The sequence below is a fragment of the Schistocerca gregaria genome, chromosome 2, assembly GCF_023897955.1.
Source record: "Schistocerca gregaria isolate iqSchGreg1 chromosome 2, iqSchGreg1.2, whole genome shotgun sequence".
Lineage (NCBI taxonomy): Eukaryota > Metazoa > Arthropoda > Insecta > Orthoptera > Acrididae > Schistocerca > Schistocerca gregaria.
Genome location: NC_064921.1, coordinates 224572505 through 224644593, shown reverse-complemented (window position 1 = coordinate 224644593; position 72089 = coordinate 224572505). Strand labels below are relative to the sequence as shown.

General features: G+C 43.0%; 1 protein-coding gene across 1 annotated transcript; it reads left to right on the top strand.

Moving 5' to 3' along the window:
- Positions 1 to 21683: 21683 nt before the first annotated feature.
- Positions 21684 to 55488, top strand: LOC126336737 (uncharacterized). The gene is made up of 4 exons (XM_050000733.1): positions 21684 to 21750; positions 31915 to 32198; positions 43152 to 43292; positions 49680 to 55488. Exons 3-4 carry the CDS (start codon positions 43195 to 43197, stop codon positions 50116 to 50118), a joined length of 537 nt encoding a protein of 178 aa, XP_049856690.1. The 5' UTR covers positions 21684 to 21750; positions 31915 to 32198; positions 43152 to 43194; the 3' UTR covers positions 50119 to 55488.
- The last annotated feature ends 16601 nt before the right edge of the window (positions 55489 to 72089 follow it).

The window sequence follows — 72089 nt, the reverse complement described above, 5'->3', positions numbered from 1 at the left end:
AGAAATTTCTTCCTCAGATTAAGGCCTATGTTTGATACTAGCAGAATTCTCTTGCCCAGGAATGCCTTTTTTGCCAGCGCCACTCTGCTTTTGATGTGCTCCTTGCTCCGTTCGTCAAGGGTTATTTTGCTGCCTAGGAAGCACTTCATGATCATCAATTCTGATGTTAAGTTTCTCGCTGTTCTCATTCTGATAATTCACATAACTTTAATCTTTCTTCAATTTACTCTCAATAGATGTTCAGTAATTACTAGACTGTTCATTCCACTCAACAGATCCTGTAATTGTTCTTCACCTTCTGTGAAGCTAACACTGTCATCAGCGAATCTTGTCGTTGATATCCTTTTACTTTGAATTTTTGTTTCACTCTTGAAACTTTCAGTTATTTCCATCATTGATTCTTCGAGGTACAAATTGAACAGTAGTGACGAAAGACTACATCCCTGTCTTACACCCTCTTTAATCCGAACATTTCGTACATTGCCCTTCACTCTGATATTCCCTCTTCGTTCTATCATTGGTATATTATCAATCTTTCCTTCCTCTAGCTTACCCCAATTTTTCTTATAATTTCGAACATCTTAGATCATGTTATACTGTCTAACGCTTTTTCTAGGTATACAGATACTATGAACGTATCTTGGTTATTCTTTAGTCTTCCTTCCATCATCTACCGCAACGTCAGAATTACCTGTTTGCTGCCTTTACCTATTCTGAATCGAAACTAATCGTCATCTAATACATCCTCAATTTTCTTTCACAATTTTCGATATTATAGAAATTGTGATGGAATGTTATCTCTCCCTCCTGCCTTAAGTCTTCCAAATCTCCGTTAAATTCTGATTCTAATCCTGGATGCCTTCTCTTTTCTAAATCGACTCCTGTTTCTTCTTCTGTCACGTCATCAGACAAGTTTTCCCCCTAAAAGGGACCTTCAATGTACTCTTTCTACCCATCCGCTTTCTCCTCTACATTTAACATTGGAATTCCCACTAGGCTCTTAACGTTACCACCTTTGTTTTTAATTTCAGATACAGTTGTCTTGACTTTGCCATATGCTAACTCAGTCGTTCCGACAGTAATACCTTCACATTTTTAAACAGCCATTTCGTCTTAGCTTCCCTGCACTTACTATTTGTTTCAGTCCCAAGCGACTGTAATCCTGAATTTCTCTGAAAATTGTTGTACTTTCGTCTTTCTTTGATTAACTGAAGTACTGAAGAATGTTTCCCACGGTTTCTCCGCAATTATCTTCTTTGTACCTATGTTTTTCTTTCCAACTTCTGCGAGTGCCCTCTTCAACTGAACTGTCTACTGAGCCATCCCCGATCGCAGTATCTATCACCACATCTGTATTTCCACACATCACTTCTTTGCGCAGCGATCCTTCCTGACTAGTCTCTTAAACTCCAGTCTACTCCTGAATACGCCTTACAATCCACTGTATAATTTCAGAATCTCTGTCTAACGATGGTGTAATCTGATTGAAAGCTTTCCTTATCTCGCGGCCTTTTTCAAGTATATTTCCTCCTCTTGTGATCCTTGAGCAGAGTATACGCTATAACTAGCTGCAATTTATTATAGGATACAATTAGTCTTTCTCCTCTCTCATTCCTAGTAGAAGGCGCATATTCTGCTGTAGCCCTTTGTTCTACTCCTTCCCCTACAACCGCAATCTAGTCACTATCTCCACATACGCGTTCACCATGATTACTCTACCACGCAAACATTGGGGTTACACTCGTCTGGTTTGTGCCGTTCCCAGGCCAGAAGCCCGGGAGGAAAAGGGGGGGGGGGGGGGGGGGGGCCGCAGCGTCCACTGGGAGCCAAACCGGATATAATAACGATCGGTTCGGTGTGGGGCGGTGGTGGGGTGAGTGAACTGCTGTGGCCTGTTTTGGGGTTTTGTAACACTGCGGGCTACAGTGGGGACGAAGCCTCTCCGTCGTTTTTAGGTCCACAGTTCCATACAATACAATACAATACAATCTTCATACACCGTCTCTATCTCTTTCTCTTCAGTTTGCGACGTCGCTGTGCATACCTGACTATCGTTCTCGCTGCCCTCCTTTCCTGTTGATAGCAGTCTCTGCTGCTGTGTTTATTGCCCTATATTCATCTGACCAGAAATCCTTGTCTTCTTTCCATTTCGTTTCACTGACCCCACAAAATGTAAATGGAGCCTATTCATTTCCCTTTTCAGTTTTCTAGTGTCCCTACCACTTTTAAACTTCTAACACTCCGTGACCTTACTTTTAGAACGTATCCTTTCGTTAGTTATTCAATCTTTTTCTTATGGGCCTCTTGGCAGTCCCCTCCTGAAGACCCGAAAGGGGGACTATTCCGGAATCTTTTGCCAAGGGGGCTCATCATTACACTTTTTCAATTGCACACCACATGTCCTCTCGGTACACATTACGTGTTTTAATGCAGTGGTTTCCATTGCCTTCTCTATCCTCATACCGTTATCATTGCTAAGTCTTCCGCCTTTAGGGGCAGTTTCCCACCGCACGGGCAAGAGAGTGCCATGAACCTCTGTCCGCTGAGGATAGTGCAAATAAAACTTATGTACGTGTGGTGGATTTTGGAACGGCGCAACTACTGTGTAGTGCCTGTAAATAGTTTCGGTAAATTTTATTATAGGCTTTTGTTCGTATATACGTAATTTGATGGAGGCACCAGGTCAGTGAGCGGAGGGACGGCAGTGCAAGATTGTTTAGCGAATTAGTAATATGGGTCGTGCGGTCGTGGATGGTGAGATGGCGGTCAGGGAGAGTGAAGTGACGAGATGTACAAGGTGGCAATAATTCAACTTTCGCTACTTAGAGAATTATTTAGCGTATACGTACCCAACTTCACCCGAATGATGATAAGACTGTGCGCTGCAGGATTTGCGTTGTTGGTGGGGTCAGTGTCATGATATGCATTAGGCACTGGCACTCGTACGGCGGAGCTGTTAGCAAAAGCTACCCTCTCATGTGGAAACTAAATGTGTTCCTTTCAATGGTTTATTCGTTACTTCTCTTCCGCATTTCCTTAAAAATATTCCCACAAAATCTGATTGCTCTACTACACTCTTTTGCCATGTGGCCCCTCTCAAGTGACAACAGGTTAATTACAATGTTTAACTGTAATCACTCTATACATCCTATGATTAGCAACGAAACAATTTCTTTCTCTTTGTTGTTATTTCGCCCCATATGGACGGGGAGATGGGTTAGTGGCGGTACAATATTCAAGTGTTGACCCTAGAGCTTTGAAAATACAAACAATGACGAAATAAATATTATAAAAGGTGGAAAGTTTATAGATGATTTTAGAAACTATAAAAACGATTATTTTTGTTGTGTTAAAATAAAATGTCAGGAGTGTTTATTTTTTATTATTTGAAGTAAAATTGAAGGATTAAAAGTGAGAAATACAAAAATATATTCTTTTAAAATACACTGCAGAAATGGTAATGTTCTTCTAAAAACAGCACAGTACTTCCACTTAAAAGCTGCAGGACCTGTACTGCGAGAAAAAGATCTTGTGTAAATGTGTGCTACAGGTTTGAAGGGTGTGAGTAAAGGTGTCTCGAGGTCCGTTTCGTAGGGACTATGGAGATGAAGGAAGGCGGACAATGGGATGAGAGAATGCGATGTGCACTCTGGTGGATGGACATAGCATGGACATAGCCGTAGTATCAAGGATGGGATGGAGAGATATGGAAAGAGAAGATAGGGAGAGGAGTCTTCATGTGAAGTGGGATACATGAGGAAAGAGATATATGATGGGTAAATATTGGGGAAGATTCGTTGTTTTGGTGTTGTGGGAGGCTTTTTGGGTGAGATTTTGATGTTAGTGCCAGTCGATGGTTAGTCTAAGATATTTTAGTGTATTAGTTGGCTCGAAAGGATGGTTGTAAATGGTGAGTTAGGAAAGATGGAGGCAGAAGCTGATGGTGGTTCATCGTATATTTGTTTCCTGGGTTTTTGGAAGGGCTGTTCTTGAGGAGCGATCATGCTGAACCAATAGATAAACTGATTGAGTTAGATTTGGAGGGCTCATTGGGTTTAGTAGTGCACAATAGAGAGCGAGGAAAGCAGTGTTATCAGCACACTGAAGGAAGTGGACTGGTTGATGTGGTTTGGGCACATTGTCAGCGTACAGGTGACCAAAAAGATCAGGGCAGATAGAGCTTTGGAGCACGCCTGCAGTTCGCTGGAAGGAATGCGAATTGGTTGGCGTAGGGTTGTTTGGGAGAGGGGGCCAAACAGCGAGGTCATCATCTCATCGGATTGGAGAAGGACGGGGAAGGAAATTGGTCATGCCCTTTCAAAGAACCATCCCAGCATTTGCCGGGAGCGATTTAGGGAAATCACGCAAAACCTAAATCAGGATGTCCAGACGCGAGATTGAACCGTCGTCCTCCCAAATGCGAGTCCACTGTGCTAACCACTGAGCCATCTCGCTCGGTGAGGAATAGGTATTGTTACCAGTGACGAAGAATGGGCAAAGGCAATAAGACGCTGTGATAGGTATATTTAATTCTTTTTGTTATGTTGTTCAAGAAGTGGAAGCTAGAAGAGAGGTTGGGACAATGATACTTGTGCATTCACGGACTGTGGGAAATATGGAGTAATCAAAAGTTTGGTCATTAGGAATGAAGAACATGTCGAAGAGACTGGGTGAAAAGTAGCATTTCTCATGTTGTGAGGTAGGCGATGTTGGTTGTGAGGGAGTAGGCAGTAAGGAGGGGATTACTGCCAGTGAGTCGATGGAATACTTCCCCTTACTTGGCAGCGTAAATTGGGGTGTAGCATCGAGTCTGCTGTCTTTTTAGCATTTAATAAGTTCTTTGTGTGTCTCTGTGTATGGCCATGGTGTGTAATCGTACCCTGGTCATGAGTCCTTAGGAAGGAACGGTAAGATTGATGGAATCGAGGTTTGTGGGAGCAGAGTGGATCAATGAGCATATATGGTCTTGCTAAGACATTAAGAGGATATAGCATCTGACAAGGTCTGCTGCAGGAAGGACGTGGCTTGAGGGTTGCCGTCAGGTTGCTGGAAGGTTAGTAGGTGATTTCCAGTTTGGGTGTGTATGGATTCCCGATAGTCATACCTGTTGGTGCGGAAGAAATATTTATGACCTTTGGATGGAGACTGTGAATGAGTGCATGGGGATGAGGTGCAAGGGGTTGGTGAGGATAACACGTAGGTTGTCACTTCCAGTTCGATAGAGTAAAAACACTCTAAAATAAAATGAATGTCGCATCTTAATGTGATGGAAACCGGTAGATATGGTGTACATGTACAGATGAATACATGATTACAATTTCAGAAAACTTGGGTCATATATTCAAGAGCTCCCAAAATTGTACAAGTCAGTAATGCAATGTAGAATCTCATTGACTGGAGTCGAATTGTTTTTAGTGATGATATCGCTTCGAACAGAGCCCCGATGTCCAGTGCAGACGTATCTGCAGACGCCCTAAGCAGTGGTGGGATACCACCCTGACTGTCTCCTGCCATAGTGATCTCCTCTGATGCATTGTGGGCGTGGGACAGCAGGTAGCCAAATATCTAATAAGGAAAAATCACCAAACAGCAGCCCACTTTGAGAAGATATTTTATTTCACTTTCGCTACCAGTTTCGAAAATTCAGTAAGCCATCTTCAAACCCCTGCATATTAAAAGAAGTGTATATCGAGGTGTACCACAACTGCCTTTACAGAAAGTGAAGCATACTAATAACCTACGAAATGCAAGTAGCAGCGTTCAGACAAGTACTTTTTGTTGCGATTCATGGCATGCTGTCCTGCGCTTACATATCAGCAATATAATGGCCGCCCGCCCACTGCGAGAGTTTCTACTACATCTTTACGTCATTGCCAGACACTACCTTGGCCGAAAAAGTCGTCGGATCTCTCGACAATTGAGAATGCTTGGAGTATTATGGGAAGATCCCCCCCAAGCAGCTCGGCATTTGGACGCTATAACGCGCCACTTGAACAGAATTTGGCATGTTACCTTGTAAGTAGGCTGTTTCGGTTTTATAATGGTAACGCCACGTAGCGCTCTGTATGAAAATCACTGGCTGTGCTGTGTGCAGTCTGTGGGTGGTTAGCATTGTTGTAATATTCGCTATTATAGTGTTGGGCTGCTGGCTGTTAACAGCGCGTAGCGTTGCGCAGTTGGAGGTGAGGCTCCAGCTGTGGTGGATGTGGGGAGAGAGATGGCGGAGTTTTGAGAGCGGCTGATCTGGACGTGTGTCCATTTCGGACATTTTAAGACTGGATGTCATGAACATGTATATATATTATGACTTTTGAACACTATTAAGGTAAATACATTGTTTGTTCTTTATCAAAATCTTTCATTTGCTAACTATACCTATCAGTAGCTAGTGAGTTCAGTAGTTCGAATGTTTTATTCAGCTGGTAGTATTGGCGACGCTGTATTGCAGTAGTTTGGGTAACGAAGATTTTTGTGGGGTAAGCGATTTATGAAAGGTATAGATTATTGTTAGTCAGGCCCATTCTTTTGTAGGGATTTTTGAAAGTCAGATTGCGTTGCGCTAAAAATATTGTGTGTCAGTTTAGTACGTTCAGTTCTGCTCGGCTGTTTGAAAATCAAATAATGTAAGAGGTTTATCAGCACAATCATCCATAATTTTTTCTAAGGGGACGCTTCAACCTTCACGAGCACATCCAGCAAGTCTGTCAGTCGATGCCAAGCCGAATAACAGCTTGCATAAAAGCCGGAGGTGGATCAACGGTTTATTGACTTGCTCAGTTTGTGAAGCTGTTGTTTTTGATTTAATAAGCCTTGTCTGTCTGCACTTGTACATCACGACTACCGATTTCCGTCGCAAGCCTGACGTCACGGTCACGCGTGTTGGCAGGTGAGCGACGTGTGCCGCTGCCGGCACCTGACGCACTTCGCGCAGCTGGTGACGGACGCCGACCTGCAGTGGGGTGGCCACGCCGGGGCGCTGGAGGCGCTCTCGCTCGCCGGCGTCTGCGCCTCCCTGCTGGGCGCCGCGGGGCTCGGCGCCGCCGCCGCGCTCGCCCCAGAGTGGCGCAGCAAACCGGGGTAACGGCTCTGTCTATAATCACCATCTCTCTTCGCCTTTGATTGTAATTATTAATTATTTTTCACTGCTAGACAATTACAAGGGCTGTGCCATTTTTTCTGGTACAGTTGGGTGGCAATATGCAGTGCATTCGTTCCAGCTACTGCTTTTACTGTATTTTTATATCAGATTACTCAAGACAATTGTTCGTTACTCTCACGTTTGCCTGCTCTGTGCTCGGGCTGGACAGCTTCACGGCTTTTGTTCGTGAACGTCAACTACCGCTTGAAAATAGAGTAATAGCCTTAACTTTAGGCAAAAAGTTATGCACGGTGAAAGATACAGTCATTTTAGAAATTTTGTGAGACTGTGGTACGTAACCGAACAATGAACTTGTAACGCTCAGAGGTCATTCTTATAAACTTAACTTAGTATTAAGAAGACAGTCGTAATCGCGTCTTTTATTTACTTAGTGCCGACCGGTTTCAGCCCATCGCAGGGCCATCTTCAGGCCGGACATACTGTGAAATTACAATACATATCCTGGACAAAACTAATGACAAGGGTGGATTACGTAAACATAATTTTTACCCGCTGGGAGACTGCTAGTGGCGTCATGTTTATTGAATTTCGATTCCCCCCGAAGAGGGCCGGTTGGCAGCAGATTAGTATGCCGCTCTTCAGCCTACAGACTTTGCTTTAAAAAAGTAGAAGATAATATATAATAAAAAAACAGGCAACAAAATCGGAGACAAAGTGCAACATAGCGAAAAAATCGCGGAACTTAAAACATAGGACAAAGGGATGATGATGCTAATAAAATACATATGATTTCGCAAAAGACATAAAATTCACACCCAGTGACAACATGGTTTCTGTTCGCAACACGGGAAAAGACGAAACAACACTGAGCAGTCAGTGGAACACTGTACTAAAATATGACATACCACAGCCGAGAGCAGGTGGGGGAAACTAGACAGATGATGGGGAAAAAAATAAAAATAAAAAAGGGTGAAGGTGAGGAAAAGCGAAGGGCGGGGGAGGGGGGGAAAGGAGCCAGTAGAGGATGAGGAGGGAGGTAGGGACAGGTTAGGCGGGAAGAAACACAGGATGGAAGGAGGGAAAGGACGGAGGAAAGGAGGGGGGGTGAGGATCAGAGTTGATAGGAGGGATAAATGGAAGGAGAGAGAGGAGCAGCCAGGGGGTAAGGGCGATCGAGGCGGTGGGAGGTGTAGAGTATAATGAATTTACCAAGCTACAGGTATAACCACGTGAGCGTAAGCAACACCTCCAGCGGTGAACAATGGTAAGCATCTAGGCTTAAAGATTTGAAGTATAAATACAATTTGTGCTAAGTTTACAACTTAAAGAAACCATGTTCACTTTGAAAAACACTGTTAGGTAACTAAACACAAAAAAGTATGTGCAAAAACTTTTCAACGGCAAACTTATAAAAGAACGTTAGTAAGTTACCTTATCTTCATTCGTAATATGCTATGGGGGAAGGAAACAACTGTTTCAAGGCGCCTCAGACCCCTCGGCTACCCAGCGCTGCTGGCAAACTACAGAGAATTATACATGTAAGTGTGCAGTATACATGAAATCCATTTTTGTGTGTAAAAAGCTAATGTTCTCTTAATGTTCTCACCGCATTCGCCATCTATAGGAAAGGCTATTATCTGCATTGAACATAAGCTTAAACATACTTTTGATGGTCCACCCTCATGACAATTCGGTCAGTGTGTCTGACTGTGACGCAAAGGATATGGGTTCGATTCCCAGTACACACAGGCATTTTCTGTTGATGAGAGGAATGGAGCAGAGAATCTGGTTTCGATTTCCAGTAGCGACAGAGGTTTATCGTTGATGGGAGGACTGGAGCGCTGCACACTCACCCTCGTGAGGCCGACTGAGGAGCTTCTTGAATGAGAAGTGCCGGCTACAAGCTCTGGAAACCTGGCGACGGCCGACAGAGCATTGTGCTAACCCCATGCTCCACCACCCCTCGTGGGTGACACAGTGATCAGTTGGCATCAATTTTCCTCTGAGCCTGATTACAGAGCTTCTTTCTTTTAATATTGCCATGTACAACCATGTGCGCTATGGAGTTAAAAGTAAACCTGTAATATCAGTTCAGCTAAGTAATACACAGAAAAACGCAGTTTGCACACTGTTCAATATGTCAAAAGCTTCGAAGGCATCTACCCGAAACGTCTGCTCTACTAAGTACCTATAATACCATTATCATTTCCTCCTTCTGTTGTACTTAAGTTTCAACATGGACCTATAGCCATAGAGAAGTGAAAATACAATGCTTATCATTTATAGCTCTCCAATTTGCTGTAATTTAAGCATGCAAGCATGGGAATAATAACGCTTTGGTTGCAGCTACTACACAAAGCCACAGCCAACATTGTGCTGCATGATATTGAGAATGTATAGTGATAAAACGCTCTTGGGGTTCCAGCTATGTCAAGTGGTTTAAAATCCACGAGCTTTCTGCGAGTCCTCCTCGGCCATTGCCAGATGGTGACTGTCGAATAATTTCTGCTGCCGTTTTTGTACAACCACACTCCTTTTGAGACGTCACTGGTGCTTCCTCCATCCCTATATGTAATGTTTTTGTTGTGTGCTTTTCGCGCCCACTTCAACCTTTCAACGGCCGGGTTCCAAGCTGTGCTTAGCTGCAGGCCGCCTTCTTTACTACAGGTGCTGTCAGAAATTTTTATCTCGATCGCTTCTTTTATGATGCTGTCCAAGAAGCTACTAGTCTCACTGAATGTAACACAGTGTCCATTTTCTAGAGCATATTCTGCTGCTACTTATTTCTCAAGATGACGTAAGCGAAAACATATCTCGTGTTCTACACGGCGCTTTCAGTAGTATGCACAATCCATCCGACATATATTTTATATACTTCTGGCATTCTGAGACCTACACTATCGTTCACAGGCTTCATTAGACATCAAATTTTTGCTGGAGCTCTCAGACACTTCCGATTATTTGCGGCTTTAGCAGTCAGCTAATCTTTCCTGTTATTGGACCAGAGAGCAGAAAAAACGCAAGCTCGTTCGTGTCCTTCTCAGGGCAATGTGAAGTACTTGAAATCTATGCGCCACAATTACTGTACACTTGTCAGCTAGGCGACAACACTGTACTCCATGACTCCATATACACTAGACCGGCGTGAGATCGGAAGGACGAGAACTCTGCGACTCCAACAAGTAGCTAGAACAAGAGCTTCCCTTATTTGTCTCCTGTGACGTTGTCTAATAGCAAGCTGCGCGTCAGTGGCGCCTAGCAACTTCGTGGGGCGTGGCTTTGAGAATCTTCCAGATTGGCGCCGCCGGTGACGCAACGTTAGGTGCAACGTCTCTGTGGTTGTCGACTGCAAAGTGAAGTTGACGATAGTCGACAACACTACACTTTCGATTAGGTAATAATGCAAGAGTAGAATAACTTTCGATGAAAACCTCTGTTCGAGATCTAACTTTCCTGATTTTTGTGCTATTCAAGTGTTCATTGTGACAGATTTGACTCTGTTTGCAGGAAGGGTTTTTAGCTAGCAAGAAGGGTCTTTAGCGTGTGAAAGTGAAGCTCCCTGGTACGTTTAAATGTAAGTAGCAAATATGTCCTGAATTGAAAATGCCCTCTCATATACAATGTTTAGACCCAAGAATTTAATTAGTAACGTGATCTGACTGCAGAATTATCGAGTATTATATAGACAGCTTAGTCTTGTTGTGCACAACGTTTTATAATGAACACTGCAGATAAAATTATTTTCAAGAACTTGATTGATCGTAACAAGTTTCAGACTCTGAGTAAAAAATGTGTAAGCAAAGGAGCTTAAATTCATAGTTCTTTGGGGCGTTCTGAGGACGTGAACATACTGTCATTATAGCTAAGAAATACAAGGCATCAAATAATCACTCTTTATCCAATAAACTACTGACACTCTGCCAGCTTCGTCAAACACCGTCACCTATCCTTTATACTGAAAAGTCACGCACATAAAAGTAAAGTATACCGTTCAGCACGATTTGTTGCAGTCTTGATACCGCTAATAGTAAGAATCCTAGAAAATCACTACCATTGGTGATGGCAAATAATACACACCCGCATCGAGTGGTATTGGGCTAATGGCTAAGATCAAACTCGTCTGAATAGAAAAGTAGTGTCAAAGACATTAATTAATTAAAAAAGTAATTGAATGTGACGCCCTGTAATTACCTGCAGAAAGTACTCTTAAGCCGCGATAATATGTAGGATGTTAGTGATCGAAGCATGTCGAACACAAATTTCCAATACATTACAAAGTGAGGTAAAATAGAATCCGAATGCAATGAAAAATATTGAGTAAAGCACATTTTTAAAGAGTTTGATGAACTTAAGAATTAACAGCACACAGTTTTGTATCGCTTTTTTACAAAGGCAAAAAAAAAATGATTCAAATGGCTCTAAGCACTATGGGACTTAACATCTGAGGTCATCAGTCGCTTAGACGTAGAGCTACTTAAACCTAACTAACCTAAGGACATCACACACATCCAGGCCCGAGGCAGGATTCGAACCTGCGACTGTAGCAGCAGCGTGGTCCCAGACTGAAGCACCTAGGACCGCTCGGCCACAGCGACCGGCTACAAAGGCACAAATATCATATTTTCACAAGGTAAACATGTTTTAAAGACATACAAGATTGAATAAAACTTTCTACCTTAAATTTCGCGATGATGACCAACAAAATAATCACCCGTTAACAGCATGATCTCTGTAAAACTCATATTAAAATATGCTCATCCTGCATACTGTCAAAGTGGCACCTTACCACACTGTCATATCCCAAACACCGAACCGTGCCACCCCACTGTCATAAAGAGATCTGACGCCAAGCTTGGCAAAACTGTTGTGTCTTCATACACCCTACCTAGGGTTCACCGTGATGCTAGATGGGACCTACCCGAGGGCGTTACACCGGAATTGAGAGAGCTCTTCTTAAACACCTTACGGACAGTGCCAAAGACAAACATTGTTTATAGCAATAGATAAATAGTTACAGAAGCGTATCTTTCCAGAAAAGTTGAGGTAAATAATATACGAAGTAACTGAACAGAGGAAGTTGCAAATTTAGCGGGCACGACAATAACGCATGTTGATAGCCAGTATCTAAAAGTTATGGTTCTTGGTCACTTCAAGGAGAACCCCTATACAGCTGCGCATGGCCTTGTCTAAGGGTACTTGGTAGGCAGCGTCGACTCAGCCATCACACAGTCACGTACACAAAATCAGTTTGGCCTTAAGTAGAGTGCGAAGAAGATGGGCAAGCAAACACCGTCGAGTTCAGAATTTGCGTGACTCCCGATGATCGCCCAAGTACGCGCCCAAGTACGAATACAAGTCCGAGGCATGCTGTTCCCTGGACTAAAGAGGGAATTGCATCAGTCAGGTTCTTAGCTGGTGCGGTAAGCAGTCCTACAATCTGCATTATGTTCCTCTTTCAAGACGATGATGGACGAGTACACAGCACTCAGCACGTTACTAAGAATCCCCAGTACGAACGGAGCAGTCCAGTGGCGTAGCCTGTCCTATCTGCTGACATAAACCTGATGTAGAGTGCTTGACATTAGTTGTCGCTTGCAGTGCGTACCTGCAGCTAATCTGCTTACACGCTAAATGACGCCAAAACGACTGCTCTCACAGAATGGGGTATGGTAGCATAGTAATGACGAGATCCAAATGTTCGACTTGAGAAAGTCCATTCTTCTAGTGGACGTAAGACAGTGGCTGAAAATATAAGTAATGGAAATGGAATACTACAGCCGTATATACAAAGTCTTTATTATTCAGACCACTAGTTTCGACACTATATTTGCGTCATCTTCAGATCCTACTATTAACCAAATACAGTGAAGTGCCAAAGAAACTGTTATAGGCATGCGTATTCAAATACAGATATACATGTAAACAGGCAGAATACGGCGCTGCGGTCGGCAGCGCCTGTATTAGTGTCTGGCGCAGTTGGTAGATCGGTTACTGCTGCTAAAATGACAGGTTGTCAAGATTTAAGTCAGTTTCAAAGTGGTGTTATAGTCGGCGCGCTAGCGATAGGACATCTCCGAGGTAGCGATGAAGTGGAGTATTTCCAGTATAACCATTTCACAGGAATAGCATGAGTATCAGGAATCCTGAAAAATATCTAATCTCCAACGTCGCTGCGGCCGGAAAAGGATCCTACGAGAACGGGACCATCGAAGACTGAAAATAATCGTTCAACGTGACAGAAGTGGAATCATTCCGCAAATTGATGCAGATTTCAATGCAGGGCCAACAACAAATGTCAGCGCGCGAACCATTCAATGAAAGATGATCGATATGTGCTTTCGGAGCCGAAGGCCCACTCGTGTACCCTTGATGACTGCACGACACATGCTTTAGGACTCGCCTGGATCCGTCAACACCGACAATGGACTGTTGATGACTGTAAACATGTTGCCTGGTCGGACGAGTCTCGCTTTAAATCGTATCGGGTGGATGGACGTGTACGGGTATGGAGATAACTTCATGAATCCACTGGCCCTGAATGTCAACAGGGAACTGTTCAAGCTAGTGGAGGCTCTGTAATGGGCGTGTGCAATTGGAGTGTTAAGGGGCCCCTGATACGTTTAGATACGACTCTTACTTGTGACACGTACGTAAGCATCTTGTCTGATCACATGCATCCATTCATGTCCATTGTGCATTCCGACGGACTTGATCAATTCCAGCAAGACAATGCGATACCGCATACGTTCAGAATTGCTGCGGAGTGGCTACAGGCCCCTTCGTATGAGTTTAAACACTTCCGCTGGCCACCAAACTCCCCAGACATAAACATTACTGAGCATATATGGGACGCCTTGCAACGTACTGTTTATAATAGATATCGACCCCCTCGTGCTCATACGGATTTATTGACAGCCCTGCAGGGTTCATGGTGTCATTTCCCTCCAGCACTACTTCAGAGATTAGTCGAGTCCATGACACGCCGTGTTGCAGCACTTCTGCGTGCTTGCGGGGGCTCATCACCGGATTAGGCATGTGTACCAGTTTCTTTGGCTCTTCAGTGTAACTACCTTCAAACACTGGCTCATGTATCATAGGACCCGTACATTAACTAGGTGCTGCCGACCGCTATTCATGAGGAGAGTATATTCCGAACAGAGACCTATGATACAGCAGCCAATGACTGGAAGTACTATTTGGTTAATAGCAGGACCTGAAGATAACGGAAATGTAATACTGAAACAAGTCGTCTGAATAATAAATACTGTGAAAATACGGCTTTGGTATTCCATTTCCATTACGACCAGAATCTAGTCAACATGCGAAAGACAATCCGAGCATGATGCAATGCATGTGGCCATGTGTGAAAGTGCAGCTAAGCCTTTTTACATACCCCTGTAGATGTCAGAATGATCCACATACGTTGGACTACCCAATAGTCAGATCGCTCACATGCTTTTAATAAAAGGTGTCACACAACGGATAACTAGTAGGACAGGCGTAACCATAACAAACATGAGACATGGTTGTCGCATCTCATAAAAGACGACAAACAGGGTGATCTCTGACTGGGAAATGAAATTCCTGTTTGTTATAAAGTTCCCTGTTAACATATGTATTAATAAGAAATTATTAGAGGATATATTCGACCTCAGGGAATGGAAAAGCGTACAAAAATTGACAATTATTAACTTAAGACAGTACTAAACCAACATTTGAATGTCCCAGCAAAGCCTGGGTTGCTTAGGTAAGTGGGAAAAACCAGTAATCTACGAATGAATTATTAGAAGACAAATCTGCACTGGAGACACAGTGACTGCCTGAATCCACCAGAAGAAGGAAACACTGACACATACAGTGATAGGATCATTCTTGGTCAGTTTAATTCAGTAACTTTGCTCTGTGACAATTTATTGTTAATTTCATGAATCCTATAGAGCAAATAAACTCCTGGTTACGCAGGCTTAACATAAATTTCTAGATCCTTTAACTAGTCCTACATCTTTTCCTGGTAGGAGAGGTGTACCTACGTGCGTAAGCATCTTGTCTGATCACCTGCATCCATTCATGTCCATTGTGCATTCCGACGGACTTGGACAATTTCAGCAGGGCAGTGCGACACCCGATTCGTTCAGAATTGCGAAAGAGCGGTTGGATTGGAAAAGTATGTATTGGAAGGCTCACGCTATTCGTCCACGAGACTCAGAGGGCCATAGACACGGGTTGCCAGGTAGATGCCGTGTTTCTTGACTTCCGCAAAGCGTTCGATACAGTTCCCCACAGTCGTTTAATGAACAAAGTAAGAGCATATGGACTATGGTTCAAATGGCTCTGAGCACTATGGGACTCAACTGCTGTGGTCATCAGTCCCCTAGAACTTAGAAATACTTAAACCTAAGGACATCACACACATCCATGCCCGAAGCAGGATTCGAACCTGCGACCGTAGCAGTCACGCGGTTCCGGACTGCGCGTCTAGAACCGCGAGACCACCGCGGCCGGCATATGGACTATCAGACCAATTTTGTGATTGGATTGAAGAGTTCCTAGATAATAGAACGCAGCATGTCATTCTCAATGGAGAGAGGTCTTCCGAAGTGGGAGTAATTTTGGGTGTGCCGCAGCGGAGTGTCGTAGAACCGTTGCTATTTACAAGATACATAAATGACCTTGTGGATGACATCGGAAGTTCACGGAGGCTTTTTGCGGATGATGCTGTGGTATATCGAGAGGTTGTAACAATGAAAAATTGTACTGAAATGCAGGAGGATCTGCAGCGAATTGACGCATGGTGCAGGGAATGGCAACTGAATCTCAATTTAGACATGTGTAATGTGCTGCGAATACATAGAAAGAAAGATCCCATATCATTTAGCTACAGTCTAGCAGGTCAGCAACTGGAAGCAGTTAATTCCATAAATTATCGGGGAATGCGCATTAGGAGTGAATGAAAATGGAATGATCATATAAAGCTGATCGTCGGTAAAGCAGATGCCCGACTGAGATTCATTGGAAGAATCTAAAGGAAATGCAATCCGAAAACAAAGGAAGTAGGTTACAGTACACTTGTTCGCCCACTGCTTGAATACTGCTCACCTGTGTGGGATCCGTACCATACAGGGTTGATAGAAGAGAGAGAGGAGATCCAACGGAGAGCAGCGCGCTTCGTTACAGGATAATTTAGTAATCGCGAAAGCGTTACGAAGATGATAGATAAACTCCAGTGGAAGAGTCTGCAGGAGAGACGCTCTGTAGCTCGATACTGGCTTTTGTTGAAGTTTCGAGAACATACCTTCACCGAGGGGTCAGGCAGTATGTTGCACCCTCCTACGTATATCTCGCGAAGAGACCATGAGGATAAAATCAGAGAGATTAAAGCCCACACAGAGGCATACCGACACCCCTTCTTCCACGAACCATACGAGACTGCAATAGAAGGGAGAACCGATAGAGGTACTCAAGGTACCCTCCGCCAGACACAGTCAACTGGCTTGCGGAGTATGGATGTAGATGTAGATGTAGGGCGACCAATTAAAAATATACAGGCTGTTGTATATCCGTTTCAGCCATCTATTTCCCAATCGTTATTTTATTGACCAACCAGTTTCGGCTATAAGTTACACCATCTTCAGGCCCCTGTGTACAGACTACAATTTGCAACAGTGTGAAATGAATAACCAAAAGGTGCAGGGTGCAAGTTAGCAGAACGTTCTTCCAGAGAAAGACAACGACGTCCAAGCATACGATTTTTCAACTTGGGGAACATGTCTAAGTTTTGTGGATTCGTGTCTGGAATGTAGAAAGAATGCGACAATGTTTCCCATCCGCATTCGAGCAGTTTCGTGGCTACAACGTTGCCGAAATGCAAGCTAACATTGTTGTAGAGAATGAGTGGCCCAGCCTCGAACAACTGAGGTCGGGCTTTGTCCATTGTTCTGCGCAGGTTTTGCATGAAGTTACGATAATATACTGCAGTAACATTTGTTCCACATGAGACTCTATCTGTCATGATGATACTTTGGAGATTATAAATAAAATTTATCATTTGCTTGGGCTTCGACTGAGCGCGTCGAAATTTTTTTGGACGCGGAAAAGCTGAAGCTCTCCACTCATTGGACTGTCAATTCAACTCCGATTCAAAGTCTCTAATCCACGTTTCATCATTAGCAGCAATGCGACACAAGAATCCTTGATCTTCACGTTCGAATCGTTATTAGAGCAGGGTTACAATGTTGAGGTCAGAGTCAAACAGTGTAGGATCCATCGTGCAGAAATTTTTCTCTTCTTCAAATTGTCAGAATACGGAATGCTGATGTTGGGGGCACTCCCGTGGCTTCGGAGAGCTGCTCACAAGTCGCACTGCGACCTTCTTCAACAGCATTAGGCACAAGTTTCACACATCCTTCATCTGTTGACGTTTTTTCCCTTCTTGGATTATCGTCTATGCTCGTACGACCACCACGAAAACGATTAGCTCAACGTGAAGCTGTGCTATGCTTCACTGTCAACTCACCACAAACTTCGCTTAACGCAATGTGAATTGCTATCGGGTTTTATGCCAAGTAAAGTTTAGATCTCAATGTATGACCACTGGTCTCCAACAGTCACAGTACCCGAGACCCCTGGAGGATTCATTTTCACCTCTCACCAATTTTATGTTAGAGTATGCAGTGATAAAACAACTACGTCTGACGTAATTTTTATTGTTTTTGCATGAAACAATCCACAGTAATATGGTTACGAAAGTTAAAAAGTCGGTCAAGAAGGCTAGGAGAGTATTCTTACTAGAAAGAGCATGTAAGCAGTTGTTAGCATCCCACTTAATAAATGAATCGACTTCATTTACTTCCGGTACGATGGACGTGGAAGAATTATGGGCAAATTTTAAACACATTGTGAATCACGCAGTGGACAAGTATGTGCCGAAAAAGTGGGTTACGGACGAAAAACACCCACCGTGGTTTAAGAGCGCAATTCGGAGAATGCTGAGGAAGCAACGCAGTTGCACTCGTGGTACAAGAAAGATCGGGAGAATGAGAACAGGCAAAAGTTAGTAGAGATTCGTGCGCTGTAAAAAGAGTGATGCGCGAAGCATTCAACCACTACCACCGTCATACCGTAGCAAAGGATCTTCCTAAAAACCCAAGGAAATTCTGGTCTTACGTAAAATCTGTAAGCGGGTCGAAGGCTTCCATCCAGTCACTCACTGATCAATCTGGCCTGGCAACGGAAGACAGCAAAACGAAAGCTGAAATTTTGAATTTAGCATTTGAGAAATCTTTCACGCAGGAGGATCGTACAAACATACCGCCGTTTGAGTCTCGTACAGATTCCCGTATGGAGGACATAGTGATAGACATCCCTGGGGTTGTGAAGCAGCTGAATGGGTTGGAAATAAATAAATCGCTAGGTCCTGATGGGATTCCAATTCGTTTTTACAGCGAGTACTCTATTGTATTGGCTCCTTACTTAGCTTGCATTTATCGGGAATCTCTTGACCAACGTAAAGTCCCGAGCGACTGAAAAAAAAGAGCAGGTGACGTCTGTAGAGAAGAAGAGAAGAAGGACGGATCCTCAAAATTACAGACCAATATCCTTGATATCGGTTTGTTGCAGGATTTTCGAACATATTCTCAGTTCGAATATAGTGAATCTCCTTGAGACGGAGAAGTTGCTGTCCATGCATCAGCACAGCTTTAGAAAGCATCGCTCCTGCGAAACGCAATTCGCCCTTTTTTCACATGATATCTTGCGAACCATGGATGAAGGGTATCCGACAGATGCCATATTCCTTGACTTCCGGAACGCGTTTGACTCGCTGCCCCACTGCAGACTCCAAACTAAGGTACGAGCATATGGGATTGGTTCCCAAATATGTGAGTGGCTCGAAGACCTTTTAAGTAACAGAAACCAGTACGTTGTCCTCGATGGTGAGTGTTCATCGGAGGTGACGGTATCATCTGGCTTGCCCCAAGGAAGTGTGGTAAATCCGCTGTTTTTTTGTATCTACATAAATCATCTTTTGGGCAGGGTGCATAGCAATGTGCGGTTGTTTGCTGATGATGCTGTGGTGTACGGGAAGGTGTCGTCGTTGAGTGACTGTAGGAGGATACAAGATGACTTGGACAGGATTTGTGATTGGTGTAAAGAATGGCAGCTAACTCTAAATATAGATAAATGTAAATTAATGGAGATGAATAGGAAAAGGAATCCCGTTATGTTTGAATACTCGATTAGTAGTGTAGCGCTTGACACAGTCACATCGATTAAATATTTGGGCGTAACATTGCAGAGCGATATGAAGTGGGACAAGCTTGTAATGGCAGTCGTGGGGAAGGCGGATAGTCGTCTTCGGTTCATTGGTAGAATTTTGGGAAGATGTGGTTCATATGTAAAGGAGACCGCTTATAAAACACTAATACGTCGTAATCTTGAGTACTGCTCGAGCGTTTGGGATCCCTATCAGGTCGGATTGAGAGAGGACATAGAAGCAATTCAGAGACGGGGTGCTAGATTTGTTACTGGTAGGTTTGATCATCACGCGAGTGTTACGGAAATGCTCCAGGAACTTGGGTGGGAGTCTCTAGAGGAAAGAAGGCGTTCTTTTCGTAAATCGCTACTGAGGAAATTTAGAGAACCAGCTTTTGAGGCTGACTGCAGTACAATTTTACTGCCGCCAACTTACATTTCGCGGAAGGACCACAAAGATAATACACTCCTGGAAATGGAAAAAAGAACACATTGACACCGGTGTGTCAGACCCACCATACTTGCTCCGGACACTGCGATAGGGCTGTACAAGCAATGATCACACGCACGGCACAGCGGACACAACAGGAACCGCGGTGTTGGCCGTCGAATGGCGCTCGCTGCGCAGCATTTGTGCACCGCCGCCGTCAGTGTCAGCCAGTTTGCCGTGGCATACGGAGCTCCATCGCAGTCTTTAACACTGGTAGCATGCCGCGACAGCGTGGACGTTAACCGTATGTACAGTTGACGGACTTTGAGCGAGGGCGTATAGTGGGCATGCGGGAGGCCGGGTGGACGTACCGCCGAATTGCTCAACACGTGGGGCGTGAAGTTTCCACAGTACATCGATGTTGTCGCCAGTGGTCGGCGGAAGGTGCACGTGCCCGTCGACCTGGCACCGGACGGCAGCGGCGCACGGATGCACGCCAAGACCGTAGGATCCTACGCAGTGCCGTAGGGGACCGCACCGCCACTTCCCAGCAAATTAGGGACACTGTTGCTCCTGGGGTATCGGCGAGGACCATTCGCAACCGTCTCCATGAAGCTGGGCTACGGTCCCGCACACCGTTAGGCCGTCTTCCGCTCACGCCCCAACATCGTGCAGCCCGCCTCCAGTGGTGTCGCGACAGGCGTGAATGGAGGGACGAATGGAGACGTGTCGTCTTCAGCGATGAGAGTCGCTTTTGCCTTGGTGCCAATGATGGTCGTATGCGTGTTTGGCGCCGTGCAGGTGAGCGCCACAATCAGGACTGCATACGACCGAGGCACACAGGGCCAACACCCGGCATCATGGTGTGGGGAGCGATCTCCTACACTGGCCGTACACCTCTGGTGATCGTCGAGGGGTCACTGAATAGTGCACGGTACATCCAAACCGTCATCGAACCCATCGTTCTACCATTCCTAGACCGGCAAGGGAACTTGCTGTTCCAACAGGACAATGCACGTCTGCATGTATCCCGTGCCACCCAACGTACCCTGGCCAGCAAGATCTCCGGATCTGTCCCCCATTGACCATGTTTGGGACTGGATGAAGCGTCGTCTCATGCGGTCTGCACGTCCAGCACGAACGCTGGTCCAACTGAGGCGCCAGGTGGAAATGGCATGGCAAGCCGTTCCACAGGACTACATCCAGCATCTCTACGATCGTCTCCATGGGAGAATAGCAGCCTGCATTGCTGCGAAAGGTGGATATACACTGTACTAGTGCCGACATTGTGCATGCTCTGTTGCCTGTGTCTATGTGCCTGTGGTTCTGTCAGTGTGATCATGTGATGTATCTGACCCCTTCCTGGGACAATGAATTCACGGTGTTCTTATTTCAATTTCCAGGAGTGTATAAGAGAGAATAGGGCTCGTACAGAGGCATACAGGCAGTCATTTTTCCCTCGTTCTGTTTGGGAGTGGAACAGGGAGAGAAGATGCTAGTTGTGGTACGAGGTACCCTCCGCCACGCACCGTATGGTGTATTGCGGAGTATGTATGTAGGTGTACATTTATGAAGTGTTCCTCGTAATAAATGTTGTGGTGCGTAATTGTGTGCTTCAGACACATATCCCTCTTTCAGTTTTGTCGGCGGAGTTGTGGTTCTGACTGTAGAACGAGATGCACGCCTCTTCTGACCGTTGAGGCGACACTCGTGGTGTTGGGGCTTCACGGCTGCCGGGTGGCGTGTTGCCAGGTCCCGTGTGCTGCTGCAGCTGGGCGGCGCGGTGGCGGCGCGCGACCTGCTGTTCGCGCTGGTGACGTTGGGCGGCCAGGGCTGGTGGCAGCCGCGCGCCTCCGCCGGCTGCGTCGCGCTGGGGGCGGCGCTGCACTACGCGCTGCTCGCCGCCGCCGCCTGGACCACGGCGGCCGCCGTGCTGCAGCTGCTGCGCCTCAGCACTGTCGCCGGCGCGCAGGTAGGTAGGCCGGCCAGACACGGGCCGACGACAGGGTTAGCCGGGGGTTTGCGGCCCCGGGTAGCTCAGGCCAGCCAGTGGAAGGCCTCCATCGAGCAGGTGATCCCCGCAAACCTCTGCTTTCGAGCTGACGCATTCGCATCTTTCCCGACTCCTCCATCAACTACAGTGTTTATCTATGTCCCTCCCTTTGACTGGAGGTTATGGGGACCACAGCTATACACTACTGTAAAAAACAAAATGAAACGCATACAGCCGTTCTTACGATCTTACACAACCGGCCATTAAAGTTGCTACACCGAGAAGAAATGCAGATGATAAACGGGCATTCATTGGTCAAATATATTATACTAGCACTGACATGTGATTATATTTTCACGTAGCTTGGGTGCATAGATTCTGAGAAATCAGTACCCAGAACAACCACCTCTGGCCGTAATAACGGCCTTGATACGCCTGGGCATTGAGTCAAACAGAGCTTGAATGGCGTGTACAGGTACAGCTGCCCATGCAACTTCAACACGATACCACAGTTCATCAACAGTAGTGACTGGCGTATTGTGGCGAGCCAGTTGCTCGGCTACCATTGACCAGATGTTTTCAATTGCTGAGAGATCTGGAGAATGTGCTGGCCAGGGCAGCAGTCGAACATTTTCTGTATCCAGAAATACCCGTACAGGACCTGCAACATGCGGTCGTTCATTATCCTGCTGAAATGTAGGGTTTCGTAGGGATCGAATGAAGGGTAGATCCACGGGTTGTAACACATCTGATATGTAACGTCCACTATTCAAATTGCCGTCAATGCGAACAAGAGGTGACCGAGACGTGTAACCAATGGCACCCCATACCATCTCGCCGGGTGATACGCCAGTATGGCGATGACGAATACACGTTTCCATTGTGCGTTCACCACCGATTCCATATTCTGCTAACAGTCATTGAATCTCGACCAACGCGAGCAGCAATGTCGCGATACGATAAACCGCAATCGCGATAGGCCACAATCCGACCTTTATCAGAGTCGTAAACGTGATGGTACGCATTTCTCTTCCTTACACGAGGCATCACAACAACGTTTCACCAGGCAACGCAGGTCAACTGCTGTTACTGTATGAGAAATCGGTTGGAAACTTTCGTCATGTCAGCACGTTGTAGGTCTCGCCACGGTTGCCAACCTCGTGTGAATGCTCTGAAAAGCTAATCATTTGCATATCGCAGCATCTTCTTTTCTTCCTGTTGGTTAAATTTCGCGTCTGTAGCACATCTTCGTGGTGTAGCAATTTTAATGGCTAGTAGTGTATTTATCGTGTAGCTACCAGTTTCAGCGCTTCAATGCTCCATCTTCAGTCCTTATTTGAGCTTAAGGAGTTATCACGATCCATATATATGCTGCATCAGCGGCCAACATAACTGTTTTCCGTAGAAAATCTGTAACTGTGATGTCAGCGCTCGAACCGTCAACTGCCTGGGAGGGCAGTACATCGGCGTAACTGTAATTTGTACTCAATTGATTCACGTGGAAAACTTTTCAACCTCATTACGGCCACATGACGGGTATTAAGACTTTGAACATGGAATGTTAGTTGGAGCTAGATACATGGGAAATTCTATTTCGGAAGTCGTTAGGGAATACGATATTCCTAGACCCACAGTGTCAAGACTATGCTGAGATTTCCAAATTTCAAGCATTGCCTCACGCCATAGGCAACGCAGTGGTCGATTGATTTCATTTACCTACCCAGGGCAGCGATGTACGCGTAGAGTTGTCAGTGTCAACAGACAGGTAGTACTTCGTGAAATAACCAAAAGAATCTATGTGAGATTTACGACTAAGGTATCCGTTAGGAGTGTGCGGTAAAATTTTGCATTAATGGGCTATGGCAGCAGAAGACCGACACGAGTACCTTAGCTAACAGTACGACATCGCCAGCAGCTCCTGCCCTGGGCCCGCAACCATATCAGTTGGGTCCTAAACGACTGGAAAACCGTGGCCTGGTTGGATGAGTCCCGATTTCAGTTTGTATGAGCTGATGGTAGGGTTCTTCTCTGGTGTAGACCTCACGAAGCCACGGACCCAGTTCTCAACAATGCACTGAGCAAGCTGCTGGTGGCTCCATAATGGTGTGGGCTGTATTTACATGAATTGTACAACTGAACCGATCATTGAAAATGTTTATGTTTGGCTACTTGGAGCCCATTTGCAGCCATTCATGGACTTCTTGCTCACAAAAAACGGTGTCATTCCACCAGGTCGCAATTTTTCGCGATTGAATTGAGGAACATTATCGACAACTGGAGAAAATGATTTGACCACCTAGATCACCCTACATGAGTCCCATAGAACATTTATGGAACGTATTCGAGGGGTCGGATCTTTCGCAAAATCCTGCACTCGTAACACTTTCGCAATTATGGATGATTATAGAGGCAGGATGGGTCAATATTTCTGCAGGGGACTTCCAATGACTTCTTGAGTCCATACCACGTGCAAATGCTACACTACGCCAGGAAAAAGGGTGTCGGACACGATATTCGGAGCTATCTCATGACGTTTGTCACCTAAGTTATAAAAGCGACCATCGCTTCCCCAATACGTATTTTAGTATTGTCATTTGCAAACGCGAGTTGAAGAAGCCAAGACGTCTAAGAACGGGGAAGCATTTCTCGCTATTTTTTTAGCTATGACATTAAAAAAATACGAAAGTGAATGTCTGAGAAAAAAACGACATGCTATAGCAAATTTGTTAAATTAAATACGATGTCTCTTGTAGCTCATGAAAAATTGTTAACGATTTCTCAGGACAGAATAGAGAAACAAAACATGGTAATTAGAGAAGAAATAGCAGCAGAGAGTAGGTGATGAGTAACTGAAATTTCTGGCTACAAGAACGTCATTTGAGTAATGTTTACTGTTGTAGTGTCAGCAAAAGCCAGCAGTATAGCTGTAGTGAAAATACGTCACACAGTAATGTTTTTAGTTAATTAAATAAATGTAACTAACTTTTTTTAGTTTTATGATTATTATTCCATGTGGAATGAAGATCAGTAATATGTAAATGTAATATGTAATTGTTAACAAACAGAAATAGAAATCTTAAGTACATAAAGATTTAAATTTTGATAAGCATGTACCTAAGTATTCCTACATCTATATGACCCGATTCCTTATTACTTCGTCAAAATTTCCTGAGACTGGAGTGCGTTTTGCAGACTACCAGTTATTGTATAAATCAGTTATCCACAGTTAGAATATGGAATACTGCCGTGATTCAGTTCGACAAGCTAAAACTCTTACTATTCAAGATGAAAACAGTGTTCCACAGAATCATTGCTAAACGACATTCTGGAGTCTCAGATATATTTATTATTGTATAAGTCAAGTTTAGTGTTGTCTCCCTCAAAATAGTGCCCTTCTGATTGCGCGCACTTTCTCCGCGCTTCTGCCATTGATGGTAACATTTCTGGAACTCATCTTCTGTAATACCCTCCAAGACCCTCGTCACAGTATTTTGGATTACTTGTGTTGTTTGAAAATGGTGTCCCTTGACCGTCGTTTTGACTCTTGAAAATAGAAAAAAGTCGCACAGAGCGATATCTGGAAATAAGGTGACTGTGGTAGTACTGAAATTTGTTTTAAGGTTAAAAATTGCTGTACTGCCAGAGCAGTATGGGATGACACATTATCTTGAAGCAGAATCCAATAATCTGCAGTGTTTGTCCAGGAGGCACCCACTCTTTATAAACAATTCCCTTCGAATGAAAGAAGCACACAAGCATGGATTTCACTTTTGACTTTGACAATCGTTCTGCCTTCACTAAACATTTTATACCAACAAAAACTTTAGCTCTTGAGATAACCTCCTCTCCAAAAGCTTCCTGAAGCTTACCGTAAGTTGTCGTCGTCGCGTTTTCACCCAATTCAACGCAAAAAGAAATAGCATACCGCTGAGAAATATTATGCTGGTCCATTTCCGTGGCGAGAGCACAAACACGTATTAACTTATTACAGCACAACTCACGACTGAGCAGTTGCATCGATGTGCCGCTTGGACTAGAAGCAGCTTACAGACCAAGGACAAAGATATTGTGTCTATGCAAGCCTGCAGGGTTGCCACATTTTGCAAAGAAAATCAGCCTCATTACTTTATTCTCACACTTTCAATGTATGGTTAATGAAGCCGCACAGGGGGCTGTGTCATGAGCACAGGTGGTATTGATCATCTTCGGTATCTTCCACCAAGCTATGCTCTCTTTCTCTCGCACACTGCAGTACATCTGAACCGAATAAACATCAGTCAGATTAGGTGCACATTAGCCTGCCACTCACCACAGCCAATGTGTTATGCACTGCTCTCTGTCCTACGCCAGAAGTTACCTCTGAAACGCCATACAGCCTGGTTGAAGAAAGGTTTTGTTAGAATGAACATCGAGGCATATGTCGAATGTGACACCGATGTATGGGCGTGAATCGCGAGGTCCAGTGAAAGTCATAAAAGTGGATATAACACAGATGTTAACAGGGGAGAGACGCAATTATACTGAAAGCTATTTACACATAATGTACCTTAAGTTATTATTACAAGTAACTGGAAGAATTATCACTGTTGGCCTTAGATGTGTGAAAGAGCTTTGATTTCATCATAGCGAGAGAGAGAGAGAGAGAGTGTGTGTAAGACCTGGAAATCGTAGTGATATGTTTCATAATAAATCCCAAAATATCGTCAAACGACAGAAACTGATTGTAGTCAGTGCTGGAAGTCATTAATAGTAGATACTCATAATAATGACATCAACCACAGTTACAGTGGTTGTAGTTATACTCAATGTTAGAAGTGGAAAGTACCAAATAATGTGAGATTTGTAACTAATAAGTCTAATCATTAAAAATTAATTAATTTATGATGACAGTTTACTAGTACAGAGTTCACGAGTGATCTACTGATTGCTGCAGAAGAGGAACTCGAACTCCGCCAACAAAATTTCGGAGGTTGTATGAAGATATTTCTGAGAAACTGTGACAGCTGATCACGGCAAGCAGTTCCGAGGACAACTAGGTAACTAACAAAATACTCGTCTGATTGATAGTCGGATAATTACCGTCAGTCTGGGGCCCGTGTACGATAGGATACATAGAGGAAATACAGAAGATCGAAAAGGGCAGCATGTTTCGTCACTATTTCATTTAGTAACAAGGAGATACCAAAACATACAAAGTAAAAAATTAATGCAATAACCCTCAGACAATATTATAACGGGGTTTAATGCAGGGTAAGGAGTGGGCGACTGGTTCTCTTCTGGAGTTGGCGATGGAGTGGGTGAGATAGGCAGCCAGTCAGTTGATAGAAAACGTTATTGATGACCCTGAGCAGACGCGGCTCACCACATGTGAAACACAGGCTGCAGATGGCGGGAGTGATACTCGGATCCCAGCACACCTGTAGTGGCGTCTCAATGAAGGTATTCCCCGTGTACGGTAACTGCGGCCGGGCTGCTGCGGCTGCTGGGTGGTGGTGCAGGATCGAGGCGACGTCCCTGTGCCCAGGTTGGACATTTAGGCAAAGATCGTTGGTTTGTGGCCTGGCGGATGCAGTGTCATAGATGCAGCGACGACCGCCACAGGCTGTGAGTCATCGGACGGCTCAGTTGCGATGACCTCACGACGGGCTGATCCTGAGGGTTGAAATCCCGTTCCCACGTGCTGACGGTTGAACAGCTCACTTCGATATATATGGAGCAGGGATGGTGGCCTGATGTGGAGTCCCTCACACTGAAGCATTGTCTGAGGAAGCCTTGTCTGGTGATGTTGCTGAGCTGGTAGGTCACTGACTGGTATCTGTGGCCTGGTTTCTGTTGGCTGGGATACAGTCCCGGCTTTCGGTGTTTCAGCCGCTGCCCTACTGTGATGGGGCTGCTGTTACTGCGGGATACTGTGCAGCATTGCGTCATTCTTCCACTGCATTCAATGAACGTTTACACAACGTGCATATTGGCCAAATCTTGATCAACCAAACTACCTATATCTCATTTATCACAAAAGGACGAGGTACACTCAGACATGAGGTGCATATTGTGCAAATCTTGATCAACGAAGCAATCCATATTTCAGTTGTTACAGATGACGAGGTACACTCAGTACAGTCCCGGAGACATTCGAAGATTACAGCTGTATCTCACCATGATTGGATAGATACTGGATTATAAGGTGTACCCAGGGGCATACATGGAATCAGACCATAATTTAGTAGTGAAGAGGTGAAGTTTCAGAGACTCGCGTGGAAGAATCAGTGTGGAAGTACCGAAGTACTGAGGAATGGTGAGATGTATTTGATGTCGACTAAATACATGGCTACTAAGATAAGGAATATCACAGTAGGCAGCTGAGTTGAACGGGGATGGACAATTCTAAAAAGAGCAATCGCAAGTGTCGGACAGACAAACATAGGTAAGAGGAAGCTTACTGAGAAGAAATCTCACGTAACAGAAGAAATACTTCAGTTGACAGTAGGAAATATAAAAATGTTTTGGGAAAGATAGGGATACAGCGGTATAAATCACTTAGGAATGAAATAAATAGGAAGTTCTGAGAACGAACGTAAGTTTTGTAGAACGCCAACCAATATATTCCATCTTCCTTCGTATATCTCTCGCGAAAAGTCCATGAATGTAAAATTATAGTAACTGGAGATCACGCGGAGGCTTACTGTCAGTTTTTCTTCCCGCACACCATTCGTAACTGGAAAAGGAAAGGGGGAAGGGACAGTGGTGCACAAAGTACCCTCCGATTCTGGTTTGAGGGCCCAGTGCGTCGTTGAAAGGCTATAATGTAATTGTGACTTATTCCGTTGGTTGAACCAACTACCTTTGTTTCTTAATAATACGTCAACAACAGCAAAATAACCTATAATATCAAACCAAAAAACGTAGAAAACAAAACGCAGAGCAATACACAACCCTCACCGCAAAAGAACCCGTGATGCGGCTGCCGATGATATGGGGTCAGTTCAGCAAAGTGTCTTCGTGCTGCTATTCCATTGCATTAGTGGACCTATACACAACATACATATCGACCAGTTTTTCATCCGTATATCTATTCACACTGCAGTCACTATTAATAAATAATTAAGACTGCCAGGAAAGAAACAACACCATGAAATGTGACAAAACAAAACAGTACTGAACGTAGCCTTCAGTGCAAATAGTCTAGAGGGCACTACTGTTGTCAACAAAAAATACCATGAGTGAGAGTAACAAATTTTTTTTTTTCAGACGAGAAAAACAGTTCATACATCAGACTGCATTAGACAGTAATGTATTCCGTTTTCTAAATAACATTTTTATATCGTGGAAACTTCATCTGTCATCATTTTCATCGCCACCATTTCTTTCCTTTTTCAGGATGTTAATTAATAACGTGATAGCAATTCCTGTGTCTGCTTTCTTTGTTCACCCTCATTATTAGCCGGTGAAATCCTCTTCCACATAAAGGCCTTCTCTACACTTTTCTGTCCACAATGATCTTCAGCAATGCGCTACCGCTTGTCTCCTCTCTCAGCACAGCAGAGCCAGAAATCAATACAGGACCAAGCGTGGGAGCGCTCTGCGTAGTTCGTGACGTCATGAGGAGTGAACATCGTAGTGTAAGGTCAACGAGATGTTAAACTTTCTGATGAATATGCACTTTAGCAAAAGGTTGAACATTGTACCCATAGAGCAAGAGAACAGTTTGTAAGTGCATAAATCGATGCTTGGCTAGTCAGCGATGGTAGTAAATTATCCATATGCTCCTATGGCAAAGAAGTGTGTCAAAGTTAAGAAAACTTGTTATTCATTAATGTAATAAAGTGAACTAATATTTCATGTGCTCTACTTTGACGAGCCTTGAGATGTTGTATTTTCACACCGCTACATCTCGTCACATAAAACACTGATTTGAGTAATGAAAGAGGCCACGAGCCATTTATTTGCCAATTTTTAATATTTAACTACGCATTGTAATGATGTACTTTGACGATTTACAAGGAGAAATGAATCCAGCGCCACTGACGCGCCTAAGAAACTATAGACTACTTCAGCGCGCATGTAAAAACACCGATATTAAAGACAGACTCTGAAGACATTAGAATATTACGAAAAACTTGCGCACAACCCATCGTCCACTGCCGGACGACATCACTCTCTTTTTATCTCCTGTTTAATACGGACGCACCATTACATTGTTGTTGTTGTTGTTGTTGTGGACTTCAGTCCAGAGACTGGTTTGGTGCATCTCTCCATGCTACTCTATCCTGTGCAAGTTTCTTCATCTCTCAGTACCTACTGCAACCTACATCCTTCTGAATCTGCTTAGTGTATTCATCTCTTGGTCTCCCTCTACGATTTTTACCCTCCATGCTGCCCTCTAGTACTAAATTGGTGATCCCTTGATGCCTCAGAACATGTCCTACCAACCGATCCCTTCTTCTAGTCAAGTTGTGCCACAAACTTCTCTTCTCCCTAATCCTATTCAATACCTCCATATTAGTTATGTGATCTATCCATCTAATCTTCAGCATTCTTCTGTAACACCACATTTCAAAAGCTTCTATTCTCTTCTTGTCCAAAATTTTTATCGCCCATGTTTCATATCCATACATGCCTACACTCCATACAAATATTTTCAGAAACGATTTCCTGACACTTAAATCTATACTCGATGTTAATAAATTTCTCTTCTTCAGAAACGCTTTCCTTGCCATTGCTAGTCTACATTTTATATCCGCTCTACTTCGACCATCATCAGTTGTTTTGCTCCCCAAATAGCAAAATTCCTTTACTTCTGTAAGGGTCTCATTTCCTAATCTAATTCCCTCAGCATCATCCGACTTAATTCGACTAGATTCCATTATCTTCGTTTTGCTTTTGTTGATTACCATTTAACCATTACATAGGCGTCATTATAAGATTCGTAATTTGTTTAAGTCTACAGAGATATACCGTTATTTTGTTGCATGTGAGACTAGCATGCGTGAGAAACGCAGATTGGTTAATGAATTAACATTTCTACACGATTTCTAAACTTTTCAAACCTCTCAGACTCTGTCATGGGTACTGATTTAAGTGTTAACATGTTACATGTGTTTTAAATCCGAGCTCGTAATGATAGTGTCAATTACTCTAAATATGTGTTTGCTTTCGTTGCTGGAGAACCTTAATCATATACTTTCTATGTGCCAAGTTTTTTCACAAAGCCAGCCGTGTCCGACGTGTCATTGTGTACAGAACAGTTAACATACTACTTATTTCTCCCCCCCCCCCCCCTTGCAATATTCTTCAAACTCGGTCTTAAACTGGCGCTGAAGTACATTTTCAGTGCGAGTGGCGTCCGGGAATTTCTCAGCAAACTTTACTTCTGGCCGGCCGGGGTGGCCGAAAGGTTCTAGGCGCTGCAGTCTGGAACCGCGTGAGTGCTACGGTCGCAGGTTCGAATCCTCCTTCAGGCATGGATGTGTGTGATGTCCTTAGTTACGTTTATGTAGTTCTAAGTTCTAGGGGACTGATGACCTTAGACGTTAAGTCCCATAGAGCTCAGAGCCAAACTTTACTTCTCAAATCGCACATCACTCGCACAAAGCCTCGCTATTCCACAAAGGTACGCGGCACTGGAAAGGGAGCCAGGCAAGTATATGTTGCTTTCCCTTCCCCTTCTGATGTTCAATAATAATAATATATCCTTACATCAGATGTTGTGATCCACAGCCTTCTTCCAGAGCAATCAAAGAATCCACAGTTACGGCCGGAAGAAAGTCGCAACAATTTAGATTTGTTTGACCACTTTGGAAACTTTTGCGCCCCCCTCGCCATCCCTCCCGGCCAACCAACACGTCATACGATTCTGTGTCGCTGCTGTACGCTTCAGCTAACCCAGTACTGATTGTTTTCGTTTAAAACAAATTACCCTAGAACCCTCCAGTTTATCAATTTGCTGTAACGTTTGTTTTGACTTCTCCACCCATTTGTATGGTACTGTGGAACAGGAATTTCAATTTATATCAGGTCTGTAGACATTTAAACAGTAAATTAATTACGTAACATTATTTTTTCGAGGCGATATTGAGAAGTAAATGATTACCTGTGTTAAATAATTACAACAACGCATTGAAGTGTGTTGTGTCATGTGTGCAGGCACGGGTCCCGCACGTCGTGCTGGTGTGTTCGGCGTGTTCGTGGTTGTCGCCGCTGTTGCCGGTGGGGGTGCTGTTGGCTGCCTCGGGACCCACGGCGGGCTACCCGCTACGTCAGGACAGCGCTTCAGACTTCCTGTGCTACCCGCAAGGTGCCGCCTTCTACGCCTCTGTCCTGCTGCCATCCGCTGTCTGCGTCGTAGTCAACGCCGCAATCTTCCTCTACCTGCTGTTCACAGTGCTCTTCCCGGCTTGCAGCTGTGGAAGCGGCGTCGTCGTTACCAGGTATTCCGCACTTGTAAAAGATACGAACTCACAGACCGGATATTAGTCAACCTATTAAACGAGCGCACTGGTCGTTTCGTAGCACCATACAGCTGGTTCTACTGGCGTAGGACGTGGCAATGGTGTGAAATGCACATGGCATTGGATTAAGATGGGTCAAAGGGGAGACGATTAGAACTATAAAAACGAGCTATTATGTGAAGAAGTCCCCATGACCAAACCATAAGTCAAATTGTTTGATTTCTTGGTGTACCGATGCGCACTGGTCAACCTGATTACATGGAATGGTATACTACGCACAGTCACGTTACAGGCAATAAGAACAGTGGATGTATAAAGGTCCCATCCTACCAGACAGAAGACGAGCAGCAAGAGTTGTCAATGAGAACTGATTTCAGACTCGGCAGAAACTGCTGCTGTCGGTGAATGCAAGTCCAGCCTCCGCCATTTTCCGAGTGAATATTCTACATCTACATCTACATTTATAAACCGCAAGCCACCCAACGGTGTTTGGCGGAGGGCACTTTACGTGCCATTGTCATTACCTCCCTCTCCTGTTCCAGTCGTGTATGGTTCGCGGGAAGAACGACTGCCGGAAAGCCTCCGTACGCGCTCGAATCTCTCTAATTTTACATTCGTGATCTCCTTGGGAGGTATTGGTAGGGGGAAGCAATATATTCGATACCACATCCAGAAACGCACCCTCTCGATACCTGGACAGCAAGCTACACCGCGACGCAAAGCCCCTCTCTTGCAGAGTCTGCCACTTGAGTTTGTTAAACATCTCCGTAACGCTATCACGCTTACCAAATAACCCTGTGACGGAACGCGCCGCTCTTCTTTGGATCTTCTCTACCTCCTCCGTCAATCCGACCTGGTATGGATACCACACTGATGAGCGATACTCAAGTGTAGGCCGAACGAGTGTTTTGTAAGCTCTAAACATTCATGGTGGTGTCTGATTGTTCTATATCGTGTCTCTCTACCACTTTCGCGCAACGACGCTCTGAGAGTGTTTTTTAGGGAATTGACTAGTTTGAACCTGGGACCTGTTGCTGGTAAGGAGACGCCAGACCACACATGACATGTAGAATTCAGAAGAGTTCAGTGAGACTAGCGATGATATAACCAAATACTAAATGATCTCAGCGTCAGCTCCACTGCACTCCCTGTAAAAGAATCTTAATACTAACTAAATATAGTGGAAAGGGTTCAAGGCTTTCCTATTTTTAGTTAGCTGGTAAAATAACGTCGAAAAAGCAGTTAAGTTTACCATTGGAAATTTTATTCTACTCACAAAACATCATTTATAAATTGCACTATTGATAAAACGAAATGTTTTAATACAGGATGGTAAAAAGCAACAGCGTTCAACAAAAATGTGAATGAATATTCCCTGAATGGGTTTCCAAGTTCTACAATCGATCGAAGGATGACCTATGCCATATCACATCTATAATCTAGGTTTAATTTAAGTTTCACAAAAGAGAAAACTATCAAAATGGTCTACAGTGACCCTCAATTACCTTTAATTACTTATCTAACTTGTAAATTACAGTGGCTGATATGGCTTCTCAATAACTATATAACAGAAAAATTATCGCGTTTCAGATTTTTACTTCAAGTGGCAAATGTGAACACCATGAGTTTTAATTAACGATCGACACTAGTATCACGCAAAAAAGGGGTGTAACAGATGAGTCTTCTGCAGTTATGAGTGAAGCCTTATACGCTCAAAAATGCGGCATCGCGTGCGTTCATTACCTTGTCGGTGTTTAAGCAGCGTCAGGGCGGCAGCGGCCGGCGCAGCAGCCATCCAGCTCGCCGTCTCGGAACCAACTCTCTCTAACTTCTCCTTACTACAATTTACCGAAGTTTGTTTAAAAAAACTATCTGGCTATGTTTTCATCTGACCAATCAGGGTCTCAATGTTAACCTTAAGCTCCGCCTACAAAAATTCTGTCTATCAAGTGAGAAACGTTATACTTTTCGTGGTGGGGCAATGTTTTTTAAAGTTTGCAACGTAACAGAGACGCTAAAAAGTCTCACGCTAAAACCTGCAGCTGGTGTGGTCCTTTTAGCGTTATCGTGAGATCTATACTGTTCTTCTGGAGGGCTCTATCTTCTAACATGGGTTGGAGGATTGTCCTAATGTAACAGACACGCGAAAAAGTCTCACGTTAAAACTTGCGGGTGGTAGTGGCCCTTTTTGTGTTATCGTAAGATCTATACTGCTTTTCTGGAGGGCTCTAGCTTTTAACATGGGCTGGGGGTGGTCCTTGACGTACATGAGACGCGAAAAAGTCTCACGCTAAAACGTGCGGGTGGTAGTTGTACAGGTAGGCTGGCCCGTCCGTCCCTTATCGTAGGGCCTTCTAGCTCAACACGGTTCTGCTCTCGGCTTCTGTCCTCGTTTCTCCCCTCGGAACTGCGTCTGCCTCACGGTGGGAAGGTACTACATGCATTTAGGCATTCTTGTGTTAGTCTGTGGTATTCCATTTGCTCACTCGTTACTTGTATTACTTTGGTTAATTTAATGTCACGATTTATTCGGAGTTATGTGACATACTAGTAGATTTGCTTATTATGTCAGGGTTTTCATGGAAGGTGTTGGATTTGCCTGACACCTTACAAAGCCACCTCCTTTGTTCATGGACTACACTTTCTAAGGACTCTCCCAATGAATCTCAACCTGGCACCCGCATTACGAACAGTTAATTTTATATGATCATTCCACTTCAAATCGTTCGGTACGCATACTCCCAGATATTTTACAGAAGTAAATGCTACCAGTGTTAGTTTCGCTATCATATAATCATACGATAAAGGATCCTTCTTTATACGTATTCGCAATACATTGTGAAGTCCACTGTATTCAGTGGAAATAAGGACATCGATACTTCGTAAGGGCCATTGATCATAGTAGCACATGGAACTGCACGCTTGGACAGCGTAACGCAGAAAATTGGCTGTATACATGTAGTGTGGTCTGACGATTTTTTTCTCTTTTCAAATGATGCAACCTACAGCCCAATAAGACGGTTATCCTACAGTGTTTGGAGCACATGCTTCAGACCACAAATGATAATTTTTGCTTTTATGGGTGTATCCCATACCATGACTTTGGCCGAATCATTCAAATTACCGTAAACGTCAACCAGGATATCGAAATGCAGACTTTCGCGGTGTATTTCACTGATGAAATCTTCTCGGTTTATCGGCCGAGTCGTGACGTCATGTTTTCAAAACGTTTCGATGAGTTTCTTACTCATTATCTTCACGTGAACTGATGGTTCCGGGTAGTAAAGCGTCGAAACATTGCAAAGAAACAACATCACGACTCAGCTGATATCCTCAGAAAATTCTTCAATGAATCAGGATGTTTACGTCAAGATTGTCAGTGACCAATTGTTACCTTTTTCCTACATCTTGATGATGAGCAGAGATGTGCTAATGTATTACTTTTCGGTGTAAGTTATTCCGATAATCGTTATTGTTCGGTAACAAATATTTTTGGTAGTTATTTATGACAGTGAGAAATAACAATTTACGAATATATCCTTCGCTCTCTTATGACGAGTGTGCTGAAAATGGGATCTTCCAAGGCGACAACAGCCATTTTCACAGAGCTGCATACTTTCGTTCTTGCTTTGACGAACATTAGGATACAGAATTGCACCTTGACAGGCGTGTTAAATTACTTAGTTCGCTCCGATAGAAAATGTTTGGGAATGTTTGGAACAGTGAATAAAATATAACAGTCCACATGCCTGCAATACGGTAGATCACTGATAAACAAACAGCACTGCAAGACGTTCCGCCTACGATCCAGCAGCGTGCAAAATCACGTTTGCTGCCGAAAGTGTGGCCTCGTAGCAGGTGCTCGCGCCTATAAGTCAAACTCCCTGTAGCGTCGTTGTGTGGCGTTTCCAGTCACATGTTCCTGCTTTCGATTTGTTCCCCAAGATACCCTCTGCAACCTCCCGCAGTTTGTCTCACCATTTCTGGGACGCTCCGTATTATTTACGAGAAATTTCACTAGGGCATAAACACACTGGGAAGCAGCAGTTAGTAACCCCAGTTTCTTCAACAGGCCTCTACATGACGTTCTTGGGTATACACAGCTGGTATTTTATATTCCACGCTTTTAGACTCGGACTGCTCTATGAATTATCCCAAAAAATTACGATATTATGGAATGAAATTAAGCGAAGTATACCAATCATTTTGCTTTTATATTCCTTGCCTCCTGTAATATCTGGATCGGAAATAGGTATTGTTTGTCCCTTGAAGTCATGGGTGCCTGTATTACCTTAAAACGTGTACTAAATACTGGTATTAAAGGAAACATGATGAAATTTTGATGGGGTTGGTAGCACAGAATAAGTAAGAAAGTGTTTGTTTTGATATTGTGACCTTGATTTTAGTCTAATACGAAACACAATATTATAAATTACTGTATAGAATAATGAACTGTCAACTTCATTGAGCCACGCCTGAGTATTTGCTCATTAAAGGTAACACTCTGCACAAATAACTCCCCCGTGTTCTTTGCATATATTATTTGTGCATTTGCAGAATGATTGATCACTTTTCGGTCTAATCGACATGGGCCAATGAAGCATCTTATTTCGATGATCTTCTAGTTTCCGCAAACTTCGTCTGTTGGCGAGAAATTCCAAAGCGTTCTACATGTGAGAAAAGTTTTGCTTTCATTAACTCTTGCTTCTGTGTAGTTCGTATGTTACTGTGAAATTAAGCAAAAGATATTTATTGCTGTTACATCCAATACATTTTTCCATAAGACAAATGTTCGATCTTCTTGACTGTCCCTTTCAAACGTATGTACATGCGTTATGGTAAAAGAGAATCAATTCCTGATTTACATTCATTATAGAATAAAACCTTCCTTTACTTGTTATTAAGTCTTTCATCTACAATGGTGCTTTGCTGCAGAGACTTATCAGTGTCGTACAACGTATAACCGTCAAATTGTCTTTCCAGTGAAAATGATGGATATAAAACATCCCTGGACGTGAAACCATTCATTTCGAATGGATTTTCCTTTTTGGTTTCTCTCTATCTTACTGTATCAAGTGGAATATTCAAGATATTGTGTATTTGTATTCTACTGATTGTTGGCAGTGGTTTACTCGATTATTCATTGCTTGTTTCACTTGGGACGATGTGAGGGGTCTGCTCGTTTTTCTGACTGCTATCAGTCTCTGAATCTCTACTATCTTCTTGATCAAAGAGAGCTTCATCCTCAAGCTACTCAGTAATAATTGATTCAAAATTCCAATAACTTGTGTTAACTTCTGATTATGTTCTTCCGCCAATTACAGATCGTAAGGCTTGGTTTTAAATGGCTCTGAGCATTATGCGACTTAACTTCTGAGGTCATCAGTCGCCTAGAACTTAGAACTAATTAAACCTAACTAACCTAAGGACATCACACACATCCAAGCCCGAGGCAGGATTCGAACCTGCTACCGTAGCGGTCCCTCGGCTCCAGACTGTAGCGCCTAGAACCGCACGGCCACTCCGGCCGGTAGATAGTAAGGTATCTATGTTTTAAGTAAGGAAAACAATCTTCGCACGTACGTACATCTCGGGGAAGCAATTTTGGTAGGAGACCACACCTTCACTGTTCCACCAGATGTATAACATTATCTGCGCGCAGCTCTTTGTACGGGAAGTTTCTGCTTTGTTTGGGCTCAACCATCCCTTTCTTGTCCGTACGTTAGCTTAAAGTTATCATTTATTGTCACCAGCAACGGTACAGGACAGGAATGATCGGTGTTGTTCCAGAGCCAATTGATGACGAGCAAGCAGAGATGCACATAAGACCACTAGAAGAGTTTTGTGATTTTGGCCTAGGACATGAGGAGCCCATACACATGCAAATGTCGCACGATGGTGGAATGATCACAGTTCACCACATTTGCAGTTCTCGGGCACATTTACGTGAATCATTGTGGATTAATGCGTTTAAACGAACTTCGTCAAACCCCAAAGGAGTTCATGAATGTGGAGAATCACCAATGTCAAATCGACTCACCTTAAAAGGAGCAACCGTTTTCTTGCCTTTCTCTGCCCAATGGAATTATCACACAATTTCACAGAGCGTTGGTGATATTTGTTATCGCCTTTCTTACATAGAGGTTTAACTACAACATATTTCAGATACTCTGGAAATCTTCCAGTGATAAATGACTCGTTACGTAAATAGCTTAATATTTAACTAAACTCCAAAGCGTACCCTTTAATTAATTCGTGTGCCTTCTCATAATTTTGTTTAGTTATTTGTGTCAAGTTGATATTGTAAACAGAAATAGATCCCAGTTCTCGGAAAGTGATTTCACCTCTCGCACGCATACTGACAGGCAGTTTGGTCAAAAATGACGTACGGCGAACACATTGGCATTGTGCCACTGCTGTACCTAAACAACATTCTGTGACCAGAGTCGAGTGGAAGTTATTGGAATTCAGGAGAATTAATCTATTATTTTATGTTTCGACATTAGGAATTTCCTCTCGGATGAATAATTTCAATAATGTTTGTTAGCATATGTATAAAAATTAATGATTACAATCGATTACCTTGGTGGTGCTTTATCTGAGTCCACAGGGTCTTCAGTCTCTTTGTAATACAGAATTATTTTAAACGTAGTTTAAGAAGACGTAATGCTTTACGGATAGAGGTACCAAGTCAAGTACTGGAATTTTTTTCTTTTTTCGTTGGTGTACGTTGTTATTGCAGTTACATTACTACCATGTGTTTAGTAAATGACTATGGATACTTTCAAATGTAATGTTATGCATATTTGTGCCATTTCTGAAAGTAAATTGTTTATGTAATTCCGAATCTAATGTGGTGATTTGCGGGCGCTTGATCGAGTCATTTGTTTCACTGTCTTATCTGTAACAAGTTCTGAATAAGTGTAATCTCAACGAAAGAAGCATAATTTTTCAGACTGTGTGTTGTTAATTTCAAGCGGTCTCCGAATAAATTTAATTTGTCTGCTTGTGATAAAATGGGTTCTGTTTCAGCGTCATCAATGGATCTTTATTTTCTTTCTATTAGACAACAGGAAAAAGATCTTCACTACTCATATACATGTAAATTCGAATTTTTAAGAATGCATTTACAAATCTGAACATACAGATAATGTTTTGTGTACGTACCTTGTTTCCATATGCAGTACTTTTCCTGTTTTTCTATATTTTGCATTACAGTTGTTTTCCTTTCACCGTCTGTCGTCAGAAGCCATATAGTCCTTAAAGTATAAAAGTTACTGATCTAGAACTTTTAGGACTGGGAATATCGAAGTAAGGCCCAGCATTAATTAATTCTGTGTCAATAGGTTGGTGTTGTTAAAGTTTTTTGAGGCCAGAGAACAGATTTCCGTTGCAGTAAACTATGTATTCGTATATTATTTGGTTTCCTTCGATTGTGACTTTTTGTATTTTATAGCTTTCTTCAGTTATTAGTTTTTAGGGGTGCCTGTTGTTATGCCCGAGTGTTTAAAACCAGTGTTCATGGATATCCAGCAAATGTAGAATGGCAGCTGTTACTTTCTAAGGCTCTTCTGTGTGAATGATATCAAAAGTTCTACTTGTTTATTCAATATAAATTGATTTGCATTTCTGGAACGTCAGTTGTGAAGTACCAGATGTGTTGTTTTTGTCTGTATTTGTATTGATTGCCCTCTGTGTTAGCTGTTCAGTAGGCTATTTTTAGTCTTTGTTTCTTTTGCACGTTGCCTACCCTTTGAGCTACTTTGTTGCTGTAAGTGAGAGTGCACCATCTGCTTGTTTTCGTGGGTATTTAATGATCATGTGTGCATGTGTGTTTCAGTGATGAACTATTTTTTTCTGTCTGCTATGTGCCCTAGATAATCAAAGTAATAGCTATAGAAATGGAAGTGGAAAAAAACTGATATAACACAAACATTGTAGAGAAACTGTATTACAAAACTAAAACAAAAATAAAAAGGGCAATTATCACACAAAAACAAGCAGTTCGTTCGCCAAGTATTTTTGTACTTACTTCTTTCATACAGCAGTTGAAGTATTTCTTCTGTTAGCCATAATTTCTTTGCAGTTAACTCCTTTGTACCTATTTTTCTTTCCAATAGCTGTGATTACAGTTTTTTGACATGCTCATTCCTCTTCCACTGAACTAACTACTGCACTATTATCCATCGCGGTATCTATAACCACAGAGAACCTAGGCGCATTTATTCATTTCTTAGTACATCCGTAACCCGCTTCTTTTCGAACTGATTCTGCCTGACAAGTCTCTTAAACATCAGCCTACTCTTCATCACTACTACATTGTGATCTGAGTCTACATCTGCTCCTGGGTACGCCTTACAGCCCAATACCTGATTTAGGAATCTCTACCTGACTACGATGTAATATAACTAATATCTTCCTGTATCTCCAGGCTTTTGCCAATACACCTCCTCCTCCAGTGAGTCTTGAACGGAGTATTCTCTATTACTAGCTGGAATTTATGTTTCTCCTATCTCATTCCTAGTACCAAGCCCACATTCTCCCGCAGTCCTTTCTTCTACTCCTACCCCTACAACTGCATTCCAGTCCCCCTTTACTAAAGGATTTCCATCTCCCTTTACGTACTGAATTATATGTTCAATATCCTCAAATACTTTTTTCTATTTCTTCATTTTCTACTTGTGACGTCGGCATGTTCACCGAACTATAGCTGTCGGCGTTGTTTACTGTCGATTTCGATGAGGAGAACCCTGTAAGTGAACTGTTCACAGTAATTCACTCTCTATCTTATTTTCTTGTTCATAACGAATCCTACTCCCGTTATACCATTTTCTGCTGCTGTTGTTATTAGCCTGTATTCATCACACCAGAAGTTAGAAGTGGAAAATAACACGGGTGAAGTGTACAAGGGTGCAGAGGAGAGAGGGTGGGACGGGGCCACGCCAACACGATAGTCGTTTGTGTATAAAATTTTTCTAGAACCAGTTCTGCTTGTACTTTTTGGGTTAGCATGCACCAGCTAATGAGATTCACCGTCTAATACATTTTTCGCTGTTACAGGTATTTCTGGTGGATGGGGAACTGGCATGTCCCATCGCCTTAAGCGACCCGTGTTGAATACGTACTTTTAGTGTCAACACTGGCAAGAGTAATACATTACTGGACATTAAAATTGCTACACCAAGATGAAATGCAGATGATAAACGGGCATTCATTGGTCAAATATATTATACTAGCACTGACATGTGATTACATTTTCACGCAGTTTGGGTGCATAGATTCTGAGAAATCAGTACCCAGAACAACCACCTCTGACCGTAATAACGGCCTTGATACGCCTGGGCATTGAGTCAAACAGAGCCTGGATGGCGTGTACAGGTACAGCTGCCCATGCAGCTTCAACACGATTCCACAGTTCATCAACAGTAGTGACTGGCGTATTGTGACGAGCCAGTTGCTCGGCCACCATTGACCAGACGTTTTCAATTGCTGAGAGATCTGACCAGAGCAGCAGTCGAACATTTTCTGTATCCAGAAAGACCCATACAAGACCTGCAACATGCGATCGTTCATTATCCTGCTGAAATGTAGGGTTTCGTAGGGATCGAATGAAGGATAGATGCACGGGTTGTAACACATCTGATATGTAACGTCCACTATTCAAAGTGCCGTCAATGCGAACAAGAGGCGACCGAGACGTGTAACCAATGGCACCCCGTACCATTACACCGGGTGATACGCCAGTATGGCGATGAGGAATACACACATCCAATGTGCGTTCACCGCAATGTCGCCGAACGCGGATACGGCCATCATGATGCTTTAAACAGAACTTGAATTCATCCGAAAAAATGACGTTTTGCAATTCATGCACCCAGGTTCGTCGTTGAGTACACCATCGCAGGCGCTCCTATCTGTGATGGAGCGTCAAGGGCAACCGCAACTATGGTCTCCGAGCTGATAGTCCATACTGCTGCAAACATCGTCGAACTGTTAGCGCAGATGGTTGTTGTCTTGCAAACGTCCCCATCTGTTGATTCAGGGATCGAGACGTGGCTGCACGATCCGTTACCGCCATGCAGATAAGGTGCCTGTCATCTCGACTGCCAGTGATCCGTTGGGATCCAGCACGGCGTTCCGTATTACCCTCCTGAACCCACCGATTCCATATTCTGCTAACAGTCATTGGATCTCGACCAACGCGAGCAGCATAACGTTTCACCAGACAACGCCGGTCAGCTGATGTTTGTGTATGAGAAATCGATTGGAAACTTTCCTCATGTCAGCACGTTGTAGGTGTCGCCACCGGCGCCAACCTTGTGTGAATGCTCTGAAAAGCTAATCGTTTGCATATCACAGCATCTCCTTCCTGTCGAGTAAAATTTCGCGTCTGTAGCACGTCATCTTCGTGGTGCAGCAATTTTAATGGCCAATAGTGTAATTTATTGGTCGACCTTACTGTGTTTATCATCAGATTCGTGAATGTGAACAAACCATGACTTCTGTGGAATAATCAAATTTTGATTTGTGAATGAAAAGGATTTAGTTGAGTGTTTTGTTGTCGATATTTTGATAACCTACCTGGTAATTATGCTTTGCTGCAGAGAATTGTTTTCATAAATAGTTGCCATTTTCGGGGGGTATTTATTTATAGAAAAGCCAAGGGCAGTAGTAGGCCAACGGTTTCTTCATATGCTATGCGTTTATAAGTTGCCTCCTTTCGGAACAACCGACTGCACACAAATTGAATCAAGTGTAATATTTCAAGAAAGGTAGGGGCGTCTCAACGATCATCACCACCCCGTTTGCCCAGACACATTGAGTGTTCACAGAAGTACTGAAGCGGTGCTGCTGCTGCATCTGCTGTTGCAGCGGCGAATGGGCAGGTTGCTGGCTGGGATGGCGACGTGACGCGGCTCCTCTCTGTTGCAGACACGGGCCATCGCAGCTGCGGCGGCGCGCCCTCACCGCGGTGATGCTGTTCTTCCTGCTGGGCCTGCCATGGCTACTGGGGCCGCCGGCCAGGGTGCCTGCACTCGCCTACCTCTTCTGCATCGTCGCCACGCCGCAGGGGTAACTGCCATCTCCACTTTCTCCTATACTTCATTGACCTTTCCGCGGGTTTTATTGTCCATTGTTATTTAAGAGCGCTGCTACTATTCAGATTGAAAGGGTAACCCCTACGAGTAAAGTTGTAAAACTACCGTAGGCTACCGTAGACTACCATAAGGAAGTGTGGACCGCAGTAGTTTTCCTAGTAGTTAACGTCGCACCCGCGTTGCCCATACGTTAGGTGTGTTGCATACCTATGGGCGTCACCTCACCAGGACCGCTCTACGTAGGCAACCAAGTGTCTTACTATATACCCGTAAAAAAGGGGAGTGGTTAACCGTCTAGAAACTGTGTGAGTATATAACTCCTCTGGACTTTTACCTGTTGGGAACACTAAAGGACGTCGTTTATCGACAAAAGCCACGCACATTGGATGAACTTCAAGAATCCATCGTACATTCATGTGCAAATATCAACCTGAACACGTTGCAGTCAGTAGTTCGTGCTGCAGTTCGGCGGCATCGTTTGTGTGTGGATGTTAATGGTGACCATTTCGAACACCTACAGTGATATCTTAAAGTTGGACTTTAAGCTGCACTTTCACAAGACTGACGACGGATGAAGAAAGGACAGTTTTTTACTACACTATAGGAACTTCTGCAACCAACCACAAGATTGTGTCCTAAAACATAGCAATGTTACTGTGATTGCAAAGTGTACGGGCCAAACTGGATAAAATAATATTTTTTATGCCAAAATGGTTACAGCTGTCAGTGTTTTTCAGTTCTTGGTTGTCGAAATGTCTTACAGATTTTTTTCTGTCCACAGTACAAGTTTTGCAATATCTATCACTGAAAAAATGTCAAAATGCGCTTCTAGAAACAAAGTATTTTGACCCATGCGTAAAATGTTCGAAATGCTTTCCTATGAATTAAATTCTGCAATACATTATTCCCGTTTTACTTTTGTTGATATTTATCTTATCATCTCTTTTCAGACACTATCCATTTCAACCTGTTGATCTTCCAAGTCCTTTGCCATCTCTGGCAGAAATACAGTGTCGTCGGCGAACTGAGCTTTAATTCCTTTTCAGTTTTCTGCTTAATTCTGCTTACCATTTGTCCACTGTATAGATGGAATAATAACATCGTGACAGGCTGCAGTACTGGCTCTCTTCATTCGAATCTACTGCTTCCTTTTCATGTCCTTCGACTTTTATATCAGCAGCCTGGTTACTGTATAAGTAATAGAATACTTTTCACTCTTATTTTATCCCGTCTAATGTCAGTGTCTCGAAGAGTGTATCTCTGCCGACGTCGTCAAAAGCTTTCTATACATTTAAAAATCGTATAAATATTTGTTTTTTCTTTTAATCTACCTTGGACATAAGTCGTATGGTCAGTATTGCGTCACATGTATCCCGGAACCGGTACTGATCCTCCCTCAAATCAAATTCTACCAATCTGTCAATTCTACACTAATTAATTCGATTCACTATCTTACAACTACAACTTATTAAACTGATAGTTCGATAACGTTCACACCTGTCCTCACCTACCTTCTTTGGAAATGAATTTCTTTAATTCTTTTTTATATTGGATGGTATTTCGCTTCCTTCATACACCTCGCCTGCCAGGTGGAACAGAATTTTCGTGGTTGGCTCTCCCTAAGAGCTTAATAACTATGAAGTCACACATTCTACTCTAGGTGTCTTGCCCCAGATTTGGTCTTTTAGTGCTCCGTCTCGTTTTCCTAGCATAACTTCTGCCTCACCTCCATCTATTTCCTCTTCCGTTTCTTAATGGGTTTTTTTCCTGAAACAGTCTGAAAATCTTGTAAGGACGTTGCTGCGGAGGGTGTGCTGATAAATGATTGTTAAGAGAAAAAATCTGTTCATTGTAACATTTATTATTTATTTAGAGTTGAATTTGGCCAAGCAGATCGCGCATAAACTCAAGCACTTGCACGCGCTAAAACGCGGCGATGCACAGCCTTCTGTGGGTCCATGAGTCACCATTTCTTGAAATGCTCATTACAAGTAGTAATGTTCATTTTCAGAAGTAATAAATTTAAGCTACGTAACTAAAAGCTACGTTTGTTCCGTTTCAGGAAACTAACGAAGAACACAGTTGGCGTCACCATCTCTAGCAGTGTGCCCGAACTTGCTCACACGATTAACCGAGTGGCTCACTTCTATGCTAAATAACTCGGAAATGGCGCAACGTAACGAATTTCTTTCTTAATAATAATTTCTCAGTACAACGTCCCCTTCTTTACCCTTACAAGCTTTTGCCCGTATATGAAATGAATTTTTGAACAGCCTGTTTCAATATTTGTCCAACGTATATTTCGTTCAGGATCTTTACGACTGAGCACACATTAAGTTTTCTTTCGCGCACATTCCCCACCTCTCCCGCGTTTTTCTTGCCCAGCACGGGTACGCTTTCTCAGAATCTAGCAAATTTTATATTACTATTTAACATTCTGGCTGGCTGTTCCTCCTTAAGTCACAGTCATTAAGGTAACCATAGGGACGGAATTGTGCGCGTCATCTGTCTGTGAATTGTGCTGACATCGCTCTGTGTGGTATCATATTTTAATTGTTTGTATATTGTACTGTGTGAGGTGGAATTTGGGAATCAGCAGAGCCTTTGCCTACGTCAGCCCCACATCCACAGTCAATGTGTACACAGTCACAAACGGTGCATTATGGCACAGAGAAGATGCCTACCAGACTCTGTGAGGTGGAGGGCCACAGAAACAAAGGAGGCAGGCCCAATTTATTAATGCGAATCGTTCTGTTGTTTCTCGGATGTGGTGACGGTTTATAGAGACCGAAAATGTATCCCGAAAGGCCGGCCGGAGTGGTCGAGCGGTTCTAGGCGCTACAGTCTGGAACCTCGCGACCGCTAAGGTCGCAGGTTCGAATCCTGTCTCGGGCATGTGATGTATTTAGGTTAGTTAGGTTTAAGTCGTTCTAAGTTCTAGGGGACTGATGACCTCAGAAGTTAAGTCCCACAGTGCTCAGAGCCATTTTTTGTATCCCGAAAGCCGCTCGGGGTAGCCGCGCGCAGTGAGGCGCCTTTTCACGGTCCGTGCGGCTCCCCACGTCGGAGGTTCGAGTGCGCCCTCGGGCATGGGGTGTGTGTGTTGTACACAGAGTAAGGTTGTTTAAGTTAGCTTAAATAGTGTACAGGCTTAGGGACCGGTGACCTAAATAGTTTGGTCCCATAAGACGTTACCACAAATTTCCAAATTTGTATCCCGAAAACCAGGGGACTATTATTTGCCGGTAAGGGCACGACGTTACCGCCTTAGTACTGCACGGCAATTGGCGTGTGGGTTCGCAGTATCCACTGGTCGTGTTGTATCGAGGCAGACTATGTGCAAAAGAAGCCTTCGGCACATAGTCTGCCTCGATACAGAGTAGCCTTTACTATCGGAGACATGCTGTATGTCTATCTCTGATGCCTCTTCACAGAAGGGAATGTCTAGAGTGGAGTCATCAACATGCTACCTGTACGGTCGAAGAGTAAACCGTTGTTCTTCAGAAGTCACACTAAACCATTGTTGTTTTCACAGATGAGTCCAGATCTATTCTGGAGAGCGGTTCTCGATAGATTCGCATCTGGAGGGAACGTGGAACACGATTTCGGGATCCAGGCATTATGGAAAGACAACGAGATCGAGGAGCATCCCTAAGGGTGTGTGCAGGGATTATGTTTACCAATTGAACTCTTCTTCAGGAAAATGTACTGGTAAGTCGGCAAGGTTTAAGTGCCGGCAGTTATCTTGGGACGTCATCTGCGGTTATTGCGAGGTGCTGTGGGCCCAGACGTCGTATTGATAAACGATAATGCTCTACCTCATATAGCACGTGTGGTTGATGGTTTCTTGTAACCGGAAGATATTGCACGGATGGCGTGGCCTGCAAGCTCTCCTGATTTAAGAGCATGGCTGGGTGCACTAGGAAGACAGGTTGCATCATGTCAGCGTCCACCACTCTCCAAGACTTGCGGGCAGCTCTCCAGGAAGAGTGCACATAACTACTGAAGCGTCCCCTTAGAAAAATTTATGAATTACTGTGCTGGTAAACCCCTTACGTTATTTGATTTTTAAATAGCTGAGCAAAACAAAACGTCATCAGACATTTCTATCTTTACTTATTCTGATCATTAACTAAACTGACACACAATATTTTTAGCGCAACGCAATCTGACTTTCAATAATCCCTACAAAAGAATGGCCCTGCCTAACAATAACCTATACCTTTCATGAGTCACTTACCTCACAAAAATCTTCGTTTCTCTAACTACTGCATTACAGCGAGCGCCAATACTGCCAGCTAAATAAAAGATTCTAACTACTGAAGTCACTAAGTACTGATAGGCATAGTTAGCAAATGAAAGATTTTGATAGAAAACAAACAATGTATTTACCTTAATTCATGACATCCAGTCTTACAAATTTACTCTCTCTTATGGACACACGTCCAGATCATCCGCTCTCAAAACTCCGCGATCTCTGACCCCACATCGATCACTGCTGGCGGCACACCTCCAGCTGCGTAACGCTACGCGCTGTTCACATCCAAGTGCCCAACACTACAATAGCGAGTATTACAACAATGCCAACCAGCCACACACTGCACACAGCACAGCCAGTGATTTTCATACAGAGCGCTACGTGGCGTTACCAATATAAGAAAAACCTAAACAGCCTACTTACAATATAAAAACCTAAACAACCTACTTATACTACCTCAACATGAGGCTGATGACATCATTCATAGGATTCCCGTCCTTTTTAGACCTGTATTGCTGCCAGAGTCGCCACACTCCATACTGAGCACATTTACCAGTTGTCGGAATGTGTCTGAAAATCAGTTAAGTTGGTAAAAAGTGTTGCAGTTGTTTGCGTTCTGTATTCTTTACATTGTTTCTACTTTAATGTCACCTGTTTGCACCGTTTTGTGACAAAATAACAAAATTTCCTTTCGTTACTTTAATTTTGGACACCAGTTTATACGAGCAGATCTCATAGCGTACGAACCAGTAGACTATAAATGTGGTCAGACCGACTCTTTTCTTGTAAAGATTTTTGCCCGCAGTAGTATCATCGGTTCTCGGTTCTTCTGTAGTATATATGGTGAAAAGTATTTAAACGGACAAACTCTCGGAGGTTGTAGGGGACATCAAAACAAATATTTTTTCCTAATGTCATTTTTTCCTATGAGGAGTATTTAAACCGGTAGAGGAAGAGTTCTCTGGCAGCAAATAAATTAAACCAACAAACACTTTCCATTTTTTATGACCAAGAGACAACACGTAGGTAGCAGATACGTCTCCAACAACACCGACCTACACATTAACGAAGAACCGCACTTGATGAGCGCTAGTAACGTGGCATGTGGGTTATCCTCACTCCAAACATGCGAATTGTGCATGTTGAAGACTCCATCACGCCCGAACGTTGCTTCATCGGTAGACAACACAGAGGAGGCATTTCACACTGTTCCAGGTACCACTGCGAAAACTGTGCTCTGGGTGGATAATCAACTGGTTCCAGGCTGTGGACACGCTGTAAGTGAAGTGGACGTAACAACTGCTCTCGAATGACTGTTCTCACATTCGTGTGATTCGTCCTTATGTGACGTGCAATTGCACGAGTGCTGATTGAAGGATCCCGCTGCACATGCTGCAAGGCAGCTTCCTCAAATTGCGGCGTTCTTACCGTGTGACAGCATCCCTGTCCAGGTAATCTGCTACATGACCTGGTCTCACACATACGTTGGTACACAGATCGTATGATGCGGGTTACGGCGATTAGGATATTGTTGTTGGCAAACCCGCTGTGCAACTCGTCCGTTGTTCAAATGGTTCAAATGACTCTGAGCACTATGGGACTTAACTTCTGAGGTCATCAGTCCCCTAGAGCTTAGCACTACTTAAACCTAACTAAGCTAAGGACATCACACACATGCATGCCCGAGGCAGGATTCGAATCTGCGACCGTAGCGGTCGCGCGGTTCCAGACTGTAGCGCCTAGTACCGCTCGGTCAGCCCGGCCGGCCTCGTCCGTTGTGTTGCGCTATGTAGTACGCACCAACCGTATCAGTGTACTCACTCCATTAGTAAACAGAGACAATGCACTACTACACTGGTGGACAGCAGTTGCCTACAACTGAAGAGCGCAATACGCACTCTAACTACTGAAGATCGTAATACGGCCTCCAACGGTTTAAATAGTTCTCGTAGGAAAAAATGACATTAGGGAAAAATATTTGTTTCTATCTCCCCTACAACCTCGCAAAGTTTGTCGGTTTAAATACTTTTCACCCTGTAGTTGCAGAGAGTTAGAGGCAAGTAAACATGGCTGCATGCAGGAAAGTGGTTGTGCTGTGTGCAGGCTGGTGCTGTTCGTGTTCTTCGTGCTGTGCAACAGCAAGCTGCGGAAGCGCCTGAGCAGCGCGGTGCTGACTTCGCTGCCGACGTCCAGCAGCTCTCGGGCGTCCAGCACGCGCAAGCAGAAGAAGCAGCCGCCGGGAACCGCGGACACGTCGCCGCCCACGTCGTCTTCGGCGGTGCCGACGTCCGGAGACGGCGGCGTCCGCAGCCGGCAGCGGCAAACCGAGCGGCCGCTGCAGAAGGGGCCGCCCGTGCTGCTGACGCGCTACGCTCTCGTGGGCGAGGACGGCGAGGTGCGGTACACGTTCGACCTGGGCTCCTGGTCCCCGGACGACGGCAACCCTACTGATGCTGCCTACATGCCGACCTCCCCGGAGCGGCGCTCTGTCACCAAGTACGTGTTCCCAGAGCCGGAACCAGAACGAGACGACGACCAGTAACAGCAACTGCTTTTGCACTATACCGATTATCCGACTTCTATCTCGCCGGAAAGGTTGTAGTCGCACAGGACCAGAGAAGCAACTCCAGTGGACACACACATTTCGTGCTGATTGGCAAGTTGTTGGCTGGTGGGACATGGAATGATAATTTTGCTGTCTTTCGCTGCTTGTGTCCCATTGCCTGTGCTGAAGAGTTACAGTGTTGTGAACTGCCACATGGAGTGGCGAGTGGGACTCTGGACACTGCACATTGCAGGAACAAGTGATGCACGCAGGGGTTTTCAAGAATGACAGGGTTAAGCTGGGTTCAGACTAATAGCTTGTGGCATATTGTAGCGGCACAAAGGGTGCAACAATTTCTAGGTGTAGTTAGTTGACAATAGTCTGAATGAGTTCTCAGGGGGTCGTGGACAGCGGAGGAAGCCAGGCCCGGGCAGAGGCTCTTGGCACAAGCGCAACCAAGGAGTTCTGGGGGAACAAGTCAAGCACGAGGACGACGAGAAAGACAGGCAGTGGCGTGCCCGTCAAAGCACGTGACGCCGGATGTCTTACGAATGCCATCAGCCGTCTCCGGTAGGGATCGAGTATCTATTTCAGTCGACAGAATGAGATTTTCACTCTGCAGCGGAGTGTGCGCTGATATCAATCTTCCTGGCAGATTAAAACTTGTGTGCCGGATCGAGACCCGAACTCGGCACTATTGCCTTTTGGAGTCTCGGTCCGGAACACAGTTTTATTCTGTCAGGGAGATTCATATCAGCGCACACTCCGCTGCAGAGTGAAAATCTCATTCAGGAAACATCCCCCAGGCTGTGGCTAAGCCATGTCTCCGCAATATCCTTTCTTTCAGGAGTGCTAGTTCTGCAAGGTTCGCAGGAGAGCTTCTGTTAAGTTTGGAACGTAGGAGACGAGGTACTGGCAGAATTAAAGCTGTGAGAACGGGTCGTGAGTCGTTCTTGGGGAGCTCAGTTGGATGCCAGCACGGTAGCTCAGCGTGGTCGGTCAGAGGGCTAGCTACCCGCTGCAATAAAAAAACTGAGTGAATGGAGCAATAATGAACTTCAATGGCCGTCAGGGGACGTCCGCCAAGTACAACTGCAACGACCTTTAACGAACAAAATGGGATTTAACACCAAAAAATTTGGTAGAGCTCCTGCTGCCAATGGCAAAGGTCCCGAGTTCGAGTCTCGTTCCGGCACACAGTTTTATTCTGTCAGGGAGTTTTATTTCAGTCGAATTTAACAGTACTTGATTGCGTGTTACTATGTATTCAAGTTCTCGACAGCACACGACAAGATTAAGATCTTTAGTTGGTACATGTTCAATTAAATTTTGATTTCCCGTGGGCCCAGCACGGAGCTAGGCTTTCGCGAAATGTAGGGGACAAGCTGCCTAGTGTGACGTCATAAGTTCGTTGGCATCACTGCTGATACAACATACGTGCTTATTTAATTGGCATGCCACAGCACGACAGTCTCTTCGTAATGGCTGTGGCGCACGTGGGTACCGTATTCTTAGCTCGCAAATGTTGACATCGGCTGGGCACAAAATATTACCTCTCTCCTAATTTATAAACTTCGCAGAACTTGTCAGCTTTCCCTCTTTCTGATCGGCTGCACAAATGACCATGATAGAGTAAGCCTTGTAGTATCACAAATAATAATCGGTTAGTGAGGAAAATGTACAGCAAGTTACTTCTACAAATAACTTACTCTTCTTCTTAGGTAAATTTTGAATGATAGTTATAAAATTGAATTGGCATGACACAGCACGAGAGTCTGTTCGTAATGGCTGTGGCGCACGTGGGTACCGCATTCTTAGCTCGCAAATGTTGACATCGGCTGGACACAAAACATTTCCTCTCTCCTAATTTATAAACTTCGCAGAAGCTTGTAAACTTTCCCTCTTTCTGATCGGCTGCACAAATGACCATGATATAGTAAGCCTTGTCGTATCACAAATAATAACCGATTAGTGAGGAAAATGTACAGCAAGTTACTTTTACAAATAACGTACTCTTCTTTTTAGCTAAATTTAGAATGATATTTATAAAATACTGCAAATCACATATATAAGATAAATGAAACGTAGCGCGAAATTTTCAATAACCTACAACTGCTCAGTGAAAACATTTCCAAGTTCCTAAGCCAATCTAACTGAATAAATTATGTTGACTAATCTCTTAGATATCAGAAGAGTAATCATTATGTAACTTACTTGAACAAACATAAGCTGACGAAGCAGTTTTCATGCGAAACGAACAGATGTACCTCACTCAATTCGATAGAAAAATATTATCTGTTTAAATAGCTAAAGAAAATCAATTGGAATAGTGTTAAAAATGCAAATAATCGTTACAGAAATGGCTAAATACAGTCAAAATTGCGTGACCTCCAATGAAAGTTTACCTGCGGTGGAAAAACTCATTTCCACAAATAGACAATATAGAATTTAAATTTTTTAACTTATTTGTAATTTTTTCACGGAACAATAACTGTCAAACTCCAACGTAGTTGGAACGCCGAAATACGAAGCACCAAGCAAGAAACAGAATACACTTTCACAAAATCAGCCATAAAATGAAAAGTTCCTAAAAATAAAATTCCAGTTTGGCTCTATTATCGCAATTAAATTACCTTAGTGTCGTTTTAATAATACTTGCATTCAAATAATGACGGTTTCTTATTGTATCTTCTTATCATATTGAACAAACTGACTGAAAGAGATCTTATTACTGAAAAATTTATATTGTTTTCTAACAAAACGAAGCTCATAATTTTTTCAATATGATTCTTTCATTAACTGACGGATTAGATATTCGTCAACAGCACTCGGTTCTGTAACAACAGTAAAAGTCCAGAAAACCAGCCCACATAACACTCACTGACGATAATGACAAGAACGTGAAGTTAGAATTTTTCATGACTAATGCCATGGCTCACTTACCAGTTCTCAATGAATTTCAGTTGGTGTACCTTACAAAAATTATGACATGCTGTCGATGCTGTTGAGATGACGTCTGTTCGGCGTCTGTGACAGTGCTCAATTAGCCCCAGCTGTTACGAGAACACACTGATTAAGTACAGACGATTAGGGACAGATAGGGACAGACTCTTGATGTTAACTGAAGCTTGATTTATCTGCCGGCAAATGTCGCTCTCAACGTGTCACGTTAAATATGACTTGGGATGACACTGGCCAGTTTCTCGAGTTGCATAAGACACACTCATCGAAACTACACCGTGGCTGGAACTGGAGCACTGAGTGTGCACACTCTCATGTAACAAAGCAATGCACAGAAACGTCGCTGAAATCATTGTTTATTCTCTAACAAATACAAGAACTAACTTTCTCTAACGTTTCCCTTCCAATATAACGCTTATGATTTACATAAAATTAGAAAGCTTGTTCCTAATCGTTCTACAAAATGGATGTCAAACACCAAGAAACTTATTTTATTTTACTCGCAGATGAAATCTCGAAATTACAGAAAAATAAATACTTTGCTCATGCAAATTAGACGCTATCTATGAAAACGTTGATAGAGATTTGTGGGCAGTGTGCTGTAGTTTTACAAGCTCTCCTGCATTTCTCGCTGCAGGAACTCTCCCGAATGAAAGAGCACAGAGGTAAAATCCCCACAATGTTGTCGCTGGTGTACTCATTGATATTGAGACTTTATAGAAATTAGGGTAACTGCATGCACAGACATTCAGGCATCTCTTGCTTTTAACATCCACCTCAACAGTTATAAAAGCATGGCTAAAAATTTCAATCGACGGTACTTTACGCGGCTTCAGAAGCGTTACTACACAGCTAATTATCCAGTTTGCGGCAGGCAGAAACACAGCCGTCCTCTCCAGTGATGGCAGAGCGGCAGCTGCTGCGTACGAGAGTGAGATCCTACGTCTACTCAGATGCGGACCTCTTCACAGACTGCAATACACGCTAAAGTCAGGAGGTATGAGAAGCTTACTTTTTGGTTAACCATCGAAGAATAATGAATGCATAAATGCCCTAATGTTGAAAGGTAATTAATGGTAAATACGATCCGTTATAGAATCCGTTCTAGTTCGGACGGGAAAGTCATACTTCTCGTGAACGGGCACAACCAAAAGTCTTGAGTTAAGGTGCAGCCTGGAAATGACGCCTGTGTTTCCTCGATACACAAGTCAGAAGCACGGTCATCCTAAGAGACTTTTTGCTCCATCAGTCTTTCACTCTACAGCGAAGTTTGCACTGTAACGACACTTCCTAATAGAACAAAACCGTGTGCCAGACTATGACTCGAATTTGTACAGGATTTTGTCAACTGAGCTATTCGAGCTCAACCCCGATCCAAATCGTCATTCTGTCGGTACGTCTCTTCCACTTTACATATCCATCCACACCACGCTGCTGTACTTGCACACTGAAACTTAATGAGGTCGGCTTCTCCAGCGAAGAAGCTAGGGACAAAATAAGACACGATCGGCGAAAATATTTTACATCAACCTTGGCTCATTGCAAGTATTACGTCTGCCTGGTGCCAGTAAAACTGACTATTGCGAAGTTCACCACCTCAACATTTTCATCTGAAGATGGACAAACGAAACCATTAACCAGAAAAAAATAAAGAAAGCGGCTTGGGTTGTGTCAAGATTACTGTGTAGTGATTATTCACTGAAGATTATGTCTATAAAATCGTACAAAAGATTTTAATCGCTAAGGAAATTTCTATTATTTTCTTCTTTAGGCAAATGATCCCGCTATCAAGCTCCAGAAAGCCGAAAACTGTTTCAATATTTGTCAGTGTGGTTCTCGGCGCTTGGTGTTTGAGACAACGCTTCCACATCTCGAAATAAGAGAAATGTAAGAACCATTACAAGCATATTTGTTTCCACGATTTAAAGAGTGGATAAAATCGTCAAAGATGGAACGTCTCTGGAAGAAGAAAGGTAACAAACGGATGGACATGCTAAGCGGGAATCAGGCTGAAAAGAGATGTGGCGTTCAAGTATCATTAAAATAATTTTCATCGTTCTCCGGCAGGATTTTATTAGAGACACATTAGGAGCCCACAACTCTTTTCAGTGTACAGGGTTATTCATAAGTACCTTAGGGGGCTTCAAACATGACTGAGCAAAAACTACAAGACACACAGAAATAAGACACATATGGCTGGATAGGGCATCTCTCCAATTTCTTAACCCATATTTCAGATGTTCTATATGGGCTCCGTTTCTGACATGATAAATGTCAATATTTGCGAGCAATTAAATGGGCTGAAAGGCACACCGACAGCCGTCCACTTTAGTAACCGGTTCAGATGATACAAAATAATTCTTTGTGACACTATGAAGCAGATGAACTGTCCACGTGTTCTGCTATACCTACCCCCAGCGATGCGCTCTGTAACTACGCCACGGCGCGTACTATGAGTTAAAACCTGAGCAGATACTCTATCCATTGACAGGTTTTTTTCTATATGTCTTGTAGTTTTCGTGCACTACCTCAGAGGTAATTATGAATGCTCATAATGATTAATTTTACAACACTTTGACAGTACTGTGCTTCGACATATACGTGCACTTACCAAACGCAGACTTCATTCGGCACAGATCAAGTCGTAGTTACTATATTACACGAACACATTTGTGTTTCGGAAGAAACAACCTCAAGAATAAAGTAAACACGAACTTCGCTTATGCAAACTGAAAAATTAAACTCACTAATATTATGGGAGTTATTATTTAATTTATATTGCTTACAATGGTCTACAGCCAAACATTAGTTACTGAAAGCTGTCTATGAAACGCAACAATTTCCTGTTACTGAAAGTACGCAGGCGTAAAAATCTTACTTACCTGAAGTTAAGCGTCTTCAGACAACCCATAAACAATCTATGTTCAACATGGCAAATGCGAATCTAGATGACTGTAGTCTCATCCACAAAATTACCACTAGCACTATATTATTTAAATTCAGTATGAAGAGAAAAGTACATCAGTAAGACCTAAGATACCATTTCCAAGGATAATTGTTTATAATAAAAGAATACATTCTCTGTTCCAAAAAATGGTTCAAATGGCTCTGAGCACTATGCGACTTTACTTTTGAGTCATCAGTCACCTAGAACTTAGAACTAATTAAACCTAATTAATCTAAGGACATCACACACATCCATGCCCGAGGCAGGATTCGAAGCTGCGACCGTAGCGGTAACTCGGTTCCAGACTGTAGGGCGTACAACCGCACGGCCACTCGGCCGGCTCTCTGTTGCAGGATAATGTGCTTTATTAAACTCGTGCTATCATTATCAAGCACATTTGCCACGCATGTGCTATGTCATGCTATAGATATTGCAGTTATCACATTCTTTTACGTCCCATACATGAAACCAGACCTCGTAGTCCATCGTAACATATCCTGCCTGTCAGGCTGTCACTGTTAAAATTCCACAATCTTCTATTTGCGGTTCCAGTTTACTTACTGATTTCCCATTGTACACAGCATTCCCACGAATCAAGTCTACTGCGTTAAGGAATTCATTCTTGTCTGTAAGAGATGATCTACAATATGTCAGTAGGAAATTGTGAAAAATCTCTGTGTCGTACTACAAATTGCTGTACATTATATATGTTAGTAATTCAGCTAGTACGTAATACTTAAGAGACCATCTTCACGTATACAGATATTTCAGTCATTTGTCAAATCTGAATTCTCTGTATGCTGAGATGACAAAAGTCATAGGGTACCTCCTAATGTCGTGTGGGGTCTCCTTTTGCCCGGCAGAGGGCAGAAAGTCGAAGTGGCATGGACTCAACCAGTCGTTGAAGTCACCTGCAGAAATATTGAGCCACGATGTTGCCGGTGCAGGATTTTGTGCACGTACTGATCTCTCGAATATATCCCATAAATGTTCGATGTGATTCATGTCGGACGATGTGACTGGCCAAATCATTCTCCCGAATAGACCAAAATGTTTTTCAAACCAATCACGAACAAGGACGGCTCGACGACAGGAGCCGTGTTAATTAATAAGAATGAATTCTTCATTTGTGCGCCCATAGTATCCGTGGTTGCTTAATAATTCTAGGGGGTATTTTTGTTGTGTCGTTGCAACTACAAAAATGCGTGATTTTTTTCACCAGGCTACTTAATTACAAACCACTGGTGATGCTTTACCTCAAGAAAGCGAAACGCGTCTAGTGGCTGAAAATGGACTCGAAGTAGCCAACATAATAATTTTCAGTGGTTCAGTTGGACCAGAGGACCCAGTCCATGTCGTTTAAACACAGCCCACACCAGTGTTGGCCACCACCAGTTTGCAGATTGCCTTGTTGACAACCTGTGCCCATGCTTTCGTGGGATCTGTGCCACAATCGAACCCTACCAGGAATTTTTGCCAACATGAATCGGGACTCATCTGACCAGACTACGGTTTCCCAGTCGTCTACGGTCCAACCGATACGGTCACGAGCCCAGGAGAGGTGCTGCAGGCGATGTCGTGCCGTTAGCAAAGGCACTCGCGTTAGCAAAAGCACTGCTGTAACCAATTAACGCTTCATTTCGCCACACTGTCCTAACAGATACGTTCGCCTTACGTCCCACATTGATTTCTGAGGTTACTTACGTAGTGTTGCTCGTCTGTTAGCACTGACAGCTCTACGCCAACGTTGCTGCTCTCGTTCGTCGTATAATTACCATTTCGAGTTGAGACTCTACTCTCGTTTTGCGAACGTAATGACTCGGAAATCTTTCCACATGAATCGCCGGAGTACAAGTGACAGCTCTACCAACGCATTACCTTTTATACCTTGTGTAAGCGATGCTACTGCCATCTGTATGAGCGCATAACGCTATGCCATGACTTTTGTCACCTCAATGTATGTTTCTGAAGCTACGTACCCCACCAGTCAAAAAAGTTTCGAGACTGGATTTCTAAAAAAAACAGAGATAAGTTAATGGTGAATTTAATACTTTAGGTGTTCTTCATAGTCTCCCCACCCATCCACGTCCCCCCACTTGAATACAATGAAAAGAACGTTCATATAACAAGGTGATTGCGTCAGAAAAGATCTTGTTCAACTGGCACGTCACACTGACTTGCACGTCTGTGTGCAGTCGAACCATTGTCCTTTCATTTGAATTTCTGGACTTGATAGTTTTGTGGTAGGTTCTCATTAAGACGGCAGACTCATTAGCAGTGAAGATTTTTTCCCAGAAAAGAGTTGTCCGTACTTTGGATTTCAATCAAGTTGCAACAATTATCCACATGCCATTTTTTTTGTTCCGGGTCAAGATGTGAAGGATAAACTTTGCCCACACTTCACTCTTTTTCAGAATATTCAGGAGAATGTCTTCAGCACTTTATTTAGAGAATTGGTCCATTATGGATTGTGACACAACCACCATGACAGACTGTGACCACACGTGCACTACATATTATTAACTGCCCACAACCAGCTGGTCGAATGCCCCTGTATTATTTACAGTTGTTAGTTTAAGCTCCCACCATTGTTATTAGAGTGACATTGAAACAAGGCAGTTCCTATGATCATTTCCGAATTAAACGTTACGTGAGCTCTTCATGTGATGAAAAGTATAGTTTGTGTTCGCACAGACAATAAAATAAGCTCTGTGGATTTTGCAATTTATGGATGCAATCCACATAAAAATACTAGGTTTGGTTCAAGAGTTAAGTGGATTTTAAACTCGTAGCACATCGGAATTTGGAAGATGAACGGCAGCCATGCTCGACCTTTGTCATGCAAGGTGGAGAGAAGAGAGTCTGTTAAAAGAGCGGAAGCTAGGTTCCAGAGAGGGGCGACAACAAGGTGTCTCAAATGTTCTAGAAGCTTGTCATACGATTACTCCCGTCGACACTAAAAAGTAAGACGCAGTCTTGATGGAATAACACCCTTAGAAACAGCACGATAGTCTCTTCCTTTATAACAGAAAGATCGACTGCCGCGGGGGTTGCGTGCGGTCTCGGGCGCCTTGCCATGGATCGCGCGGCTTCCCCGTCGGAGGTTCGAGTCCTCCCTGGGGCATGGATGTGTGTGTTGTCCTTAGCGTATGTTACTTTTAGATTAAGTAGTGCGTAAGCCTAGGGACTTATGACATTCGCAGTTTGGTCCCAAAGGAACGTATCACAAATTTCCAAAACATCGATCATGAAGTTATTACAAGAAGTTCTTCAACTGCGTGTAACTGTGCGTTACTGCTGAGTCTCAGAAAACACTAAGTAAGTGACGTATCTGACGCCACAGTCTGCAAAAAGTTACAAGTAGAGGTAGTGTCACTTGTCCTCAACAGATAGCAATGCTTGTTGGCTGAGTTCAGATCATATAGCAGGTGGAAGCGCTACGTCAGCGGCGAAGTTAGATTTATTCTTAGTTCATCTAATGTCTCTGAAATATAGTTACGTACAGTCGCGCTGGAAGTGATTTTTCTAATGGCGAAAACATATTTTTATCTGTGATATTAACTAAAGATTTAGACATGGTTATGTCTCACATTCGTACTGGTAAGCAGGACTTCATTTACTGTCTTACTGTGTATATGCTCACTGTCGTGGTAGATAATTGTAGATGGCCTTTTGGTCGCGGTTGCATGTGTAAACGTAATAGTAGCGGAGAGTTTCTCTTATAATGTCCCGTGTGGCAGCATATTTTGTGTGATACCGTAGTGTGTCGCTCGTCCGTCAGAGTTAAGCTGGAAAGACGACTGCTTTGAATTAGTGGCTTCCGCGAAGAGTCTATGAGTTCTGGCATGATGTACCTTTATTTTTTATTTTAAATCTTCTCTCATGTACACCAACTTAAATGGAAAAGACAGAGTCTCGACGATAGAGCATTCTGCTAAGAATTTTATTTTCTGGCCAATGAACCACTTCACAGGCCTCTCTTTTATTTCGAAGATTGTGTATGTGCTACTAGTTAGAGCGCAACAACGGAACGAGTGCACACCAGGTAAGGCAGGTGAGATTTAACAGGTTGCTGCTTCGCTGATACGGACCGAGTTACAGAAATAATCAGGTACGTCCACTGTAGCGCTACATGGAATGCACCTGTTACAGCTGCAAAAAAATCTTTTCCACCGAGACGCTGCATATTCCTGTTCTTTGTCTTGTGGAGATCGATGCCTAAACAGTAAAAGACACGGTAAATAGCTTACAACGTCGCTTATGCACTAGCAATGGAATCAATATGGGTTTTTTTTGGATGGACGGTGTATGTGGCGTTTACTATACCATGTTAAATAAGACGACTGCTGATACCATGCTGTTGTAAATGAGACGGTTTTAATGCGACTACAAGAAATATGTGATCTGAAAAAGCCCTGCTGACATATATCGAGAACGTTCGAAGTCCTTGTCATGATGAATTATTGGTTTCCAGACCAAAGTTGACCAACATGTTCTGTGTGCAGCAGAACTCTCTGTACTACATGGTTGTAGAACTGCAGCTGTCTGAGCATGCCAGCCAGAGATCTCCGTAATTTGTTTCTGGCTTATGTAAAAAATTGTGGTTACAAAATGTCACCAGAACACAGAGAAAAATACTTTCATTTACAGCATCTTATTACATTGGATGTTCCAGACTTCTAGGGAAGGAAAAAATGTTGTGCTCAAAGATAATAGAAAAGAAGAGAAACGCATTCAACTTTGCTTTATCGTTACAAAACTCTGCTGTGTGTGCCTTTTTTTTCATTTACGATTAAGTTATACATTCTCTTGTGAAAAACAACGTCATGACATGCCGAATAAATCGATAAATTAGCCAAATCAGTTCTGCGTCTTATTTCTAAATTGAAGTCTCATAAATAAACCTGCTGCCTCTTCAACACAATCGTTTGATCAAGCATGCCACTACAGGTATTAAAAATTTCGAGTCAGCTGTGTAGGACTTCGCCTAGCAGCATCTTAAATATTCAAGAGTGTCTACTTGTCACTATAAAGCAAAGTACATTTCTACATACTTGATATCTAAAGTCACGTACTGCCTATCAACGTTTATGTTGCCACATTGTTGTAGACACACTTACGGCAAGTGCAACAATGTAGTTTTCTTAATAGAACATTAAATGTCAAGTTTTCAAGAAGATTATCTGTACTTTTGTGTACCTGATGTGACTCATCTACACGGTGACAGGCAACACACTTCGGGAATAGTGTTGCAATGTTTGTCAATTTCCTGAAGGATATAAACAGTAAATATACAAAAACATGAAGTAATTGTGGAGTGCAAAATTTTCCTCTGCCATTTGTAGAAATAGAACCACAAGCAAGAGCGTAAAATTTGTAGCTAATGTGAGCAAGTAATTGTTATGTTTTGAGGGCGTCTCCTAATGAAACACTGTATTCCTGTGCTGATTTCCCAACCACCGGAGGTTCGAGTCCTCCCTCGGGCTTGGTTGTGTGTGTTGTTCTTGATATAAGTTAGTTTAAGTTAGTTTAAGTAGTGTGTAGGTCTAGGGAACAATGACCTAAGCAGTTTGGTCCCTTCACATACATTTGAACATTTTTTGTGTTGATTTACTACTTCCTTGTTTCTCATTCAACAGTGTTTGACAATTCCTATGGAACAAATGACACTTGCTTAGGAACAACAGCAAACTGCTACGCAACACCCGACCAATGACAGCAAAAGGCAATGTAGACGGCGGGGCGTATTAAATCGTGCGAAGCCTGTGCATGAACTTACTGTACGCATTCAACAGTTCATGTAGTACGGCATTTGCCGAAGGTTCTTGTCGAACTGTTTGGTGCGAAATTCCGTGTGCTATGACAACATATCTGCAATATTTCATTTGAGTGCTTGAGATGGTGGTAGAGCAGTTGGAGGGTTCGAAGTCGGTCAAAGTGCCACTACGGTGGCCACAGTAGTGAGTGTATCCGAAAGTGTCATCTCGCTATTTAGGAAGGCCACTGAAGACGGAAATGCTATGCGAAAGCATGCCGGTGGTAGTAGTTGGTCCACCACACCGCAAGAGGATCGATACGTAGCCCTAGTGGCGAAAAGGAAGAGACATCACACTCCTAGGCAAATAGCTGCTGACCTTGCAACTGCTCCTGCACACGTTTCTCTGCCAAAACCATTTCCGACGCTGTAATCACGCTGGTTTTCATGCTTGGGGGCCTGTTCAAAAAATCCCTCTTCAACTACCCCATCGTCGAGAAAGAGCAGCATGCTGGGGTCAGCAACAGTGTTTCAGAGTGTTATCCCACGAACACCGCTTCACAGTAGTAAATGATTCTGGCCACCACAATGAACATGAACGTCATCAGTATGGCATAGGCGTTATGGTGTTGGCACAATGGCCCAAAACTGCTGCATATCTTTGCACGATATGACAGGCAGATTAATTTATATCTTTTCCGTCTGTTTATGGGTACGGAAGGTCCTAACTCTCTGTTTATGTACAAAAATGCCCTTCCATTCAGGAACTCTGAGGAGATATTGAACGTATGGGAGGCCTGCGTATTCCCAGGACCTAAATCCTCTAGGGTACGCCAGGGATTCTCTTTACAGAAGTGTTTCTGAACGAACAACCGCTCCTTGAACCGTGCGAAAAGTGAAAGCCGCCTTGAGAGATGAGTAGGACAATATCCCTTAACGAGTCCTCAACAGTTTGGTAGCCAGCGTAAATAACAGGTGGAAAATGTCCATTAGTGCACGAGGAGGACATTTCCTTACTAAGAGTCCGATATCGACCTTCCTGTTGGGTGCATGACCTTTGTCAAATATGAACGTTATTGATCGTCATCCTGATTTCCCATGTGGTAAAATCTACATCATTTTGCGTTATAAATATACCACTCGACCTCTATTACGTATGTACTGTGTTTTACGTCGACTATCATTGCCTGTGATTATTCCTGTCCAGCAGTGTCTCGGTTCCTTAGATTTATAGCCAGTGACACAAGGTTTATAACAAGAAATAAGTTTAAATCCTTAATCAGGCACCAAGCGATCGAACCTTTTTGCCGAATTACAACATGGCACAATGAAGGAATTTACAGGCGCACTGAAGTCCCATACTCCAAGACCAGATGTCACAGGGACGGAGTGTGTACTCCACCAGTCCAAAAAGTTTTGAGATTGGATTAATAAGAAATAGAAAAAAGTAAAATGGTGGAAACGCTTTTTTTGTGTACTGCATAACCCCTCCACCAAGCATACAAACACAGAACGTTCATAGAGCCATGTAAAACCGTCAGAAAGGTCCTTCTATGGGACGCTGTTCAACTCGCTCGTCACCATGGCTTGAATGTTACTTATCTCATATGAATTTGTGCTCTTTGTCGTTTTATGGTAGGTCCGCACTGATAAGACCAAGTTTCATCACCATGATGATCTGTTCCGCTAAGGAGTGGTTCGTGTTTTGCATTTCCATCAAGTCGTGGCAGGTGGCTACAACGTTCGTGTTTGGTAGTAAATGTGTGCAGGACAAACTTTCCCCACACTTTCCTCTTATTGATAGCATTCTGGAGAATGTCTTGGAAACTTGATTTAGAAATTTGTGACACAACAGTGTTGACACAACACTGTGCACGTCCACTACTTGAGACTGCGCGCTCACGAGTGACTGGTCTAACGCACATCTGTTGTTTACAGTTGTTAGTTGAAGCTACCACCGTAGTTACTGCGCTGACGTCGCTTTTACGCGAGGAATAAAATCAGTCTAGAAACTTTTTGGTCGGCTGGTGTGGATTCTACTTTGCTCCCAATATAGAACCAGGAATCAATAACGTTTGAGTAACTTCATTTAATCCAAATTTCTTCGCTGTTTCTCTTATTTCCCTACAAAGTCATGTCGTTGTCTGATTTGGCACAATGGAGTGGATGATAAATTGAATACTGATAGATCCTTAATGTCAAAGAAGTTATTAGCGATGTACTTCAACTAGCACAGGTCTGAAAGACGTTCATCGACTGCCACTGCACGATACGTTAACCATTTGACAACATACTTTTTGTATACTGTTCATCCTCTAGGTAGAAATAGCTGTCGGAGTATTTGCACATTCATAGTCAGGGAGATTTTAGCCAAATACTGGGCGAGATGTTGGTGGCATGGAGAGAGCCTTAAATAAGAATATTTGCAAGGGAGATTTCCAATTCGTGTATTTGCCCTACAACCAGGGAAGACGACCTGGAAACCATGCTCACAACTGGTGGACGGGAATTACTTTTAATTTAATTTTGAGCCAGTATGACCCAGGGAGATAAAAATTGCCTAGTGTAGGGTGTGAGAGTATTATTGTTTACAAGTAGGCACAGTCGATGACCTCTCCAACACAAGCAGTGTACCTGAAATCCTATCGATCACAGGTAATGCAAAAAATGGACTGCGTGTTGTCAACACGTGACTGTGAATGGTACAAAAGAGAACGTTTTATGACCTAAGAAAGAAAAAGAAGTTGAAAGTTGTCTGCTATAATTTGCCAACTTCAAAAAATTATGTTTTATGTGTCTACTATTCGCGAGCAATCTTTACCGTCATATCTCTATCCACTTAACGATTTTCTATATACTTACTGTTGCTTTTGCTATGCTAGAATGTCTGCGGTACGATGTTCGAAGTGAGAGTGGACTTGGTCAATGAAGGCTGAGGGGGCTGTCACAGCCTACATGGCTTACACGTTCGAAATGGAACGATACCTTCTTCTTTATTCTATTCTTTTCCACTCTGTGCAGGTCTGAAAGTGCGCTTTTGCTTGGGTGTGATATAATGTGATAATGAATGTGGCTGCACTGAATTATAATGAGGAAGATGGAGAGCGATGTATAAAAGCAGCCTATGGTTTAGTGGGAATTGTACACAATAATTCTCCATGCACCTACTCTGGAAGAAAAGGTAATCCTTCGCCATAATCACGAATGGGTAAATCCACTTTGGAGAAGAAATATTCCTTGGGTACTGAAGCACATTTTCGTGGTAGGGGCAATGAGCCATCAGGAGGCCTGCACCGATACCTTGCACAGAAATAATAAAGAAATGGTCTGTGACTTCAGATCAATCGTCAGTTCGATGAGACCACTTCTCACATTGTATGGACTGTATGGGCAGAAAGGAATTCTACTACTTTAATAAAGTTTTTTCAGATTCCAGAATATAATTTTTTCTGAGAACTGCAGACCAACAGTTTTTATGCCGTACTGATAAAAATTTTTGTGGGAATGTTGTATTACTAGATATTAACAGCTAATTGTTACAAATTGTCACTGAACCCACAATAATGGTATATGCGTTGCCTCCTAGGTGTAATCGATATTATGCTTGTGGGACCTAAGGTTAAATTCAGTGATGAGAACTTTGCTCCTTTAATAATAATACATTACTTTAGACGCCAAAAAGTACCGATTGTGCTCCGTATGTGTACCTCTATCGAATCATACGTCAAGAGCAGTCAGCTAGCGTAATTATAATACCTTCTGGCGCTTTATTCACTTAGTAGGAGGGCATCTTTAGTCAGAGCAATTTCATACGGAACTTAATGACAACTACTTTAAGTCACTTTACAGACACAATACAGAGCCAAACGCCAAATGAAAAATTCGCAGCTAGACATTTTATTGTTTCCTTGACTGTGTCTTGTACTATCTGTATCGGTAATGTTTTCTGCTTACCGAAACTGTAAATGAGATATCTTACAAACCATACAAGGTATGGGGGTCGACAGAAATTTGTCCAAGATGTGGTAAGATTCTAAATTTGCCATTCTTGACATAGCTAATCCGGTAAATTTGAAGACTTGTCATGCCCAAGAGTTACGTATTATAGGAGACACTCAAAACATTTCATTTTTCAAAGAAATCATGGATATTACCGAGTAGTTTTTTGAAGTTTGGTTACTTTGATATCTAACAGGTAACCGTATTCCATTAGTGTGTGGAAAGGACCTCTACCTAAATCATTAATATGATTAGGATGCCATCATTTTCGAATTAGTGTCCTAAATTAAATGCATCCATGATTAAATCCACAGTTCCCAATGAGTTATAAAATAAAGCTAGAAATTATTTACAAAAAAAAAAAATGTTTTACTCGCAAACACTAGTGTTCGGGTGAAGCGAAAATTAAACATCTGAAGCTGGAAAAAACGGGATAATTTTCTTACATGTCATCGAATGTTACTAACGAAAATGCTGTTGAACAATACTCTTCAAAGAGGAGAAACAGAAATTAAACTTTCAAAAAAAAATTATTTACTTTGATACCATCTAAATCACTGTTTGAATAAAAATCTTCACATATAATCATGTTAATGGATTTCTGTCATTATTTTCTTGTTTCTAGTTTTCAACGTCATTTTAAACAAAGGCGTTTGGAAGCTACATTTTTTAGTTGTTTGTACAATGTCACCGAAGCCATAGCATTCGACTGGTTAAACGTGAAAAACCTCCCAGAATTGACCCTGAACAGCCTAGGATTGAACCATGGTCATCTTCACCACGATAGCTTAACGCCTTATTATACAACAATACCAATAGTACAGCCGAATTTGCAACTCTGCGACTGTTCGTTAGACTGTCTTGCACTCTATAAGGATAGATAAAGGTAACAAATGCTGGAGACTGTATCTTTTTGACATTAATATTTCAAGCTATTTTTCTATTTTGTAATGCTAGGTAAGTGAGTATAAGGTAATATTACCAGGAGTAGAAAATTGTGTACCGAGAGTGGGGATCGTTATGAATGGGGAGGTAGGGAAGAGAATCAGTTACTGTGAACAGTACAATGACAGGGTTGTTCTCATCAGATCGATGACAAACCTTGGCATGAGAGAGGAAAAAGACTAAGTTCTGCAATATATTTCAACCACTAATGGTAATTACTCTTTTTAAGAACCACAAGAGAAGGAGGTATCCTTGGAAAAGGCAGGGTGATACGTGAAGATTTCAGTTAGATTACATCAAGATCAGGCAGAGATTCCGAAATCAGATAGTGAATTGTAAGGCGTACCCAGGAGCAAATATAAGTTCAGATTACAATTTAGTAATGATAAAGAGTAGATTGAAGTTTCAGAAACTAGTGAGGAAGAATCAGAGCGCAAAGAAGTGGGATATGGAAATATTAAAATGAAGAGATACGCTTGAAGTTCACTGAGGCTATAGAAACAGCGATAATTATTAGCTCAAGAGGCAGTTCAGTTGACATCTCTACATCTAACTAAAAATGACGGAAATAAAATAAAGTTTCAAGAGTGGGATTAAAATTTAAGGTGAAAAAATATCAACGCTAAGTCCGCCTCCTTGGCTGATTGGTAACGTGTTTGCCTGCCATTCAGCGGGCCTGGGTTTGATTCCCGGCCGGGTTGGAGATTTCTTCGCTTGTGGACTGGGTGTCGTGCTGTCCTCTTCATCACCGACACGCAAGTCGCCCAATGTGGCGTCCCCGGTAAGAAAACTTGCAGCTCGGCGGCCGAACTTCCCCGGATGAGGCCTCCTGGCCATCGATACCACACGATCTTTCATTTCATTTTTAGCGAAGATCAGACTCGCTGATGACGTTGCTGTCCTCAGTAAAATTGAAGCAGAATCACGGGATCTGTTGAATGGAATCAATACCCTATTGTGACAGAATATGGTTTTGAGGGTAAATCTATGAAAGGCGAAAGTGATGAGAAGTAGCAATAATGAGAACAGCGAAAAACGTAACACAAAATTGGTGATTAAGATGTATATGGAGTTAAGGAATTCTGCAACATAGGCAGCAGACTAACCAATGAGGGACGGAGCAAGGAAGACGAGACTAGCTCTGGTAAAAAAAAGGGCAGTCCTACCCGAGAGAAGTCTGCTAGTATCAAACGTAGGTCTTAACTCGAGGAAGAAATTTTAGAAAATGTACGTTTGGAACAAAGCATTGTGTGGTGGTGAGACTATGGGAAAACCGGAACAGAAGACAATCGAAGCATTTGAGATGTTATGCTACATAGAAATGTTGAACATTAGGTGGACTGATATGGTAAGGAATAGGGAGGTTCTCCACAGAATCTGTAAGGATAAGTGTGGTGTCACCGCCAGACACCACACTTGCTAGGTGGTAGCCTTTAAATCGGCCGCGGTCCGGTAGTATACGTCGGACCCGCGTCTCGCCACTGTTAGTGATTGCAGACCGAGCGCCGCCACACGGCAGGTTTAGAGAGACTTCCTAGCACTCGCCCCAGTTGTACAGCCGACTTTGCTAGCAATGGTTCACTGACTTCTACGCTCTCATTTGCCGAGACGATAGTTAGCATCGCCTTCAGCTACGTTAATTGCTACGACCTAGCAAGGCGCTATGATCAGTTTCTATTGTTATTGTGCATCATGTACCGTCGAGAGCGACGTTCGTCATTAATGGATTAAAGTTAAGTATTCCACCAGCTACTTCCATTTTTCTCAATTCTAATTCCCTTGTCATGTTCCAGACCTCACGCCAGCCTGCGTGAGTTAATACGCGTGCATTTCGGCCTCCTTTAGCAATACGGGGTTAACTCTCCTGCCAACCACAACAATAAGAATATGTCAAAACACTAGCAAGAAGAAGGGACAGGATGACAGGACATTTGTTACTTCGTCAGGGGTAAACTTCCATGGTACTAGAGGGAGCTGTATAGGGAAGAAACTGTAGAGGGAAACAGGTGTTGGAATACGTCCAGCAAATAACTGATGACACAAGTGCTCCTCGAAATGAAACGATAGGCACAGGAGCGGAATTCATGGCGAGCCGCATCAAACCTGTGGCAGATGACTGATGACTCAGGGCAAAGAAAAAAAAAGCTAGAACAGAGACTTCCTATTTTCGACCGTTGCATTTCGGTTCACAGGTAAAAGAGAGATGTGCTGACCAACATGGTCTTTTTTTGTCTCTTTTTTTACAACAGTTTCTTTGACGTATGAAACTGAATGTAGCCAACAGCAAGCCGTCATAGATTTTACTTGTCAGAGCACAAAAGGTTTACTACTGTTTTGTTTATCTTTTACAACAGGGGGAACGAATGTCGTTGCGGAATTTCGGGGTGGTTCTTGGCTAAGTATGTTACAACCATGTTTATGTATCGTTGGTGACGGAGGACCGTGGTATCTTACCAACAGGTGCAGCATTCTGCGTTAGGCATCGGACCGATCCCTCCCAATATCTCGATATGGGCTGTGTGAGCAAGCGACAGAGAACACATAATGGACTATTTCGGCAATATTTTTGAAATTTCACATTCTCTTTGACTGTAGGGAGATTCCAAAACCGCTCCGGTACTAAGGAACGGGCATTTATCCCGTAAACAGCGGACGATACCAATATTGTGGGCGACCGCTACATCCATAGCATTTCCCTTAACGATCGGTGCTGCTAAAACTGCAGTTCGTAGATTCACAGTCATTTCTAGAAATTTGTTAGCATGCTTAAATGAGTGAAGTGTCTGTATGCGAGAATACAGGGGCCAACACCACGATATAGAAGGCGCCGAAAGGCTCTGTGGTACGGCTTCAGCGTGGCGCCGCTAGATGGCACACAATGTACTCCATCCTTCCCGCCAAGGCTCTCCGAGCACAGACACGGTGGAACGTAAATAGAGGTATTGGCCACGGAAACACAGGTTACTACATTTCATTTGCCGAATTATTCGTTTTAATCACCTTAAAAGGACTGTACGCTGCAAATAATTAAAAGCAGAATGTCTCTAGCTAGATCTGGTTTCGTTCTTTTTCTTTTTTAGCAAGCATATCTCCATCCGATTTTGCTGAAACTTACGAGAATCAAGGAAAATTGTCATTTACAGCTTATTAATTAACAGAACGTAATAAACGAGCGAAATACTGATTAGCATCAATGGTTATTTTGGATTAAATAAATCTCAACGAAAACGGAAAAACTCTGTAGTTCAGAACATGCGATGCGTCACCAATTTTAATTACAGTACTTACAAAGTCTTCAACAAACATGACATCAGAATCAAAATGTGGACAATTTATAATAAAAATAAAGTGATGGATAGGAGCAGATAAATATACTTTAATAATGGTGTCATAAATTAATCAGAGAACAGAGAGAATTGCAAAGTCAATAGATGCCAAGTCAAATTTCATTTCTCCCCAATTCGATTCAGTACATCCTTATTTGTTGTTCGATTTACAGATATAATCTTGAGCCTCCTTCTGTAGTACCATATTTAAAAAGCTTCTGTTCTCTTCTTATCTGCAATTTCTATCATCCAGATTTCACTTCCATAAGAGGATACAATGAGGACAAATACCTTCAAAAAGACTTACTAACACACGACTTTTATCTGAAGTTAAAAAATTTCTCGTTTTCATCCTATTGCCAGTCTACATTTTATACACTCTGTGTTGTTCGATAATTGTCACTTATTAAGCTGCCCAAATAACAAAATTCATCTCATTTTGTCTAATTCCCTCAGTGTTGACTCACTTAATTCGATTACAACCCGTTAATTTGTTTAACTTTTGCTAGTGTTATTTTATAACATCTAACTATCCCTCCCATTCGACTATTCTTCCTAATTCTGTGCAGTCTCTAGCAGATTTACAATGTTCTCCGCAGCCTTCGAGCTTTTATTCCTTCTTCGTGAACCTAAACTCCCGCCATCTTTGTAGTTATTATACACTGAAGTCATGACGTACCTGCTAATATCGTGTCGGACCTCCTTATCCAGAGAAGAAACTCGAAGTTGGGTGGTGGACTAAACTAGTCGGTGGCAGTCCCTTGCAGAAATACGAGCAGTCCATAACCACGAAAGTGTTGCCAGTGCAGGATTTTGTGCACAAACTGAACTGAGTGGCCAAATCATTCGTACGAACTGTCCAGAATGTTCTGACATGATGCACTGTCATCCATAAGAATTTCATCTTTGCTTGTGAACATGAAATCCATGAATGGCTGAAAGTGGTCTCCATGTAGGCGAACACAATCATTTCCAATCAATGATCAGTCGGACTAGAGGACCCACTCTGTTTCAAGTAAACGCAGCCTACACCATTACAGAGTCACCACCAGCTTCCACAGTATCTTGTTGACAACTTGAGTCCATAGTTTCGTGGGGCCTGCGCCGCACTCGAACCCTACCATCGGGTCTTACCAACTGAAATCGGGACTCATCTGAGAAGGCCACGGTTTTCCAGTCGGCTAGGATTCAAACAATGTGGTCACGAGCCCAGCACAAGCGCTGCAGGCAATGTCGTGCTGTTACAAAGGCACTCGCATCGTTTGTCGGTTTCCATTGTCCATTGGCGCCAAATTTCGCCACACTGTCTGAATGGATGCGTTTGTAGTAATCCGACATTAATTTCTGCGGTTATTACACACGGTGTTACTTGTTAGCATTGACAACAGCAGGTATTTTCTGCGATTTGTCAATGGCATTCGATTGTGTAAACCACAACATCCTTTTAAATAAATTAGAATTCTATGGTGTGACGGGCAGTGCTGCAAAATGGTTCAAGTCATACCTCGCTAACAGGAAACAAAGGGTGTCAGTGCAAGGGACTAGTGAATTAAGTCATCAGTCATCATCAGAATGGGAAGAAATTACATGTGGTGTCCCACAAGGATCCATCTTAGGGCCATTGCTTTTTCTTGTGTACATTGATGATCTCTCATCAGTTACACTACCAGAAGCAGAGTTCATTTTGTTTGCAGATGACACAAGTATTATAATAAATAGTATGTCGAGTGTAGTTCTAGAAAGATCTGATAATGATATTTTCATGGATATTAATAAATGGTGTAAAGCCAACTCACTGACATTAAACTTCGAAAAGACTCACTATATGCAATTCAGAACCTGTAAGAGCTTTCCACCCAGCATATGCATAAAGTACGAAGAAGAGCAGATAGAAGAGGTTGACAGTCTTAAATTCCTGGGATTACAACTTGATAATAAATTCAGTTGGGAGGAGCACACCACAGAACTGCAGAAACGCCTTAACAAATCTGTATTTGCAATTAGAGTGTTAGCAGACATAAAAGTGAAAAAGCTT

Coding starts and splice junctions, on each gene's coding strand:
- LOC126336737 (XM_050000733.1), top strand. CDS start 43,195: ATGCTGTTCTTCCTGCTGGGCCTGCCATGGCTACTGGGGCCGCCGGCC. Junction 43,293..49,679: donor ATCGTCGCCACGCCGCAGGG/GTAACTGCCATC, acceptor TGCTGTGTGCAG/GCTGGTGCTGTTCGTGTTCT.